Genomic DNA, 72,089 nt, shown 5'->3' with positions numbered 1-72,089 from the left:
CTCATCTCTGCCTTGAATTCACCCCATTTCAATGATATGGGTTAAAAAAAGGAGGAAAGGGAAAGGTGATAAATTTGCTGTTCATTTTTGTACTGAAGACATTTAATCTCAAGAGTTAAATTGATACTACTATGTCCAGTGGTCAAGCCTCTTGGCTGATTAGCACAGTGCATATTTATCAAGTGTCTTGCTGTGTGCTAGGCATCTCTGGGGCACTGGAATGGCAATGAAAAAGACAAGCTTCTCTGTGATGTGGCCCTGGGCTCCCTGTTAGCTCTATTATCCCACACCTTCCCTGTATCAGACCACAGGCTATTCTCCAATTACACCACGCTTCCTGTACTGGCTTGAGTAGAAAATTTATTGCCGTTGAGTCAAATCCGACTATAGTGACCCTATAGGACAGAGTAGAACTGCTCCATAGAGTTTCCAAGGCTTGAATAGGATCCCCTCAAATATTCATGTCCACCCAGAACCTCAGAATTTGATCTTATTTGGGAATAGGGTCTTCGCAGACATAATTAGTTAAAATGAGTTCACACTGAATTGGGATGGGCCCCAATCCAATGACTTGTATTCTTAAAGATGAGAAAAGAGACACAGAGACACCCAGGGAGACTGCCCTGTGATGTTGGAGACAGGCTGGAATAATACATCTACAAGCCAAGGGACACCAAGGATTCCTGGCAACCACCAGGAACCAGGAAGAAGCAAGAAAGGATTCTCCCCTAGAGCCTTCAGAGGGAGTGTAGTTCTGCCGAAGCCATGATTTCAGGCTTCTTGCCTCCAGAGCTATGAGACAATAAATTTCTGTTGTTTAAGCCACCAATTTATGGTACTTTGTTACAGTAGCCCAAGGAAACTAAGGGAATCCTTCTTGTCATGGGTGTTGGCATCTGCTCTTTCCTCTGCTGAGAAGGCCTGCCTGCACCTCAGCGTGCATTTGAACAACTTTTTACCCTCAGCTCAATGACTGACCACATTTTACTTTCTTTGTTGGGCTCTTCTTCCTTTATGCTCCCATTGCAACCTGGCATACCTTCAATCATGCTGTTTAAAAATTGTTCGCTTGCCTCACCAAGCAGAATAGAATCTCCTTGAGGACAGAGACTGGGCCTTACTCCTCTCCATCTCAGTCATTGACACATGATGCCTGGCACATAGGAGGTGCTCAGGAAAAGATATTTCAATGAAAGAGTGAATCAGTGAGGGACTTACTCTGGTGGAGATGTCAGCTCTCCTTTCTACTAGCCCTTCTATACTGGTGTAGGTACTATCTTAGTGATATATGTAAAGCATGCTTTGGGTGCCCGAGGAGGAGTAATCACCTCTTCCCAGGGATAGAGGTGGGAGCAGATTTCATAGATGACATTTGGAGGGTGGAAAGGACACTCCAGGTATAGGAAACACAGAAGCAAAAGAAAGTAAAGAGCATTGGCTAGTGCTAAAATCCCCTAGGAGTTGTGGGGGTTAGGGACAGGTAGTATCAATGAAAGTGGAAGAAAGGGAATGAAGAGAAAGGAAAGAAAGAAAAAAAAAAGACACAAAAACTAATATATTTTAAGACTTTTTAATACCAAAATTTGAAACATTAAGAAATAGCACAGCACAATGAATTCCTATATCCCTGTCACTCAGCTTCAGCAATTATCAACTCATGACCAATATTGTTTCTTCCATACTCCCACCCCCAGCTTCATCCTGAATTTTTTGAATCATATTCTACAGATTATAATATTTAATTCATAAATATTTCAATATGCATCTTTAAAAGATAAAACTTGTTGCTGTTGAGTCAATTCCAACTCATAGTGACTCTACAGGACGGAGTAGAACTGCCCATTGGGTTTCCAAGCCTGTAATCTTTACAGAAGCAGACTGCCACATCTTTCTCCCGTGGAGCAGCTGGTGGGTTCGCATCACTGACCTTTCTATTAGCAGCTGAGTGCTTAACCACTGTGCCATTAAGATTCCTTCTTTAAAAGATAGCTATGACAGAGAGCACCATGATGTGGAGTCAGAATATTTGTACATGATGTTTATAAATACCTGTGGAAAGAAGAAGGAAGGGAGGGAGGGAGGAAAAGAGGAAGGGAAGAAGGAAAGAGAAGGAGGAAGGTGGGGGGAAGGAAAGAAAAAAGGAAGGAAGAAAGAAAGAAGGAAGAAAAAAAGCAAAACTCGCAATAATGGGGCTGTTTCATATACAGGTCTGCTCTACTCACCCACACACCCATAAATAAACTTCAGTGAATGGACTTTATAAAAAAATTTCCCAGGTTGATTGCTGTCATGATAGCAGAGGTATTTTATACTGTTATTAAATAAATTTCAAGGCTGTAACTTACGAGACTCCTGCCCCAACAAGATTTGATGTCTATGTAGCTGAGACTACAAAGTCAGTCCATTTGAGGACTCATTATAATGAGGTTTGTGGGGGGAATGATTTATCATCTTCCATTTGGATTGTGAAACAGCTTCCTTACTGGTGTCTATGATTTCATGTTGGCCCCGATTAAGGGAGTGTTCTAAAGTATAAACCTGACATGTATTTTTCCTGCTTAAAGCCCTCCAAGAGCTCCCCATTGCTCTAGGAATGAATTCCAGACTCGGGGTTTAGCTTTGACTACATGATCTTCATGGTCTGCCCATTCTTGTGCCTGCCTTCTGTCAGGGTTCTGGGTAGCAAGCAACAGAAGTTGATGAGGCCTGATTTCAGCAGAAAATAATGTCCTGAAGTAGTGGTGTAGCAGCAGCTGGGCTGTCCTACCTTTTATCCTTGGCACTCACCATTACCACATGAGCCAAGTGCCTCCTGCCACTGTCACCTATGATCTCTGCCTTCTGGCTTTCTCTTGGCCCACTAGAGAGGCAGGCTGTAGGTTCTGGTGAACCGATGCCCAAGAGTAGTCCTCAGCCAGTGATGGGTAGATATTGGAGGATGAATATCCCAGCTTCCACACTCCCAAGGTGGGTCAACACCAAGGGGTGCACCATACTGTTCCCCTGAGGTCTCCAGAAAGATTGAGCTTCAGGTACCCCGAGCATAGCCTGCTCATTTGCACACCCTCTATTGGTGTCTTAGTTCTCTAGCGCTGTTATAACAGAAATACCACACGTGGAAGAATTTAACAAATTTATTTTCTCACAGTTTAGGAGGCTTGAAGTCCGAATTCAGTGCAACGGCTCTAGGGGAAGTCTTTCTCTCTTTCTCTGTCGGCTCTGGGGGAAGGTCCTTGTTTCTTTTAGCTTCTTCTCCCGGATGACCTTCATGTGGTTTGGCAGCTCTCTTTCCCCATCTCTGTTTCTCTTGCTTGCTTGTTTAATCTTTTTTATATCTCAAAAGAAATTGACTCAAGATACGCCTTACACTAATCCTGCCTCATTAACATAACAAAGACAATTCATTCCCAAATGGGATTATAACTACAGGCACAGAGGTTAGGATTTACAACACATAGTTCTGGAGATACAATTCAATCCGTAACAATTTGCTTCCTTCTCTTTTTTATCTCACTTCTTCACTTTCCTACTGTTTCCTCCTAGAATCACTTTCTAAATCCTTGTCTCAAGGTCTATGACTGGGGGATCCAGCCTAAGGCGATTCTGAGTAGTTCTCAGAATAAATGAGGGCAAGGGAATTAGGATTGGGAAATAGGTTGGCACAAAGGCAAGTGTTGTGGCCAAAACTATAACCAAAATCTCCCCACAGACCAGTTCGGTGAAGATACCTGACTACCACTGATCAGCAGGGACACCACAGCTTGTACTGCACCTAGCCCCACACTGGATACCCCAGGCCACCCTGTGGTTACCACTGCTTCCAGTTCCCCTGGAAAATTCTTGTCACTGCCATGACTACTACCACCAGAATGTAATTCTCCCCAGCCTATCTCCTGAGTCACTTGTTCCGAGGTCAACATCCTTGGAATGTATATCTGATTGATGATCACAGGTCACATGCCATGGCTCAGTGCTCAGGGTATGGGGGATAAGGATCTAACTATTTTTAGCATCTATAGTGAGAAGGGAAACCTTGGTGGCATAGTGGTTAAGAGCTATGGCAGTTAACCAAATGGTTAGCAGTTCAAATCCACCGGGTGCTCCTTGGAAACCCTATGGGATGGTCCTACTCTGTCCTTTAGGGTTGCTATGAGTTGAAATCAACTCGATGGCAACAGGTTTTTTTTTTTTTTTTGGTTTATAGTGAGAGGTGGAGCCCTGGTGAAACAGTGGTTAAGAGCCTGGCTGCTAACCAAAAGATTGGCAGTTTGAATCCACTAGCTGCTCCTTGGAAACCGTATGGGGCAGTTCTGTTCTGTCCTATAGGGTCAACATGAGTTGGAATTGACTCGATGGCAATGAGTTTTTTATAGAGAGAGGCGAGATTTGGTTTCTGATCAAGATTGAGAAAGTAGAGAAGCCCCAAAACACAGGTATGGGTTCAGTCACAGAGAAACCTAAAAGTAGGCCAGTTTTCACCATATCCATGTTCCTGCTATCCCAAATGACATGAATTTCTTTAATTGAACCTTCTGTCATGACTCATGACATCCTGATTCAGTACCCACTTCTTCCTCTGCCTTGAATATTATTCTTCATCTGAAAAACTTCTACTTTACCTTTAAAATTCAGACTAAGATGCTACTTCTACAATGCCTTGTCTGGTTTCCCAGGGAGGATTATGCTACCTTATCAGTCTTCTATGCTACCCCTTAGTATCCCTGTACCCACCTGGTCATGACACCTATTGTATGATATTACAGTAGAATGTATGTGTATCTTCTAAACTATCTGGAGGGCTTCTTGAGAACAGAGGCAACTCACTTGCTGTATTCTTAGCATCTGGCACAATACAGATCAGGTAGTCAGAGCTCAGAAATCTTTGCCTAATAAGAAGCATTTGATCTGTTGCAAAAGCAAACTTCCACCATCTCCGCTCACGACTATCCACATGTGGCAAGTCTTCAAGATGTCTTTTACTTGAGGGAAAGCTAGCAGTTACTTTATTTCCCTCAAGCCAGCTGATCACCCTGGTGATATGATTATCTGAAAGGATCTTGGGTTGACAGAGCTTGCAGGATCTAACCTCAAACTCAACTTATCGTATTAGAGGCCGTTCATTCATCCAGTCACTCAGTGAAGATGGTTGACTCCAGGCCTGATGCTGAGCACTGGGATGAGGAGACAGAGAAGACATTTCTCCTTTCCCCAAAGGGCTGCTGAGGCTGGAGGAGGGATGGAGCACCCTGTGATAGTGTGGGTGCATTCCTTCATATGCAGTTTGAATAAGTGCTATGGGGAGATAGAAACCAACTGATTTTGGGGGAATCTTGGAAGTCTTCTGAGAGGAAGTGACTTTAAATTTCATCCTTGAGGAATTTGACAAGGCAAAGTCAACTGCAGAGGACGGGTAGATAGAGGGGAGAGCTGAGTATGAGCAAGGATGGGAGGCATGAATGTGCCAGGTAATTTGGGGACCACATGTTGGCCTGTGCATCTGGAGCCTAGGGGTGGGAGTGGAGCTGAATGGACAGAGCTGGGACTCAAGGAGTAGGGCCATATGTGAGCCTTGAATGCCATCCTGAGGAGTTTGGATCTTACTCCTTATAGGCAATGGGAAGGCCATGGATGATTTTAGGTAGGGGAGGGAATGATCATGTTGGTGTGCCAGCTCTCACTAGTCATGTGACCTTCCTTGTGCAAGGGCAGACACCTGTCTGTGTCATTGTTTCCTCATCTATTAGCTAACATGGTTCTTGAAGGGTTAAATGGGATAACACAGCCAAGAGTTTGTTGCAGAGCATGGCACATGCTTACTACCTGCTACTGTTATTATTTCTATGATCACTATTGGCTTCTGTCAGAGCAGTGGTCTGGCAGCAACAAGGGCCATGGACTAGAAGCAAGGCAGAGATGGGAGGCGGGGACCCTGGTGAGGATGTTACTATGTGGATCCAGGAGAGAGGTGGGGGCCCTTTTCTAATGCTGTGGCAGTGGGAAGGAGGAAGAGAAACTGCATCGTGGAGACTGGGAAATACATGCAAGCTCATGGAAGTGAGCTGTGAGTCAGGTGGAGGAGCCAAGGGTGATGAAGAGGTTCCTAGGCTCTTAGCCCAGCACACTCCACATTTCTGCCTAGGATCTAACTCTCCACCCTGTCTTCTGTAATGGCCTGTTGTTTTCCATATAGTCTAGAACCGTTACCCTGATATTGACACCCAAAGAAGCCATCTTGTTTCAAGCCGCTCTCCTTTCTCCCTCCTGCCTGCCCTCTCTCCCTTCCAATTGATTTAGTAACAATCCAGCTCCCCAACATTGTAGAGGGGCATATTGACTTCATCTGAATGTCCCAGGGTGGTGAAAATGGTTTGGGCTCAACTACTAACCTAAAGGTTGGTGGGTTGAAGGCATCCAGCATCACCATGGGAAAAAGTCCTGGTGATCTGCTTCCATAATGATTACAGCCAAGAAAACCCTATGGAGGAATTCTTCTGTGTCACACATGGGATCACCATGAGTTGGAATCGACAGTATCAGGCTTGGATTTTTTTATTGTTTCATTTTGAACTTGAGCTGAGGCTCACAGTGCTTTCTTTTATGTCTTTGCAGAACCACAGATACAAATGAAATTCATCTGGAAAAGGCACATTTCCCCTGCCTCCTGTTCTCTGCTTTCTCCCACCTGCCCACTCCTATGCAAGAACCTGCAGTTCACAGAGACACAGCTGTCCCTATGCTAGAAACACTGGCAGTGCCGCTGATCCCCTGTTATTAGCGTAGCTGCTGAGTGTGCCAAGCAGATGCCTTCCTCTTAGGAGCTGCCTGTGAAATGGCCCAGAAACATCATATTAAGACCCGAAAGAAGCAATCTGAGCTTCCTGTGGCTGCAGAGATACCACCAGCATAGTGATTACATATGTTGAGCGAGGGCAAGCAGCAGGAGGCCTGTCATTGTGGATCCCAGGACTGTGGGCTTCAGACGGAGGGCAAGACCTATGAAAGGGGAACCAGCAGGGCTGGGCTTGCGTATGGTGGGAGTCCAGCACGTGTTTTGGGCAGTATTCATTTCAGACATAGAAGGGTCTCAGAGCGGTGAGTCCAGCGGGGTAGCTGCTGGCGATGTAGAAGGTTAGGTTCTATCATGAATTGACTTGTGCCCTCCAAAATATTTGTTGAATTCCTGGTCCTTGTACCTGTGGATGTGATCCTGTTTGGATATAGAGTTATTCTTTTGTTATGTTAATGAGGCAATTCCAGTGTAGGATGCATCCTAAACCTAATCACTTCTGAGGTATAAAAAGATCAGAACAGACAGACACTCATACGGAGGAAGACAGATGTCATGTGAGGATTGTCTACAAGCCAAGGAATTTCTGGGGCTACCAACAAGGAAGGAATTGATGCGGCCAAGGCCCTGATTTGGGCATTTAGCCTCCAAAATGGTGACAAATTAAATTTCTGTCCTTTAAAGTCACCCACTTGTGGTATTTTTGTTATAGTAACACTAAGTAACTAAGGTCCAGAGAGAAGTTATTGGTGGGAGGGCATGGTCACAGAGCTAATTAGTGGCAGAGCTAGGACTAGAACTCAGGACTCCTAAGTCCAAAACCCTCTCAATTGTCCATGAAACACATTTTGAGTACCTATAAATTTCCTGACTCTGTGTTAGTTCACCAGCATATACAGGGAATGAGGAAAAAGGATTTCCCTCCAGGAGTCTACAGCCCAGTTGTATCCTAGAGTCATCCTGGTGTTTAAAATAATGGCAAAACCTGGCCTCTGATCCCAGAATTTCTGATTTAATAATGGTTGTTGTTGTTGTTGTTAGGTGCCTTTGAGTCAGCCTCAACTCATAGTGATCCTATGTACAACAGAACAAAACACTGCCTGGCCCTGTGCCATCCTCACAATCATTGTTATGCTTGAGCCCATGAATGCAACCACTGTGTCAGGCCATCTCATTGAGCAATAATGGTTACTGATAGATAAACCTACATCTCACATTTCCTGCCCCTGGAGGTGTGTTGGCAGGCATTTGTGTCACTTTAGTACATTCTGGCATTGTGGTGGATACTGGTAAAACCACCCAAAAACAAGGAAGCTGGTCCACGCCACATTTGGGTGTTGAGAGACATTTGTATGTGCGGATGCTTGCTGGAGAAATGGTTGTGTGAAACGTTTGTGTCTTTTGGCCTCTGCGCAGCGAGATAAGGCTTGCAGGTATGTTTACTCTTTCCTTTGTTTTATTGGGAAGGTACGGTTACCAGCATTCAGAAGTATTCAAGTAAATAAATTATTTTGGGGGTAAAGACAGTTCGTGATGCACTTTCTGGGCCATGGCACCTATATGTACCAAGTACGTGATGTGCTTCCTGGAACATGGGACCCACATGGCTCATTCTAAATCAAACTGATAACAATTATGTGTAGCCAGTACAATGTTTATTTAGTATTTTGTGTGTATTTTTTGAAAGCTGAGTAAAGTAGTTTATGGCTTAAGCGTAACCGGGAAGTGTGATGTACTTCCTGGGCCCTGGTACCAATGCGTACTGAGTTTTCCATGTACTTAATGGTACATGGTATTGTTATGGACTGGTTGCAATTTTTCAAATAATAAAAAACCTACAAACAAACAGTGATTCGGCATCCATTCTGTCAGTGAAAAAAACATGGCATCATCGAAAAATTCCACACACACACAAATCATAATATTAATTCACCCATGAAAGGGTCTAATAGGTCTTGAATGGGACCCAGGTATCTGTGATTTTTTAAAAGCTCCCCAGGGCTGAGAGCACGTGCCTCCAATATGGTAACCACTAGACACGTGAGCCTGTTGAGCACTACACTGCGGCTAATCCAGACTCAGGTTTGCTGTGAGACTTGGTGTGAATAACAGCATGTAAAATTTCTCACTAATTACTTTTTGAATTGATTCTATGTTGAAATGATAATACTTTGGGTATCTTGTGTTAAATAAAATATATCAGTAAAACTAATTTCATCTGCTTTGCTTTACTTTTTTAATGTGGGTGCTAGGAAATAAAAACACATATGTGGCTCATGGAGCCCTGGTGGTGCAGTGGTTAAGAGTTCAGCTGCTAACCAAAAGGTTGGCAGTTAGAATCCAGCAGTGGCTCCCTGGAAACCCTATGGGGCAGTTCTACTCTGTCCTACAGGGTTTCTATGAGTAGGAATCAGCTCAGTGGCAATGGGTTTGGTTTTTTTGGCTTATGTGGCTCGTATTATAATTTATTGGACAGTGCTGGTATGGAGGGAGAAAAAGGGACATCTACATCATGGCTTTAATGATTGTACAATTTCTTTCTCTGGTTCATACACATGCTGATGTACAAGGATGTAAGTGGTGTAAAGAGGGTAGCCCTGATCATAACCTGGGCACACAGCCAAGGTAGGAAGGGCCTTTGGCCTAGAGCGAAACTGCCTATGTTCTAATCCCAGCTCCGGTGATTATTTCCAGTAAGTTAACTCTCTGTTTATCAACCTGTAAATTGGGGAGGATGGGACTGTTTCAGGTTTCAGTGAGATAGTGCTAGCTATTATGATTGTTCTCACCTAACTGGACCTTTTCTGTGGATATTTGGTTCTCTAACCATCTGCCATTGAGTCCAAACCTATCTTAAAACCAAGTCAAACCCCTTGCTGTTGAGTCAATTCCAACTCATAGCAACCCTATAGGACAGAGTAGAACTTCCACCAGAGTGGCTGGTGGATTCGAACTCTCAACCTTTTGATTAGCAGCCAAGCTCTTAGCTACTTCATCACCAAACCTATCTTAGTCACTGTAAAATGCACAATTGCTGCAAATAGATGCAACCCACAAGCACCAGTTTAATTCTATTTCACAATTCGTTATCGTAACTCATAAAATGTAGTCCCTTCCCCTGCTGACCGCCTTTTCGTTAAATTCCAGGGACAAGAGAAGTCAGAGGGCAGTAAGATGTGTCACTGCCCCTCCCAATGCTTCACCATCTTCTAGCAATGCTTTGGGTTGGGGGCATTCTCAGTGGGAGCCAAGCCAAAATATTCAGGTAAAATTCTCTCTGAATAACTTTCATCGAGACTCAAGAGCTCATCTTTGGTGGCAGGGATGTCTGGATGGGGATTGAGCAGTGGGCTAAATGGATAGACCACGGCATTTTTATATCTTTAGGCTGATGGCCCAAAGCAGGTACAGATGAGTACCTCCAACAGGCAGTCTTATCCTCCCAAGGTTGCCAGTTGCCTTAGGAAGGTCAAAGTGTTGCAAATAAACTGTTTTGGGGAGAGTGGCAGGGATGGGGAGGAGTTATTTTTGCATCTCAATCTTCTTTCAGAAGTTCTTGGCCTGGAGCTTACCCTGCAGGGAAGGAGAAGAGCAGCCAGCCATCTGGGAAGTGAGCTCAGAGAGAAGGGCTCTGGGAGGGTCTGAGTAGAAGAGAACATACTCTGGAGTCTAGGAAGGCTCCAACAAGACACGGGCCTCTTACAAGGACTTTCCCTGGTGCTGTGTGTTTGTGTGTCTGTGAGTGTGCATGTGTGTGGATACCAGGCCTCTAAGATTAGATTTTATCATTACTAATTTACTGTTAGAAAAATTTCCATGATGTTACCACTGAGAGTTTTTCAAACAACAAAAAAATGAAGACAAATATTAATTATCTTCAGCTGAATCACTTTAGCAGAGTAGTTGGAATCTAAAGAACTCCGTGGGAGGTCTTTTTCTGAGAATGTTTAATGTTTCATGGTACATTGTATGTATGTGTCACCTTCGCAACATCTTCTCCAGCCTCTTTGCTGCGTCACCTGTATGAACTATTGACTCCTTCCACCCAGCTCCCAGGTTACCCATGAGACTGTTTGCAAATAGGGATCTCATCAGGATGCTACCTTTGATGGCTTGCATTGGTCTCTTTGGTGGCTTACATTGTTTCTGGGATCAAGTCTAAACTCCTGAACTTGGTCCTAGGGGTGGGGGTTACCTGCTGCTCAACTTCATGTCTTACTTCTCCTTGTTCCTTGCCACCTCACCTTTCTGCTAAACAGGTTGCTTCTGGTAGGTGGACCACAAGGGTGCACACCTTTGTGCCTTTGATCTTGCTATTCATCATGCCTGGGATGAATTCCCTTCCCTTTTCCACTTGGAAACCTTCTACCATTCTACAAGATTCCAGTCTGTGCTGAAGTTTTTCCTAACCACCCCAGCCAAGTATCTACTCCCTTCGTGGCTCCAGTGCATGCTATATCCACCTCTATGGTGGCTTTTAAAAATCTCATTTGTGGACGCATCTCTATTCTCCTCTTGATTTTAACCTGCTTGAGAGCCAGGCTACTAGCAGCTTTATCCTCTCTGGAAGGCACTGAGCAGACTCTCAATGAATGTTTTTGATTGAAAGAAGCAACAATGTATATTTTACATCAATGCAAGCATTCTCTTTTATTGTTACATTGTAAGCCTTCTTTGTTTTATGTGACTTCAAAAAAAAAACTTTATTTTTAATTGTTGCCTCTTCTTTCTTTGACTGGCTCTTCCACAATTTATCTAAATATTGCACTGACTTAGGACCATATTCGGTTTTTCACTCCTGTAAATAACGTTGTGACAAATCTTTTTATGCATGAAGTCTTCCCTATTCTGGAATTTTTCTTTATAATTAACTCATGGGGCCAGTGAGTATTTGGGCTAGCATTATTCTTTGTTTCCTTTTCCCCAGTCATAGCTTAAAAATGCAAGCTGGAAAAAAAAAAGGGGGGTGTGGTGGGGTGGGGAACAATTTACAAGGCAGGACAACTTCTCAAATACCAGAGCCTGGGATTCAGGGTTAAACTTTGACTTGGCCAGCAAAGCCCTCAGGCATTTGACTTCAGCTGATCCGTACAATTTCTGGTTCCCACTAGTTTTCAGCATCTACCTTGGCGTCATTAGGGCTAATCCTGGCATTATATAGGATGCTGATTCTACCTTCATATCTTATTTCAAGCCAGTTTTCTCACTGTTCCTCCCTCTCTTTTCACTTACTTCAATAATGGCCATTCTATATATTTACATAGAGATCTATATAATTCTATATATTCTATATACAGCGGCTTTACTGCATGATCGCTCCTCATCACCCAGCAGTGAGCCTTTGAGTCACACACTCTGCCTCTCTGAGCTTTGCTTTACACGCTCGTGTCTATAGGGCATTAGACGGTGTGTACACTGAGGGAAGAAGCCATGTCTTACAGGATGCACTAAGAAGCTCTGAATGAAACAAAGACGTAAGGCACATTCCAGCTCTAACGCCATTCAACTCTGCTTCACCTTGATGATATCACCATCATATGACATCCTGCAAGTCTCTTACTATGCAATGTGTCACTTGACTGGGGCTGCTAGGGGTTGTAGAAGGAAACCTGGGCTAGAGTCAGGAATCTTGGTATCTGTCACAGAGTTGGCCAAGTGACTTCACTGGGTTTCTATCTTTATAACATGAGCAAAATAAATATCTCAACTGAATAGTGAATTTTAAAGCTCAAAGGGCTCATCAGAGGAATTCTAATTCATACATATACATACACACACATTGTATATATATCTATATGTTGATACATAGATATACATATATACAGACATTTGTATCTATATGGTGATACATAGATATACATATACATACATATTCTCTGTGTACGTGTGTGTGTCTATGTGTGTGTATACAGGTAGTTCCCAGATTACAACATATTTGAGTTAGGATGAACTGCACTTATGACTGTTTTTTTTTTTTTTTTTAATTTTTGCATATATCTTACTGTTAGTAACATGTAGCATATACAACATTGCAGTGTGCTGATGTTATCATTCTCATGCCAACCCCCAAAGACAAATAAAGATTGGACTTATAAAGAGACTGATAATAAAAGGCAATGCCAATGAAAACTAAAAATAAAGTGAGGTACTCAAGTTACATCAGAATCAACTTACAATGGAGTTGTCGAAATGGAACCTTATCAGAAGTGGGGGACTATCTGTGTATGTGTGTGTACATATATGTGTGTGTATACATATATATATGTGTACTTTTATATGTATATATACATACTCAGGTTTCTTCTTATTTTGAGTCATGCCACATCAGCAAATGAAGGCCCTCAAAGCTTAATTCCATCTACGTCATTAAGGTCGACTCTGCTTTGAGGAGGCAGCTCTTCCCCAGTGGCATTTTGAGTGCCTTCCAACCTTAGGGAAACTTGGGTGGTGTAGTGGTTAAGAACTATGGCTGCTAACCAGAAGGATCCACCAGGCTGTCCTTGGAAACCCTATGGGGCAGTTCTACTCTGTCCTATAGGGTTGCTATGAGTCAGAATCAATTTGATGGCAATGGGTTAGTTTTTTTTTTTTTTTTGGTCCAACCTGAGGGGCTTATCTTCCAGCACTATATCAGACAATGTTCTGCTGCTATTCATAAGGTTTTCAATGCTAACTTTTTCAGAAGTAGATCTCTGGGTCTGTCTTAGTCTGGAAGCTGAACTGAAACCTGTCCACCATGGGTGACCCTGCTGGTATTTGAATGCTGATCACACAGCTTCCAGCATCACAGCAACATGTAAGCCCCCAGAGTATGCCAAAATGACAGACAGTATACACACACACACACACAATTTTACTTGGATCCACAATCAACACTCCTGAAATATATATGTAAATATATGTACTATTTTAAAACATAACCAGCACTGGTGCCTGATCACTCCCTGACACCTGAGACTCACCAATCCATCCTTGGAGATCAGTGGGCTCCATGAAGAAAAGTCCCACAGCCACTCTGTCAACTGTGCAATGACTTTGAATCTAAAAGACACAAGATTGAGACTTGAGACTTGAGTTGGGTGAACAAACAACCACTTACCTCTCTGGGCCTCCTTTTCCTCATCTATAAAATAAGAGCAATTGCCTTAGTTTACAGGGCTATTATGAAAGTTAGATGAAAAAATCGGTATAAAAGTATTTATTTAAAGGCCAGGACAAGTACTGCAAAAACAAAGGAGTCCCGGTCATTTCGAGCAGGCAAATTAGGGTGATGTGGAGTGCTAAGGATTCTGGCAGAGACCTTGAGTAGGCACACTGGATTTATTGTTCTGTTGTTTTCAAAATTTTTATCTGATTACCATAGTAATACATGGTCATTGTTAAAAATTTTAGGGGAAAAGCATACGGAAGAAAATTAAAATCATTGCTAATCTCACGACTCAGGATTAAAACTTGTTAATATTTTTGGGAAATCCATGCCATGTATGACTCAGTTTGGTGAAACAGAAGAGAAGGGAAGTTCTGGCCATTTAATATTATTTGAACACAGAGGATTGGCTTGAGCGAGGCCATTCAGGTGGGCGTGGGCTGGAGATGCAGGGGGAGATAACGTTAGAGACGTGTCAAAGGGGCTTTTGTACACAGAACCAAAACCAAACCTACTGCCGTTGAGTCGATTCGGACTCATAGAGACCCTATAGGGCAGAGTAGAACTGCCAGATAGAGTTTCCAAGAAGCACCTGGCGGATTCGAACTGCCAACCTCTTGGTTAGCAGCCATAGCACTTAACCACTATGTCACCAGGGTTTCCTTTGTATACAAAGGCACCCATAATCTCCCACTTTTACTTCCTTTTTTGGGAAGAAGGTCATAATATAAAAACTTTCTCTGTCTCCCCTTCCTGCTCTCTCACCTTCCGATTTTTATCAATACCTTCAAACACGTGGCCATGATTTGGCATGGGAAGGGTGTTCTCTCACCAACAAGGATGGAGGGCTTGGGGCCCTTCCATCTGTCATGGAATAGTTGGACCAGAAGGAGTAGCTGTCTCATGCAAAATGAATTGTGAGTCTGTGCTGGCTACCTTCATGGGCTACCCACTGAGTTATTGACGATGGACATGTGTTGGAACCTTCGGGCCCTGAACCCTGATGTACTTGTAAACATCTTCTAGGAGGCAGCTGGGAGCACCTTTTCTGGCCTCTGGCTTCCTGGAGCTAGGGTATCCTCCAGCAGTCTTTATAATGGACTTTGTCCTATATTGACATGTGGCCGAGATGTCAGTGACTTTGGATACTTTTCTAAGTTGAAAGCATGGGCAGATTAGGTAATGGGGCAGAGGAGAAAGACAGATGGTGTGTGTGTGTGTGAGAGAGAGAGAGAGAGAATGAGAGAGACAGAGATTGAGAGAACAGGAAAGCCTGAAGACTACAGAAAGGAAAGGGGAGAGGCAGAGAGAGAGAACACAGAAAGGAAATTAGAGATGTTGTAAAGAATGGATAGCGGAAGAGAGGCACAAAGAGGAAAAGAGACAGAAAAGGATGTCTGAGTGACAAAGAGACAGAGTGAGTGCGGGGAAGACAGACACAGTCATTACGACTTAATGATTAATATAGGATTTAAATGAAACATTCATGAAGGGAAATTGGAGCTATAGACAAATCCAAATGCCACTTCCCTGACCTGTACCTCCCCCTTCCTACTCAAAAGTGGATTCTTGGAGATTCATGCCCTCTATTGCCATTTTTTTTTTTTTTTTTTATTGTCATTACATGGAAACAGTTGATGGATGTAACCATGGAGAGAAACTCGTCTCTTTGACGGTGTTTGGCTCCATTAAAAACCTTTCTGGTGGTATGCTTGGGTGGTTCCTGGGCTTCAGTGAGAGTGAGGCACTTCAGAAAAGGCTCTTGGCATCTTGGAGGTGTTCCAGATGGCTCCTTCCCTCCTCTGAACTCTGCTTTGTGGTCAGAATCTCCAAGGGTTTCCTGAGCCAGGGGCTTCCTGACCTCCAGGAGACAGCTGGAAAGATCCTCAAGCATAGTGGCCACCCTGGTACCTCCCCATAGAGCTCAGCCGGTGTAAGCAATGGAAACTCAGTAAATCCAGTAGACTGCCATTTGTCACCTGACCAGCCCAGTGCAAACAAGAGAATGATCTTGTTAGACAGTCTCTTCATCTCTCCGAACGTCAACTTTCTCATCTACACACGTACGTTAATACCTACAACGCTGATCATCTTATCCATAAAGAACTGTCAGAGCAACATGAGAGCACTCTCCTAGGGCTGGGCAGGAGACAGAGAACCTGATTTTTTCCCTGTACTTCCTCCCACCTCCTCTCTTCCTTCTTTTGTAACAACACGGGATGAAACTGATGCCACAACTAGTTGTTTCCTGGGGAGTGATGTCCAAGTCAGGGATTGGGGGCTGAGTTCCTTCACTGAATCCTCGTAGCAGGTGAGCAGATGCTTCATGCGAGAGTTTGCCCTTGAAGAAATTGTGTTACTTTTCCCACCCAAGCACACACACACATGCATGACATGCACACACATGTGCACACACAGACACACAGATGGAAACTATCAACCATCCTGAAGAACTTTCTGTTTTCATGCTGGAGAAGTTATTTATTGGTTAAACTAGTCTCTGTTTTTTGTCTGGTTTTTTGAGTACACATTTCCTCAGAAGTAGATTCCAGAGGAGCAGGGAGGTTAATTCTTGTTACTACAAAAATAACGTGAGTTGTCCATTTCCCCTGTGCTCTTAGAATGACGTCTTAAATGGTTTCCTTACCTTCTGACTTTCCTTACTCTTTGGATCTCAGTTTCCTTATTTAAAATGGAGAGGATAATATTTATCCCACAAGGGGCTGTTTGAGGATCGCATAAGGGCTTTCTGAACTGTTAAGCCTATTCACATGTTATATATTGTTGTAATGGCACATGTGTGTGCAGTCTTACCTTAGTCCAAAAGCCCTAGAAAAGAGCTCAGTCCTCCCACTTCTGTATTCCCAGTGTCCTGGCAAAATGCCAGGGACATAATAAGCATTCAGGGTTTTCTGAATGAACGACTGACCTTAGACCTTTAGAGGTTTGTCTTCCCTGCCTCACGCCCATCTCCTCACTGTTTCTTTATTAGAGTCTGTGGCTGCACACATTCCTCTCCACCCTCTCAACCCCCAGCCTCTACCCCATCCTAGGGCCTGGGCTAGAGTTCACGGGCAGTTCAGCAGGTCAGAGGTTAATCTGGGCCAGTCAGCACTGGACCATAGAACCTGCAAGAGGCAGACACGAGATGGGACCACTGCAGGCTGATTCAACATGGGTAACTCTCAGGAATACGAGGGTTCCTGCCTAGCTTCTGTTAAAGCACTTGGCTACTAACTAAAAAGTTGATAGTTCAAATTCACCCAGGGGCACCACGAAAGAAAGGCCTGGTGATCTACTTTTGAAAGTTCACTGACATTGAAAACCCTATGCAGTGCAATTCTACTGTGAAATACACGCGGTTGGCGTGAGTCAGAATTGACTCGACGGCAACTGGTTTGGTTTGGTGTTTTGGTTTGCCTAGCTTTAGGGAAAGAATAAGAGATGATTCCCAAGCAGTTCAGTGGTCTGCAATGGTATCTATACGACAGACCACAGATGGCTGGGTGTGGCTCGGCCTTTCCAGGCACAAGCTCACATGATTCATGACTGTTGGTTCCATCTCATAAACAGGAGGCATTCTAACTAGGAAGTGTAGTGTCTGCGTCAAAGGCCAGCACAGGCCTGGCTCTCTATATTTGTTTTGTGGAGTTGACTGATTAAATGACTATAAGCAGGAGATGTCTATCCCCTTTCCCTGCATCATCTTTTCTACTCAGCCCTTACTCCTCACTAACAAAGGAGCCCTGGTGGCACAATGGTTAAAACACTCACTGAAAGTTCAATGATCCGACCCCCCAGCCACTCTAAGGGAGAAAGATGTGGCAGTCTGCTTCTGTAAAGATTTACAGCCTTGGAAACCTTACGGGGCAGTTCTCCTCTGTCTTATAGGGTCACTAGGAGTTGGAATCGTTTCTGCTGTACATAACATCAACAAACTCCAACAAACTGCCTAATAGGCCATCCGTTTCCTGTATTTATCTTGTTGACTGAATGTTTCGCCCATCAAATATATGAGCTCCATGACAGCAGAAATGTTTATCTTTTTTTTTTCTGCTCTGTCCCCAGAACAGTGCCTTGCACATATTGGGCATACCTTAATTATTGTTTGTTTATTTAGTTAAATGACTAATTTCCTACATGTCGTTTTATGCTGTGGAGTCAATTCCTACTCACAGGGACCCTGTAGGACAGAGGAGAACTGCCCTATAGGGTTTCCCAGCTGTAATCTTAAGGGAGCAGATCACCAGGTCTTTTCTCCTATGGAGTGACTGGTGGGTTCAAACCACACCAAACTTTCGGTTAGCAGCCGAGCACTTAACCATTGTGCCACCAGGGCTCCTAATTTTCTACATAAGTGCTGCTTACTCTTTTATATGAAACAAAACCAAACAGGAACATTTAAATGTATCTTCTTTTCTGATGGCAAGATGTTACCTGATCCCCTGCGGTCCTAAACAGTTTAAACAGTAATAATAAGAGACAATCTTTTTAACAGTTGTTCCTTGTCAAGAATAGCATCGTGGGCTTTATTAGATTAACTCATTAAATCCTCACAATACGAATGTCAAGAATAGATGTAAAGATTGTGGGGGAAGCCTTAGGACAAGCTTCTTCCTTCCTCAACACAGGAGAAGCAGATGTGGAGAAGCCCTCTGAGGAGGAATCTTACTCCTGATTCCCACTGTCAAAACCTTTCAGGTTCCTCAAGTACTACCTCCTCCAGGAAACCTGTCTGATTTCTCCTAAAATGTGTTTTTTTTCTTTATGTATACCCTCGAAGGCACCTGGTTGTTCACTTTCATGGCAATAATCCTAGTCTTTTTTTTTTTTTTTTTCAGGCACCATGGTGCTCTGAGGATGTGTCATGTGCTCTGGGCAAGGAATTTGGAGTCAAAAGGCTTTGGTTTGATCATTCTGAGGCTCACTGGGTAAATCACACTCAGAGCAGTGTTACCTAACGGTGTCCCATGAGACCTAATCAGAAGACAGAGACAGTACAATGTTAACTGGAAACATAGTTTTACATTTTTGATACTATAATTGGAGTGCAAGCACATTGAAACAAGTGCGGGGCTGAGTTCTTCTTTGTATTTTCTTTAGTTACATTGAACAATGCCTGGGACCTAGCAGTCTTGCTCAACACATGCTGAGTCAATACTTTCAGGAGACAAGTAGACTCCTTTTTCGTAGCCAGATAGCTCAGAAACATCTTGAAAGTGCCTCCTCTAAGGCTCAAAACCAGGTTCCACTGACTCTTAGCTGGTGCCGGTTCTTTAAGGTAAATGAGACATGGCACTTCGTTTTGATGACTGAAAGAGACAAGGCCCAGGGAGATGCTTTTGTCACCAAAGGAGAAGCTATTCTTTTTTTATGTTCCCTAATGGAACAATGGAACACTTGTGGTACAGCAGTTAAGAGCTCAGCTGCTAACCAAAATGTCGGCAGTTCAAATCCACCAGCCATTCCTTGGAAACTCTATGGGGCAGTGCTACTCTGTCCTATATGCTCTCTACGAGTCAGAATCGACTCTATGGCAATGGGTTTGGTTTTTTTTTTTAATGAAACAATGAAGGATTAGTAGTTCAGTGGTATTTTCTCCTTCCATGTGGGAGGCCTGGGTTCAATTCCCTGCCAGTGCATCTCACGAGCAGCCACCACCTGCCTGTCAGTGTTGGTCCGCGTGTTGCTGTAATGCTTCCAGATTAACTAGGAAGAAAGGCCTGGCCATCTATTTCTGAAATCAGCTAATGAAAACCCTATGAACCACAATGATCTAAACTGCAGCCAACCTTGCGGATGGTGCAGGATCAGGCAGGGTTTTGTTCCATCGTGCACGGGCTCACTGTGTGTTCGGGGCTAACTCAACAGCAGCTGGTAACAACGATAGGACAAAACCCTTTCATGCAGTCAGAAGACGTAAAGGTAGCGCTGAAGAGGTGTGTTCTATAGGAGGCAGAAAGGTAGCACTGGGCCAAGTCTGAGTCCCAAATACAGAGCTCTGCAACTCTGCAAGGAATGCTGTATCTGCCAGGTGCTAGAACAATTTCCATGGTAACAGACTGTCTAGTGTCAGAAGAACAGAAATGACAGCTCCACGTGCCAACTCTGCATTCGTGTGATGCTTCTCACACTGCCTCCCACAACACAAAGAGGGCTTGATCTCCCAGTAAACATCGTTCTCTGTGCAAAGGTAGCCAGTGTAGAAATTCTGCCATTGCTCCCTGTATGTTCACATCTAAAGGCTGAGTGTTCTAGTTTTGTCTTGTGAAGTTTTTGATAATCTGAATGGAGCAGTCAGGGTCCTTGTAAACCAGTTTTGCAGGACCCTTGAGAGGTGACCCTGGTAAAGGAGGAAGCTAGGACCTGAGTCTCATTCTCCTGGGGAATGTGACATTTGCCACTTACCTGCCACCTTGCTGGAGCAGAAATGGAGCAGGAAGCCCAGGCAGAAGAGCTGGAGGGATCCTTAATTCTGGAGGGATGGTCAGCAGGGTGGGGCTGAGCAGGGAGGCTGAGCTTTAAGCTCTCTGCTCTGTGTTGCTACAAGCATCTTCTTGTAATGGATAACCCCCTAAAGGGGCTCTGCCCTCACCCTTGTGTCCCACCCTTTGATGCCTTCAAGGGCTTTCTCACCACAATCTGCACCCTCGAGCCCTCAAACCATGGACTCTGCTCTTTGCTCAAACCACCAAACCCTACAGTGCTGCTCCTTAGCCCTTTCTGACATTCCCACATGCCACGGGGGAAGCTCAATATCCCCACCTTGCTCTGTACATCTGAGGCTGTGCACAGAGCAGTGTTTCCCAAAGGGAGGTACTTCCTCTCGCTGATGGTCAGCAAGATGCCCACAGGGAGCCTACGGAGGAGCATTTTCAAAACAAAATTTTAAAAGTGAGTTGATAGAAAAAATACAGCAATCACATAAAACTAGGTAGACCGCATTTTAAAAATAAACATATTTAGATCAAAATGAGTGGATTTGGAGGAAAATATTATACGAATCATGTAATAGGTGGTCTGTGGGCATAGTAGCAGACGTTTAGGGAAAGCTCATGTGAGCAGAAACACTTGAGTGACTTCTCTGTTCAATCTTTCCTATACTCCATCTTGCTGGGCTATGAGCCACTTTTATGTGTTCCATAGCACCATGTATCTACCAGCAATAAGTCATTTACATGCTGGGGTTATTGTCTGTTTATATTGTCCTCCTTCACTGAAGCTTTGAGGATAAGCCCTGAACGTTGGCACTGCTGTATCCTTGGTGCCTTGTGCAATGTATGGCAGACAACTTGTAGACCCTAAGTCAGGATTTTTAACCTCCCCACTATTGATATTTTGGACCAGACAATTCTTTGTTGTGGGGGCTGTGCTACATTGTCTTGCATTGTAGGATGTTTAGCAGCATCCCTGGCCCCTACCCACTAGATGCCAGTAGCACCTCCCCAGTCATGATCATCAAAAATATCTCCAGACATGGACAAATGTCCCCTGGGTGAGGGGGGGGGGCATATTTACTCCCAGATGAGAACCACTGGTTTAGCTAAATAATTGTTGAACGATCGATAAACATTTTTGATCACATTCTGTGAGTCGGGTGAACAAGATAAAGCCCCTGCTCTGAAGAAATTTATATTCTACAAAGGGAGATAAACTGAAACCAAGGGAAGAAATTCATAAACAAGATAGTTTCAGAGTGTGATAAATACTATGGAGAGAATTAAATGGGGAGATGGGATGGAAAGTGGTGGATGGTCAAGGGTGGCCTTTCTGGGAAGGAGACATGGAACTGAGACCTGAGAGACTAGGTGGAGGAGAGTCACAGAGGAGGGCATGAGCTTGGAGTGTTCAGGGAACAGAAAGGAGGCCAGTGTGGCTGGAGCCTAGAGAGAGAAGGGGAGAATGCACCCAGACCATATTGGCATTCAGAGTCCAGGACAAGATTCTTGGGCTTTGTTCCAAGTGAGATGGGAAGCCACTGGAATGCTTTGAGCTAGCTTGGAGTGATGTGTATTTTTAAAAATTCACTCTGGTTGCTGTGTGGGCACCATCTACAAGGGCACACAAATGGGAGGAGGAAGGTCAAATAGGAGACTGAGCCCTCATCCAGGGGAGAGTTTTGACAGCCCAGACTAGCGTGGTAGTAGTAGAAATGAGAGAAGTGAACATGGATGATAATAATAGTTAAGGCGGATAATAATAATAATATCATGAATGAATGCTTTGCAAGGGCACGAGAGCAAGGACGAGAGATCAAATTTCCATCTCAAATTGGGAGTCCACTCATCTAATTAGGCTAGAGTTTTTAAGAGGAGAAACATGACTGGCTAATCAAATTAGACTTCATCCTCACAAGATTTTCCAGTCTGTGGTTCAGGTTAGGTTTCTTTTATGGAAAGCCCATTATTTTGTTCCTATAAAGGAGGGGTTAATAGACTGTAACACCAGCTTAATTATACCTGTTTCCTTGACTGCTTTCTTTAGTTTAATATTTACTCAGCTTAGCATTTATCATCTATCTCAGTACGGGGTAAGATCATTGGGAGGAAAAGTCCCTGAGTATGAAACCTCAGTATTTTAAACCTTACCTATCACAGGGGGATCAAAAACAGGTCAGTCTTGGGGAAGGCATATCTTGGGGAAGAAAACAACAAAGGGTGCCCAAGCCTTCAGGGGTCTCAGGTTATTGCTTCCTTTCCATTTTTTGTGAAATTGGTAGTATTAATAACAACACCACAATACCTACAGCAACTGTTTATTCAGTGCCTATTAAGCACTGAATTATTTATATTATATTTGGTTTAATCCTCTTAACAACTCTACAGGTGTGTATTACTAGTCTCACTTAACAACAGAGAAGAAGTGGCTGAGAGAAGTGAAGCAATGTGCCCCAGATCACACAACTGGTGTACTAGTTTCCTCTAGTGGCAATGGTTAAGTATTCACCTGTTATCTGAAGGGCTCAGTTGTTCGAACCTACCCAATGGCTCCATGGGAGAAACACCTGGTAATCTGTTCCCATAAAGATTAAAAAAAAAAAAAAATCTGTCACCACTGAGTCTATTCTGACTCAAAGCTATCCTAGAAGATGGACTGGAACTACCTCACAAAATTTCCGGGGCTGTAAATCTTTATGGAAACAGACTGCCACATCTTTCTCCCATGGAGTGGCTGGTGGGTTCGAGGTGCCTACCTTTTCGTTAGCAGCTGAGCGCTTAACCACTGCACCACCAGGGCTCCTTCCTGTAAAGATTACAGCCTAGGAAACCCTATGGGGCACTTTTACTCTGCCACACGGGGTTGCTATGAGTCAAAATTGACTCAACAGCACCTAACCACAACAACAAATTGATTTAAAACAACAGAAATTTACTCTCTCAGAGTTCTGCAGGCCAGGAGTTTGAAATCAAGATGTTGGCACATCACACTCCCTCCAAAAGGTGTAGAGGAGACTCCTTGTTTGCTTCTTCCAGCTTTTGATGGTTCCCAGCATCATTCGTGTCACTAGGGGGGGACCAGGGGAATGCAGACCATACCAAGTGACACTATGAGAGGGGGTGATGCCAAAATGACTGTAAAAATATCCCTATGATTAGTTATAACAACAAAAGCATTTTTTGTCAGCCCAGCTTTCATGTATCGGTATGCCTACAAGGCTAAAACTCTATGCTAATTTACTTTTTGAACCTTCTAATGTGTGAATCCACTAGGTGCTCCTTGGAAACTCTATGGGGCCACTCTACTCTGTTCCATAGGGTCGCAATGAGTCAGAATGACTTGACAGCACTGGGTTAATGTGCTCAGGTCAGAGCTGTCATTATTACCCAATTACAATGAGGCTTTGAATCATGTGGTTTCATGCTACAAGCATGTTCTACTATTTTCTTCGCTGCCACTGTTTTTATAGTCTCAGATTTTGTCCAATTTTCTTGTGTTTTAGATACAATGTTGTGGGAATTAGTATTTGTGAACCTGTATCAATAACTTTTTTGAGAATAAAGTGGTAATTAAAGGGAAAGGAGTGATATATGGGAATTACAATTTATGAGTAACGTTAGTACAAAAAACATTACTAAGCATTCTGTGTGGTCTGGTATAGGTTGAGGTCCATGGGGGGGGGTTACTGCACGGGGGGACACCAACTCTAGTGACGCCTGGCGTTCCTTGGCTTGTGCCTGCATCACTCCAATCTCTGCCTCCGTCTTTACATGGCCTTCTCCTCTTCTCCCTGTAGCTCTTTTCTGGGTGTTTCTCATAAGGACACTTAGTATAAGGAGCCCTGGTAGCACAACAGTTGAACACTCAGCTGCTGACTAAAAGATCAGTGGTTTGAACCCACCCAGTGGTTCTGTGGGAAAAAGACCTGGTGATCTGCTCTCGTAAAGATTACTGGGTAGAAAACCCTATAGGGCAGCTCTACTCTTGTCACATGGGGTCACTATGAGTCAAAATCAACCATGTGACAACAGCGATTAGGGTCCACCCGGGTAATCCAAGATGATCTCCCACCTTGAGATCCCAAACTTAGTTACATCTGCCAAACCCCTTTTTCCAAATAAGTTCACATTCACAGATTCTGGAGGTCAGGATGTGGACATACCTCTTGGTGGACACCTTTCAACCTATGACAGCTGGTTACTTGTAAGTGGCAAAGCCTCCCCTGTAGTACCGTGGCTTGTTTACACTAACCTTGCATCATCAAAGGAATACACGTGCCCAGCCTTTCCTTACTTCTTTCATCCTGTTGCCTCATACGAGCTCACAGCCTGTATTCCAGTGACCAAAGAGCTGAAGGATTTCCATCTAAAATAAATGTAGCAGCATGCTGCAGTAAAAATTATAATTATAGGCTTCACAAGGGTGGAAGCTTTCAAAATGCGGGCAGGTATTTATAGAACATTCTCCTGTAAGGGATGCTGGTCTTGCTAACTCTAATTACAAAAGAGGGTAAATAATTTCAAAATACATCTCAAGAGTTTTCAGTGCAATAAAAAAATTAGAGTTAACTAAAGAGCAACTGACATGTAGGCGAAGTGCTGGTACAGCTTGTCCCCCCCCCCCCTTTTTCTCTTCCAGTGTTAGTTAGTTGCTCCATTAGAAATCAAGGCCAAGTTTTTAATCCATAAATAGCTTCCCAACTTCTCCCCCATTCATATGACATCTCAGTCTAAAGAAAGCCCACTGCAACCGGGTCTGTCTGTGTCGCAGAACGAGGCAGATGGAAGAGCATCTGAGAAAACCACGTACTTGGTGAAGGGGAGTTCCAGGCAGCGGGCTGCGTAAAGCCAGCTGGATCAATTTGTCTGTAGTTTGAGTGGTAATCTTTAGGACAGTTAATTGGTTGGCTATTTGCTGCTTGCTCTGCAGGCTTCTCTTTCTCTCTCTCTCTCTCTCTCTCTCAGCAACATGGTGGACTCTGTCCTGTGTGATGTGTGGGGTGGAATCTCCAGGCAAAGAAGAGCAACCCCCCCTATTTCATTGCAAGAATGTGGGTGCCCCAGTTTCCATGCAATTTTTAAAAGAGAAAGAAGGGAGGAAACTGAGTACAATTAAAACGAACCTCAACTCTTGACTTGTGACCACCAAGTCCAGTGGTCTGAACTGGTTCCTGCTGAATACATATCATTACAAAATGTGTGCATGCTCGTTAGAAGATACTTGGAAAGTGCAAAAAACTAGAAAGAAATGCATTTCCTCGACGATCTGTTTGCTTGATTTTTCACGCTGCTTTAAAAAACGTAACATTATATTATAAGCCGCACAATCCCCAAAGGCGTCATTTAAATTGCTGTCCACAGGTCTGCAGAGGAGTTATGGCACAGGTTTATTTCCCTGAGCATAACCTGTTGGTTATTCAGATTGTTTGCACTTCTTTGCTGTTCTAAGTAACACCAACATGGACATTTTTGTGCCTAAAGCCTTAAAAATGTTATATTATATTGTCTTTTATCTATGTATTTCGGAGTCCCTGGGTGGTACGAATGATTAAGCGCTGTGTTACTAATTGAAAAATTCGCAGTTTGAACTCACCCAGAGACAATTCAGAAGACAGGCCTGACGATCTGCTTCCCAAAGGTCACAACTTGAAAACCCTATGGAGCAGCTCTCCTCTGCGTGCATGGGGTCACTATGAGTCAGAATCAACTCTATGGCGACTAACAACCCACCCACTGCCGGCGAGTCTATTCCGACTCACAGTGACCCTATAGGACAGAGTACAACTGCCCCATAGAGTTTCCAAGGCTGTAATCTCTGTGCAAGCAGGCTGCCGCATCTCTTTCCTGCAGAGTGGCTGGTGGGTTCGAACCACTGACCTTGTGATTCACAGCTGAGTGTTTAACCACCGAGCCACCAGGACTCCTTCCTAACAACACCAACAACATTATATTATTAATCTATAACATAAAATACTATATATTATATAGAACCCATTGCTGTTGATTTGATTCCTGCTTATAGTGACCCTATAGGACAAAGTACAACAGACCTATAGGGTTTCCAAAGGCTATAATCTTTATGGGAGCAGACTGACCTTTTTGTTAGTAGCCAAGGACTTTAACCACTGTGCCACCAGGGCTCCTTATATATTATGTATGATATGTACAAAAAAAATAATATGTACACATATATATAATTATATAAAATATTACATATACATATTATATATTTATATATACAATTTATGTTAATTATTTTAAATGTATATAAAACTTACATAAATATAAAATAATTTATATATACATACATATACATATACGTATATATACACACACATATACCCAAATTTTCTAGGATAGATTCTAAAGAGTGAGATTACTGGACCAAAGGAGACAAAACTAGCTTATAGGACCAGCTGGGTAGAGCGGGAACCTCTCTTCCCCTCACCCTTTTTTTCTTCCTCCTTCCTTCCTAACTTCCCCTCTTCCCACTCACCCATTTTGCAAATTACAGAGCTAATAATCTCTCTCCAGTAATCACAGAACTTTTCCTGTTAGGAGCATTCTAAGGTGTGAATATAAAAATCACAGAAGGGTTTATGTTTTTAAATCAACACCCAAGAACTTAAACACCTGTTTCAAAGAGTTTTGATGTAGCTCAAACTTTTCTTCCCAGGTGGGGAAATTGACAACAGGGGTGCGGAAACATTTCCAAGGGCACACCTGGGCCTGCCCTTCTAATCCCAGTATCCACCCTTCTCTGGGGCTGACTCTGTCCCAGGCACAGTCACCTTGCTCTGCGCTTTGTGTGCATCCATTTCTACATTTGTCCTAATGGACCTCTGATAGGGGCTCTGTTATTGTTCCTACTTGACAGGTGCAGAAACTGTGTCATAGGTAGCTCAAGTCCAGACCAGATGCTTGCCTCTGAGGCCAGGGCATCCTCACCATACCACGTGTCTGCCCTGGGACCTGGATGGAGAACAGGTAGTCAGGAGAGGAGAAGAGGACAAACATTGGCATGGGGTAGGAGGAAGCACCACCCACTTAGGAGAAACAAAACAGACTTTCTGAGCAGGTCTGTACAACTTTTTATAAAAGTAGAAAAAACAACTCTTTCCTCTGCCCCACACCTTGGTGATAAACACAGATGTGTAAATCCATTTCCTCTGTTTTTGTCTCTGGGTGGAGATGGCAACACTTGATTTGGTTTCCTCTTTAAACAAACAAACATCTAGGCAATTGGGAGCCAGTTTTGACTCTCAGTAGCCAGGCTCATTGCAGACAGCGGGACCCTTCTCCATATTCTCTCCTTGGCCTCTGTCACCTTTCTCCTGCAGAGGCTTCTTGTTTCTCTTTAGCTGCCCAATTCCCATGTGGTTTTCAGGGTCTGGTGATTTGTGTTCTTGTCCTCAGGTCTTGCCTGATCTTCCTCACTCCCAGCCAATAGGATTCATTTGTTCAACCAGTACAGTGGGTGCCTTCCATGTACAAAGGGGTTTAGCAAAGAAGGATGCTGTCCTGGTCCCACCTTGGGAGACCTTATGCCTGTTTTGGGCTTCTGTGACTGGTTGACCTGTGCATTGGGACCCCGGGCTCAGGAGGTGCCTCCTTTGGTCCAGGCTGCACTCATCACCAAGCTAGATCCAAGAGAAGTATGGGATGTAGTCCCTGCCTTACGGGGCAGCATCTTATTTTGAGGTAATAGAGCACTGTATTGGGTTGAATGGCGTCTCCCCAAAATTCATGTCCATCTAGAACCTAAAATTATGGCCTTATTTGGAAACAGGATCTTTACAGGTGTAGTTAGCTAAGATGAGGTCATATTTTGTTGGAATTGGCCCTAATCCAATGACTAATGTCCTTATATGAAGAGAAAAGAGACACACGGAGAGAAGACAGCCATGTGAAGACAGAAACAGAGATCGGAGTTACATATCTACAAGCCAAAGAACGCCAAGGATTGCCAGCAACCACCAAAAACTAGGAAGAGGCAAGGTAGGATCCTTCCCTAGAATCGTCAGAGGGAACATAGCCCTGTTAACACCTTTATTTCGGACTTCCACCATCAAGACCATGAGAGAACAAATTTCTGCTGTTTTGAACCACCCAGCTTGTGGTAGCTTTCTTCCACATTTCTTGGCATAGATGAGTGAGCGCTTCCAGGGTTGCATCTGTTTTTTGAAGCATCTCAATTGGTATTCCACAGATTTCTGGAGACTTGTTTTTTGCCAATGCCTTCAGAGCAGGTTGGAGTTCTTCCTTCAGTGCCATCTGTTCTTAATGTTATGCTAACTCCTGAAATGGTTGAATGTGGGGCAATTATTTTTGATACAGTGACTCTTGCCTTCCTTCCATTTTTCTTTGATACTTTCTGTGTCATTTAATATTTTGCCCATGGAATCCTACAATATTGCAACTCAGGACTTGAATTTCTCCTTCAGTTTTTTTCGACTTGAGAAATGCACAGTGTGTTCTTCTCTTTTGGTTTTCTATTTCCAAGTCCTTGCACACTTCATTACAATACTTTGACTTCTTGAGCTGCCCTTTGAATTCTTCTTTTCAGCTCTTTCACTTCATCATGTCCTCCATTCACTTTAGCTACTATGCATTTAAGAGCAAGTTTCAGAGTCTCTTCTGACATCCATTTTGGTCTTTTCTTTCTTTCCTGTCTTTGTAATGACGTTTTGCTTTCTTCGTATATGATGTCCTTGATGTCATCCCCCAACTTGTCTGGTCTTTGGCCATCAGTGTTTAGTGTGTCAAATCTATTCTTGAGATGGCCTCTAAATTCAGGTGGGATATACCCGAGGTCTTAATTTGGCAGTGTGGATTTCTTTCAATTTTCTTCAGCTTTAACTTGAACTTGCATATGAGCAATTGATGGTCTGTTCCGCAGTCAATTCCTGGCCTTGTTCTGACTGTTGGTATTGAGCTTCCCCATCATCTCAAGAGATCCATATTCATGCCCATTCCCAAAAAAGGTGATCCAACTGATTGTAGAAATTATCAAACAATGTCATTAACATCACATGCAAGTAAAATGTTGCAGAAAATAATTCAATAATGGCCACAGCTGTGCATCAACAAGGAAGTGCCAGAAATTCAAGCCAGATTGAGAAGAGAACATGGAACAAGGAATATCATTGCTGGTGTCAGGTGGATCTTGGCTGAAAGCAGAGAGATGTTTACCTGTGTTTTATTGACTATGGAAATGCATTTGACTGTTGGGATCATAGCAAATTATGGATAACATTGTGAAGAATGAGAATTCCAGGACACTTAACTGCTCATGCAGAACCTGTACATAGACCAAGAGGCAGTTGTTAGAACAGAACAAGGCGATACCGTGTGGTTAAAATCAGAAAAGGGGTACATCAGGGTTGTATCCTTTCTCCATACTTATTCACTCTGTATGTTGAGCAAAGAATCTGAGAAGCTGGACTATATGAAGAAGAACACAGCATCAGGACTGGAGGAAGACTTATTAACAATCTGTGATATTGCAGATGACACAATCTTGCTTTCTGAAAGCAAAGAGGATTTGAAGCACTTACTGATGAAGATCAAAGACTATAGCCTTCAGTAGGGATTGCACGTCAACATAAAGAAAACAAAAATCCTCATAACTGGACCAATAAGCAACATCATGATAAATGGAGAAAACATTGAAGTTGTCAAGGATTTCATTTTAGTTGAATCAACAATCAACACCCATGGCAGCAGCAGTCAAGAAATCAAAAGACACATTGCATTGAGCAAATCTGCTGCAAAGACCTCTTTATACTGGTAAAAAGCAAAGATGTCTCTTTGAGGACTAAGGTACACCTGACCACCTCATATGCATGGGAAAGCTGGACAGTGAAACAGGAAGACAGAAGAAGAATTGATGCATTTGAATTATGGCGTTGATAAAGAGTATTGAATATACCATGGACTGCCAGAAGAACTACCAAATTTGTCTTGCTCCCTATAAGCAAGGATGCTGAGCCTTTGTCTTGCTTACTTTGGGCACATTATCAGCAGGGGCCAATCCCTGGAGATGGAAATCATGCTTGGTAAAGTAGAGGGTCAGTGAAAAAGGGGAAGACCATCAAGAAGATGGATTGACACAGTGGCTGCAACAATGCCTTCAAACATATCTAGTATTGTGAGGATGGCAGAGGATTGGGTAATATTTAGTTTTGTTAGACGCAGAGTCACTATGAGTTAGAACCAACTTGACAACACCTAACAACAGTAACAACAACATAGTTTTGTGTAATTTGTTATGGGTGCCCTAGGAAACTAATACAGGCATCAATACTTGGAAAATACTTTGGAACAATACTAAAGTCAGGGCCAGAGTGAACTAGTGTTTAAAGGGATGCTCTTAAATGCCAAATGCATTGCTTACATTTCTCACTTAATCTTCACAATAAACCTTATGGCCATTTTGCAGGTGAGAAAACTGAGGATCTGAAAACTGGGGTAGAGCTGACATTAACATGAACTCTGACTTAAAAGATCAGGATCCTTAATCTATGAATTCCACATCATTCATTCATTCATGTACTCTTAAGTCTTTCTTGTGGAACTAGCATGTGTCAGGGACTGTGCTAAGAGCAAGAGATACATAGATGAGCAAAACAAGAACTGGTGGACTCCCCAAGACTACTGCCTTGCGATAGTCTTTAAACCTTCAAGGGAAACTAACCCCTGATGTCATCTTATAGCTAAATAAAAAGTTGGCTAAAATAATAATGAATATCATCTGTAAGTACTGTGCTCCTTTAACAAATCACCTGTATGAGACCAAACAGTCAACAATTACTTTTAAACAAAGATGAGAATGTAAGAGGCCAGGGAAGCTAGATTAATGTCAATGGAACAGCCAGAATGGAAATAATGAGAATATTCACACATCGTGAAGAATGTAACAAATGTCACTGAATAACTTAGGCAGAAATTGTTGAATGGGAATCTAAGCTTCTGTGTAAACCTTCACCAAAAGCACAATAAAATATTAAAAAAAAAAAGTCCTTGGTATCAAGGTAAATAATAAATGGATGATGAAGAAATACGTAATGTAATTTCACAGACTGACATGCTTCAGAGAAAAATCAAGCATGGTAGCAGCTAGAAAGCAAGGCACAGAGAATGAGGACTCTACCAATTCAGGAGATCCAGGGGGAGCACCTGGAAGTACAGCTGATACAGTGATGTGAGCCAGGTGTTCTCAGACCCTGAGATCCATGGCTTAGTAACATTATGAAAGAAACTGATGTCATACCTAGGGTTGACAACATTTTAGTTTGGCAGTTAAGAATCGGTATAAATACATTTAAAAAACCCAAATTACTGCTACCTCTTGTTGCCATCAATTCGTAAATGATATCTTAATGCCCCCAAAGTAAATACATTTAGCTTCGTGAAAATCCAACTCTACTTATTTTTCTCATTTTGCTGCAGATTGGTGGATGTTTCACCATGGACTGGCATTTGGAAACTGCTCGTAGATACTCCGTGTTCAGAAGAGAGGCTGGAATTGCTACCTAGTAGTTTGGTGGTGGTCATAGTGGCAGTAGTAGTGATAACTCTTATATATATTGAGTTCCTTTAAAGTTCTAAGTGCTGTGCCAAACGCTCTTCATGCATTATCAAATTAATTTCTCACAGCAACTCTATAAGCTAGGTACTATATTCCTAGCCCCTTTTTATTGGTAGAGAAACTGAGGGTTTAAGATTTTAATAATTTCCCCAAATATGCATAACTAGTAAGTGGCAGAGCAGGTTTTAAGCCCAGGTTTGTCTGACCCTGGAACCTATGATCAAAGGAAGGATTTGAGCAAGAACTTGGCTTGGTGCAGAGATGGGGTAGAAATATGCTTTCCAATATTGCATTGACCCTGTAGCTTTGGGTAGATTGGGGATGGGCTCTATGTTCTTTTTGCATCTTGCTGTAGTGAATATTTCTTATTTAGCATTCCCAGTGTCCATCCCTCCTGCTTCTAGGGATTTGGGGCTGTTGTTAGGTACCTTCGAGTTGGCGCTGACTCGTGACCCTATGTACAACAGAACAAAACAGTGCTAGGTCCTGCACCATGCTCACAATCATTGTTATGCCTGACTCCACCATTGCAGCCACCATGTCAATCCATCTTGTTGAGGATCTTCCTCTTTTTCACTGACCCTCTTCTTTACCAAGCATGTTGTCCATCTCCAGAGACTGGTCCCTCTTGATAACATGTCCAAAGTATGTGGGATGAAGTCTCCCCATCTTCTCTTCTAAGGAGCATTCTAATTGTACTTCCTCCAAGACAGATTTGTTTGTTCTTCCAGCATTCCATGGCATAGACAATATTCTTTGCCAGTGCCTTAATTCAAAGGTATCAATTCTTCTTTGGTCTTCCTTATTTGCTGTCTAGTTTTAGTATGTACATGATATGATTGAAAATGCCATGGCTTGAGTCAGGCACACCTTAGTACTTAAAGTGACATCTTTGCTTTTGAACACTTTAGCCTTTTGCAGTAGATTTGCCCAATGTAATACGTAGTTTGATTTCTTGACTGCTGCTTCCCTGGGCATTGATTCTGGATCCAAGTAAAATGAAACCCTTGACAACTTCAATATTTTCTCTGTTTATCATGATGTTGTTTATTGGTCCAGTTGTGAGGATTTTTGTTTTGTTTATATTGAGATGTAATCCATACTGAAGGTTGTACTCTTTGATCTTCATCAGTAACAAGTCCTCTTTGCTTTCAGCAAGCAAGGTTGGGTCATCCGTATACTGCAGGTTGTTAATGAGTCTTCTCCAGTCCTGGTGCTGTGTTCTTCATCGTAGTCCATCTTCTCCGATTATTGCTCAGCATACAGATTGAATAAATGTTGGTGACAGGATACTACCTTGACCTACACCTTTCCTGATTTTAAACCATGCAGTATGCTCTTGTTCTGTCCAAATGACTGCCTCGTGATCTATGTACAGGTTCCTCATGAGTACAATTAATTGTTCTGGAATTCCCATTCTTTTCAATGTTATCCATAGCTTGTCATGACCCACATAGTTGAATGCCTTTGCATAGTCAATAAAACACGGGTAAACATCTTTCTGGTATTCTCTGCTTTCAGCCAAGACCCATCTGACATCAGCAATGATATCTCTCATTGCACATCCTTTTCTGAATCTGGCTTGAATTTCTGGTAGTCCTCTGGATATAATCCTACAACAATTTTTTAATTATCTTCAGCAAAATTTTACTTGCATGTGATATTGATGGTACTGTTTGATAATTTCTACATTGTGTTGGATCACCTTTCTTTGGAATGGGCACAAATATGGATCTCTTCCAGTGGGTTGGCCATGTATCTGTCTTCCAAATCTCTTAGCATAGACCAATGAATGCTTCCAGCATTGTACCCATTTGTTGAAAAATCTCAATTGGTATTCCATCAAATCCTGGAGGCTTGTTTTTCACCAGTGTCTTCAGTGTGGCTTGGATTTCTTCCTTCAATACTATTTGTTCTTGATCATATGCTACTTCCTGAAATGGTGGGACTTTGACCAATTCTTTTTGGTACAGTGACTCTGTGTATTCTTTCCATCTTCTTTTGGTGCTTCCTGCTTTGTTCAAAATTTTGTCCATAGAATCCTTGCAACTAGAGGTTTGAATTTTTTTCTTTAGTTTGTTCAGCTTGAGATATGCTGAGAGTGTAACTTCAGGTCTTCTAGTGATAGCAGGCTTATTATACTTTGGGAACTACCTCACCCCATTGACTCTGGTCCTGGTGGGTCTATTACTCATGGTGCCCTACTCTCCCTTAACCAAGGGGTGGGCAGATGACTTAAGCAAGGGTAATCAGAGACTTTTGTTGTGCAATTTGAATCTTGAGCAGAATAACACAAACATTGAAAACAGATGGAGTTGACTCATTCCAATTTCAGAACATTCTCTGAAGAAGAAGCTTGTCACTACTCACTCCCTGGATTTTAGGAGCTGCTTTGATCCCCATTCCTTTTTAGTTCTCTCTTTTTTCTTCAGTCTTTCATATATACACATATATATGTATTTTTTTTTTTTTGCTTAGGTTAGTCAGAATCTGTCTCTGTTGCTGGCAACCAGCAACAAGTCTAAAGATTAAAAACCTAGCCCCCTAAATCAGGCAGACCTGTGTTCTTATTCCACTTCTGTTACTTGCTATGTGTCATTGGACAAGTTACTTCATCTTTCTCAGTATGTTTTCTTACCTATGAGATGGGAATACATGGTTGTTGAAAAAATAAGCTGATGCATGTAATTTGCTTAGCAGAGTGCCTGGGCTTAATCATACAATTTGCTTAGCAGTGTGCCTTCTTTAATCAAGTCCTTAATAAATATTAGCTGCTCCGATTTGCCTTGAAAAATGAAAGAGAAGTATGTTCTCCCCACCCCAAACCAGGGCCAGATAGTTTATCCAACACTAAATATAGATAAGTATTAGGAAAAAAAAAATGCACAGGAATGGAATGTTACAAAATTAGAGCCAAGGATAAATTGTAAACATACCAAAGCAGAAAGAATACAGAGAAGGACTAGAGATTTCACAGATTTACAGCACTGAGAATTCACAAAATTATATGACTAAGTATCTCACTGACAAGTATATAAAAGATTCTGATGCCCATTTTACAGTTGAGGTGACTGGTGACCATTCATTCAACAAATATTTATTGAGTACTTATTGCGTTCCTGGCACGGTATTAGATTTTCGGGATAAAGGGGTGATAGAAACAGACAGGATTGGGTATTTGGAATCAGGGCTGATGCACAGATGTTAGGATGTATGCATGCAATGTTGGAGTAATGACATGAATACTGAAAAGACAATCAGAAAATCTAATTTCTTAGGTTTGCTGTTAATGCCCTGTACTAGTTAGGGTACCACCATCCAGTGAAACAAGAAATGCTTCTGACTTTTCAGAGGTTTAGCATAAAGTTTATTTCTTGCTCACAAAATAGTTCGATGTAGGTGCTGCTTGTAGGGAGTGGTGTTTTGCATTCGATGATTCGGGGATACAGATTTTCTTCCATTGTGTGGTGATACCTCCTTCTAGGGTCTCCAAGACCTCGCATCCAGCTGAGACATGAGGGAAGAGAGATTGCAGAGGGTGTAGCTGCTTCTTAACCTAAGGTGGCTGGGATGGCTGAAAATGGTCCGCACAGCTTGCACTCTCAGTCAGATCCCATGGTGAGAGTGACCACATGGCCCCACTGAGATGCAGGAGGGTTGGAAAATTTACAGACCTTTCCTAGAAAGAACTTTGTAGTACAAAGAAGAGCACAAACATTGGTGAAGATCCAACCGTCTCTGCCTCCTCTGAAGGCAGATCTCTCTGGGCTTCTGTTCTTTAATATTAGTGGGTGGATTTGACCCTGAAATGACACAGTCTGTGATTCCAAAAGTCCCTGATAATTAAGATATGATAGGTCTTTATTTGGCTCACCAAATTTAAGGTTCAGTTTATCCATCAGCCTAGAGAGAGAGACACACACAGATGAAAACAGAGGAAGTATTGAATCATATTGCATTGTCTGGGTAATTCTTTGTAGCCTTAGTCTAGAAAATAATACTCTGTATAATCTAATGCCTTACACATACCGTACCCTGATAGGTAAATATTTTATATTTGTATATTCATATGTGTTGGGAGGTGTAAAGTTCATCATATTTACTGAAATTATTTTTCTGGCATATTCATTTTGAAGGAGAAAAAATATGATATTTTGACTATTATTAAAACCTTAAGTTTTAATTCTGAGATAATTTTTTCCCTTTCTTCCTTTTTTCTCTTCTTTCTCTTTTTCTTCCTTATATTTCTTCTTCTTCTTGTTCCTCCTTCTCCTACTCCTTCCTCTTTTTCCCTTCTTCCTTTTCCTCTTCCTCTTCTTTCACTTCTTTATTTTCTTCAGTAGCTGTAGTGAGACATAAATTACACAACATGATGAAGATCAGTTTACATAAGTCAGGAGAAGATGTAGATTTTATGTTTTAAAATCTTTGAGCACACAAACTGGACTGGGCTTCGTATAATGGCAAATATCTAGCAGGAAAATTAAATCTTACTTTCAATATCTTACATCACTGTTTTCTTCCATTTGTCCTCTCGTGAACTGGAACTGAATGTTTTGGTTTTTACCAGTGTTTTGTGTGCTATGTGGACTTGACCTCTGTATCCAGATAAGACTTCAACCACAGAGTATATAAACATTGCCTTTGTCCCATGTGTTAATCCAAATCAAATCTGAACATTAAATTGTGCCAGTGATCCTTCACCTTCTCTGGCAGCTGGCTTACCAATCACTGATCCAAATGTTGGAGATAGCAATGTCAGTACTGTCTCTGAATCTATCTCTCTCTCTTCCTGTCTCTCTATATACTCTTTATATATCTATTATACTTAAAAAAAAAAAAAAGAAAGACACTGAAAACTGTTTGGAGCACTGACACACATGGGGTCACCATGAGTAGAAATTGACTTGATGGAAACTGGTTGTAACTACATATCTTTATTTATTTATTTATTTATTGCTACGATTATTTCTAATAATCATGCACCATGATTCGGGAAAAATCTGAAACTAATTTCCATTCCACTCCCATGGCCAGGCAACTCAATTCAACAAATATAGATTGAATATCTATATGCCAGACATAGTACAAGATGTTTGGGATACACAGGCAAATACAAAATAGACTCACACTTGAGAGTTCACAATCTTTTAGAGGAAGAAAATGTATAAACATACTTATAATATCCATTAATTTATTAATTAATTCAATCAGTAAGCTGTTACTGAATGCATACTAGGTACCAGACTTTGTAGGCACTAGGCAATTTAGCAGTAATATGTCAGGTCTCCCTTCAGTAGCACAGACAGGTATGCAAAAATGTAATTTCTGGGCGTTGAGATGAAGAGCATCAAGGAGAGAAAATGAAAGGACAAGCTGCTGACAGGTCCAGGATGGTTTCATAAAATAGGTGGTATTTACATACGTTGCCTGGCAGAGAGTCATTCATATTCATTTGACACATATTTATATGCCAGTCTCTGTTCTTGTCACAGTGGATACAGAAGTAAACAAAGCTGATAAAATTCCACATCTTTAAGGAGCTCGTATTCCACTGAGAAAAAAAGACATTCTAGGTAGAGGGATCAGCAAGTGCAAAGGCAAAGACATATGAAAGAGGATTGTAATCATGAAATTCTCAAGAGGCTGGTGTGATGCTCATACAGGACACGTTGTGGGAAGAGGATTGAAAATATCCTGTAGGCAATGGGAGCCACAGAATGCTTTATGACACAGAAGTGAAAAATAGTATTTGAATTTTAGAAACATTTTTTTATGGTGGAGATTATGGAAAATTATTTGGATATAAGAGACTGGAAGAATAATATTGAGAAAATATATGAACATATACACAAATACACACATAAACACACACCCTGGTTTGGTATATACATTGAGTGTTCAAGAAGAGTGTATACCAGTCTTGCAAAGAAACTAGAAATATTCCATACCTTATTGTAGGATGAAGCAGAAAATCACGTTTGGGGTTTCAGGGTGATCCTAGGGCAAGAAATGGTACAAGAGATGAATGGCTGATGGGTTTACAGCCATAGATGAACCAAATGTCAGCCACAATGCCAAGATCAGTTGGCCCTCTACTTTACCAAACATGATGTCCTTTTCTAGCAATTAGCTTTCCTGATGATTTTTCAAAGTAAGTCTTTCCATCCTTTCTTTTAAGGACGATTCTGGTTGTATTTCTTCTAAGACCAATTTGTTCATTCTTCTGGAAGTCCACGGTATATTCAGTATTCTTCACCAACTCCACAATTCAAGTGTATCAGTTATAGTATTTGAATTTTAGAAACATTTTTTTTTGGTGGAGATTATGGAAAATTATTTGGATATAAGAGACTGGAAGAATAATATTGAGAAAATATATGAACATATACACAAATACACACATAAACACACACCCTGGTTTGGTATATACATTGAGTGTTCAAGAAGAGTGTATACCAGTCTTGCAAAGAAACTAGAAATATTCCATACCTTATTGTAGGATGAAGCAGAAAATCACGTTTGGGGTTTCAGGGTGATCCTAGGGCAAGAAATGGTACAAGAGATGAATGGCTGATGGGTTTACAGCCATAGATGAACCAAATGTCAGCCACAATGCCAAGATCAGTTGGCCCTCTACTTTACCAAACATGATGTCCTTTTCTAGCAATTAGCTTTCCTGATGATTTTTCAAAGTAAGTCTTTCCATCCTTTCTTTTAAGGACGATTCTGGTTGTATTTCTTCTAAGACCAATTTGTTCATTCTTCTGGAAGTCCACGGTATATTCAGTATTCTTCACCAACTCCACAATTCAAGTGTATCAGTTCTTCTTCTGTCATTTTTTGTCAATGTCCAAGTTTCACGTGCATACGAGGTGATTGAAAACACCATGGCTTGGGTCAGGCACACCCTAGTCATCAATGTAACTTCTTTGCTTTTTAAAACTTTAAAGAGATCTTTTGCATCAGATTTGCCCAATGCAATGCATCATTTGATTACTTGACTGCTGTTTCCATAGATATTGATTGTTGATCCAAGTAGAATGAAATCGTTGACAACTTTAATTTTTTCTCCATTTATCATGATGTTATTTATTGGTTCAGTTGTGAGGATTTCTGTTTTGTTCATGTTCAGGGGTAATTCATATTGAAGGCTATACCAGTGCCGTCAAGTTGATTCCAACTCATAGCGACCCTATAGGACAGAGTAGAGCTGCCCCATAGTTTTTCCAAGGCTATAGTCATTGGTGGCTTCAGCTCTCTGAGTTTGCATATCTGTCTCTGTTACTGAGGGGCAGGGTGGCCCTCAAAAAAAAAAAAAAAAAAAGAAGCAGATGCTGGCTGTTGGGAGTAAGAGCACTCTGGGTGGTGCTATGCACAAAAATGGTAAAAGGATCCAAGAAGATATGGGTGAGACCCTCTGCCAGGCTTTCCCCAAGGGCACAGAGGTGAAGAGGACCAGCATTGTCTCTACCCATTCTTGTGAAGCTTACATTTGGGTAGGGGAAAGCAAACAAACAGGTTACTTAGTTGCAGGTTGTGATAGTATAATGGAAAAAAAATAAGCAAGGGGCGGATATAGAGAAAAATAAATCAATCGTATATAACCACACTGAAACACAAACCTGTTGCCGTTGAGTTGACTCCGACTCATAGTGACCCTACAGGACAGAGTAGAACTGCCTCATAGGGTTTTTAAGGAGCAGCTAGTGGATTTGAACTGCCAGCCTTTTGGTTAGCAGCCGAGCTCCTAATCACTACACTACCAGGGCTCCTACTGTATATAGGTGGTCAGTAAAGGATTCTTTCTGGAGGTGACTTTTAAGCTGTGGCCTGAATGATGAGAAGGAGTAAACCATCTGGAAGGTGGGGAAGGGGACAACATATGCCAAGTACCTGTGGTGGGAAAGGTAAAGGTAGTAAAGCCTGGGGGGTGAAGAGAAGTGTTTGTTATCTATTTCTGCCTCATGAACCACCCCTAAAACTTAGTGGCTTAAAGAACAGCCCTTGAAGCTGCAGTCATTCTGGTGGCTGGACTGGGGCTGGATGGTCCAAGATGGCTTACTTTGACAGTTGATTCTGGTTCTTGGCCATGTGTCTCTAGTAGTCTAGCTTGAACTTCTTCACATGGAGGCAGCATTTGAGAGATCAAGGGCAGAAGCAGCAAGGCCCCTTGTAGCCCTGTTTCAAAAGTCACACAGTGTCACTTCTGCCATACTGGCCCAGATTCAAGAGAACCGGAAAAAACACTTCACCTCTTGATGGGAGGAGCTGCAAAGTTTTTGTGGCCATCTTTTATCTACTACAGGTAGAAACTGTGATTTAAGGCATGCCAGGGGTCAGATTTAGTACAGCCATGTAGGCCATGGTAAGATGTGTGCACTGTTGAGAGCTGAGCATGTACAATTACCAGCATCCCTCATTATCCTTGATCAAAGTCTGAACCATTATGGAAATAAGAGGTGTAATGGAAATCAAAATCTTGCTTTTATTGTGGTTTTATTTCTTAGAATGTGCTTTATATCTGTGGACAGGTGGGATCTCTAATAGATCAGAGAGCAGGCTCCTCAATGGCTAGCCTCAATGACTAGATGCATTATTTTGAGCAAATTGCTTAGCTTTGTTGTGTTATTGTGAGGAGGAAGTGAGATAATGCTTGTTCAATCCAGGGCAGATGATAGTGTTCAATAAAGTTAGCAATCATTATTGGTAATGACAAGTAGCTCTGGGTTGTTGGTTTGCATGGAGTTCATGGACTGTGACAAACTCATTGTTTTCTTCTTCCTTTATCCCCTTATGAGAAGACCCTACTCTTCCTTCTATCACAAACTTTCCCTCTTCTTTCCTCCAATCTTTTTAACATTTAGACACATAGATCCCTCCAGTGTAAGAATGAAAGGGACTGCCTACAGTAGAGATGAACTTTTGCAGAACTAGGCAACAGGTTGACCCTCATGGTTTGTTATCTAAGAGAAACTACTGGAAATTTAAACAATAATACCAAAACATCTCTCTTTGTTATTCCATTATAAAGACAAAAATCTGTGAGAAGTGGTATTTGGTGTCAGCTAGGGAGACTGTGGAAGCCCTGGTGCTGTAGTGGTTGAGAGCTACGGGTGCTAACCAAAAGGTTGGCAGTTGGCATCTACCAGCTGCTCCTTGGAAACCCTAAGGAGCAGCTCTACTGTGTTCTATAGGGTGGCTATGAGTTGGAATTGACTCTATGGCAATGTTTTTTTTTTTTTTTTCCAGGGTAACTTTTTCTAAGGTGACAGGAGTGTATGTGTGGATGTGTGTGTGCAGTAGTTTAAAATCAAATACTTCCTCTCAGTAAGACTCCATGAAAACACACATATGCACATGAGTGGAGGTTCTCACACACCCAAACGACTGTTTCTGTCTTTAACTGTATAGAATTGCAGTCAATTCACAAATTCCCTAATTTATTGGATGTCACAGCTCATACAGAAAGGATGGTCATTATCCCAGGCATATTTATGGACCTGGTTAATACTAAGTATTAAAAACATTAGTGAGGATTTAAATCTAGGCAAGTGACTTCAACTCAGCACCCAGAGATTTGCAATTTGCTGGCTCACCTTCCAGAGTGAGTTGACCAGATATGGAAAAATTATTACATGGTTGAATAAAAAGGAAACAAAAATAGCCACCATCCCTAAAGAGCAACAACCCATGAAGGCACAAAAAGAAATAAGGAAATATAGTTTCTCAATTAACAAAGAGGAGAAAGTACACAAATAGAGATAGAGGTCAGTCCTAGGCATCCAGAGACTAAGAATCCAGCCATATAGCAGTCTTGGAATTTAACTGTCCCTTAGTAACCTGTTATATACAGAGTTACTTAAACACTTGCTTAATTTCCGATAATTGCTTCCGGCAAGAATCATAGCTTATTTGAGAATATCCCTTTACAGTGTACAGAATACATTTACATTATCTTACTCGATTTGCACAGTCTCATGAGTGTGACTTTATTTCCAAATGAAGATTCTGAGGCTCTGGATATATGTGAGTGACTTCCCTTATCATGGGACTGGTAATGGGCAAAACCAGGACTCAAACTCAGAGCATCCTGTTCAAGACTCTGTGTGCTTCTAACCATGCCGGGGTGTCTCTGACATCAGTTGCTCTTCTTCAGTCATAGATCCTATGTGCATTGGTGGAGGAATTGTGTTTTGTATTTCATCGGTGTTCTCTGGAAAATCTAGCATTTTCTGGCACATGGTTGGTTCTCCCTATTTGTTGATAAATAGTAAGTTTATTGGCCTGACAGTAAAAAGGATTCTCCTTTCAGGCTCCCAGTTCCACAGTTTTCTTGATACCTTCGTCTTAATCTTAGTCTCCCTTAAAAAAGGATGCTTACTGTTCACACCCAGGCAGACAGAAGGCTGCAGAGCCCAGGCTTTTACCACTTTGGGCATTGCTGCCGTCTTTGTTGGTCCATCAGACCTCTCTGTTGTTGTTAGTTGCCATCAGAGCCTATTATTTTGTAACCACTCTGAGTTTATTTGTTTATTTAAACTCAGTTACTAACATTTAAAAAGCCAAGAGATTTCACATCTAACACAGATTTGTGGCATATCTTAAAAAAAAAAGGCTTACGTGCTGAATGAATCCTACATGGCAAACATCAACTAGAGGTGAGTAGGGGCTGCCTCTTACAAAATGCAGGTGTCTGCGGGTTTCCCAAGTCCTGGTTACTCCCCATTTCCTGACATCAGGCAGCTTCCCAGGCACGGCCCCTCATAGGAAGGCATTTGGGCTGGCACCACTCACTCCACTCTGCCCTCTCTATTACAGATGAGGAAACTGAAGCTCCCAGTCCTCTTTTCCTTTTACCCTATCCATTCTCATTTATAGAGGAACCCTTGTGGCACAGTGGTTAAGTGCTCAGCTGCTGAAAGGTCAGCGTTTGACTCACCATCTGCTCTGTGTGAGAAAGCTGTGGCCGTCTGCTTTTGTAAAGATCACAGCCTTGGAAGCCCTACGGGGCAGTTCCCTTCTGTCCTATAGGGTCACTAGGAGTCAGAATAGACTTGATGGCAATGGGTTTGGTTTTGGTTTTATCATGTATTATGTTGATTCTTCCTCATTGTCTGGGTCCATGTTCTATCTACTCAACCACATAATAAGCTTCTACGGACAGAGACTATATCTTCCATTTTATTTTGCTTTGTTTTATTTTATTTCACTTCATTTTATTTTAGCTTATTGTATTCTTAATCAATTGCAGAATACACTATAGAATGACTTGAAAAAAAAATACTGACAGACTCTTTCTGCCTCTACTACTAGTATTAATCTGTCTCTTAGGGAAAACCTTTTAACCTTTCTTGAAAACAGACTACCTGGTCTATTTAAAAATATACCCAGAACAGTTGATTCTTTTATATTATATTATGGCATTGCTAATTACCAGGTTATTTACATATTCATGACCTCATTTGATCTGCAAAAGACATAGGGCAGATAGAACTGCCTTAAAACAAGTTAATAATTGTAAAAGGGGGTTCTCAAACTCCAAAGATTTATGTAAATATTCAACTTTTTTTTTTATCTCAGCTTCTAAGAGCAGGAAATAAGAGACTGAGACAAAAGAGTTGATCCAAAAACAAGACACAGAGTTGGCACCAGAACCAGGTCTCCCGTTTTTTTCCAGAGTCCTGGAAACATAGAGCTAGAAAGAGCCTTGGGAAGAATTGATTCCAAATTCTTCATTTGTCCTAGGAAGAACAGAAGCCCCAAGAAGTGAAGTTCCTTCTTCAGCTCTCAGCCTCAGCTGCAAGAGCTGGGCTTAGGATATGGAACTTACAGAACTTTGCCAAGAGTTCTTTTCTGTTTTTCAAACCAATTTTCCAAACCCATGGCGAGATTTCTATATTAAAAAAAAGAAAAAGAAAGAAAAAGAAAAAGGAAAGAGCTAAAGCTAGTATTATCAAAAAACTAAGACCATCAGTCCGACCCAATGCATTTTAATGAGGCGTTGGTTAAGGCACAGCAATTTTTCTCTGTTGCTGAAATCTGTTTTTTTTTTTTGTAGTGAATCAATGTGTTTCTATATTCCGACTTTCCACTTCCCTTTGTCCATCCTTTGTGTTTTAAACCTCTTACTCTGTCTTTCTCCTAGTATTTTCTCAGATTTCCTGAGAAATCTGATGTGTGGTGTAGTAGAAAGCGTATAGAACTGAAGCCAGAAGGAGCTGGATTTAAAGACCTCATCTGCCTCTTACTGGGTGTCAAGCTGGACAAATCACTTGTCTTGGACACATTAGCTTTTCTAGAAGCACTACTACTACCTTTGTGAAGGTAATTCTTCTTTCGCTTGCAGGTTGATGTTCACTCACTGATCATTCTCAGTGCACTCTTCTGGAGTCTTTGCCTAGTTACAATATTTGTGCCCTGGGACTACCTCTGCCAGCTATATCCAAGGTTCAGGGTAAAAAGACAGATGGCTCTGCAATTTACAATCTGTGCAAAACGGAGCACCTTTTCAACTTCGCTGAGCCCCATCCACTCACTCATTCATTGAGCACCTTAAATGTGGTAGGCAGTGTTCCAGGTACAGAGGATGCAGCTGCAAACAAGACAGCTGATCTCGTGGAGCTTACATTCTAGATGGGAAGACAGACAACAAAGAAATAAGCTAGGAAAAACATCATGTTGTGAAGAATGAGCTCTATGCATATAGGATGGAGTATGTCCTAGTACACATTGAGGCATTCCTCCTCCTGTGCTCCCACTGGGTCTTGCACATTCTTCCCAACTTTCCCTTGTGCCCTGTGATTGTTTGTTAGTGTATTTATTTCTTCCATTACAATTTGAGTTTATGGAGGAAAGGGGCCTGGTCATTTTACTTCTAAATCTCCAGTTCCTGCATGGTGTCAGCCACAGTACATGTGCTCAATGAAACCTTGTTCACATATTGAATACTAGCTTCATCCTTGGCTACATCGTACTTTTCCCTGTGCTTATTTCCTTTATTCCTGATTTCTTAACATACCTTTAAAAATGTATGCACATCTTCCGGGGGTGAGATAAATTTGTTGAAATAAATAGCAAACAAGTAAGTAAAAAAAAATACATAAAATACACAAAGGGTGTTAAATGGGTAAATCTGTAAATCAATAAACATGTAAGTCTAGGTTAGACCAAGCTTTCAACATTTGTTCACTCAATACTGATTTAGAATTTAAGATGTGAGGCAGTAAAATGGTTAAGAGTAAGCGTATATGTCAGATAGACTTGAGTTTGAGTATAAATGCTCAACTTCTAATAGTTTTGTGACCACTGGAATGTAGGTTATCTTTGATGAGCCTCAGTTTTCTTATTTAAAAACATTGAGTTGCTGATCTGCATCATAGGGCTTTTGAAAGGATTTAATGGTGTTATGTACAAAGGAAGGCCCCTGGTGGTGCACTGACTAAGTGCTCAAGCACTAACTGAAAGATTGGCAGTTCAAACCCGCCAGCTGCTCTGTCAGAGAAAGTCTGCTTCCGTAAAGATGACAGCTTTGGAAACCCTATGCGGTAGTTCTACTCTGGCCTATAGGGTCACTATGAGTTGGAAGCTGCTTGATGGCAACAAGTTACTTAGTTTAGTTGAAATGTGGTCCGGAATGTCTAGAGTAATGATGAAGAACACTGGATTGTCTATCACAATTCTACAGGTTGTATGAAGTACTCTGTATACGATAATAGTCAGTTACCTCTTTGAGAGATTGCTTTGTATCAGTGCCTTACATTTATCAAAGACAGGCACGAAGTGGTTGAACAACCCGTGAAATTGTGATAAACAATCCAGTGTTCCTAATCATTACTCTAGACATTTAGGACCACATAGTAACTAAACTAACTAACCCATTGCTATTGAGTCGATTCTGATTCATAGCAACCCTACAGGACAGAGTAGAATAGCCCCACAGGGTTTCCAAAGCTGTAAATCTTTACGGACGCAGACTGCCATGTCTTTCCCCAGAGGAGCGGCTGGTGGGTTTGAACTTCTGACCTTTTGGTTAGCAGCCAAGTTCTTAACCACTCTGCTACCAGGGCTCCTTGGACCACATAGTAGACATTCAATAAAAGGTAGCCATTGTAAGTATTAAGTTTATTAACTTTTATTGCATTATCTCTTTAGCAATATTGAGCAACTCACAGAAGAGTATTTTAGGAGAGACTAAAGGACAGACTCATACTCCTGATGTCAGGCACAGTGGCCCCAAACTGGGATGAACACGTGACTTTGTTTTCCAGGGACTACCCGTGGAGGTGCAGTGGTTAAGAACTCGACTGCTAACCAAAAGATACAGTTGGAATCCACCAGTTGCTCTTTGGAAACCCTATGGGGCAGTTCTACCCTATCCTGTAGGATCACTATGAGTTGGAATCAACTCAATGGCAATGGGTTTTTTTCTTTTTTGGCCCCTATTTAGTCCAGCGGTCCTAGCGTAAGAGGACACTCTCTTAAACAAAAAAGACTGATTTATACAATCACCCTATCCTAACTGATCCATTTCCAAATCCAAGTGTGCATAGAAGGCAAAGGAGTAAAGAGGAAGAAAGAGAAACACAAAGCAGGTCCATCCTGTAAATATGTTTTCTTCCTCACAAACACATCCACGAAAGAGGATTTGATTTACGTGTCCTGATTCATGACAGTTGGAGGTGTGGATGATTTGTCACCTTGGATTTTGAGGCTCTAGTTATTTACACTCTAAAACTATGTCTTTGCTTCCAAGGAATGATAGAGGGATGATAAGTGAAGTATCATGTTAATGGGAGGGTTACAGAAATCAATGGCAGGATTGGAGATGGGCGCCATTTAATCTCGTTTCTGCAGCTCGAGATGCCAGCACATCCGTCTTTCTCAAGAGTATGCACACAGCTCTATTAGATGCTGGGCGTGCTATAATTCTAGTATAATTGCAATAGCATTATAAATTAAAGTGAACACCATGGAGTGAGTGTACGACAGCTCTGGTTCATGGATCTGTGTTTTCTCTGTGTGCGACCATTTATTTTGGGAGACAGTACGAGAAGCTGTGAGCATAAATATGCCGGCATCTTCATGTTGCATGGTTAGTCTGCTGTCTGATTCTCTGATCAGCTTTGTAAGATTCTGCAATGAATTGGGTTCTAGACTTAGTTTATTACTACTAACTAGCTATGTGACCTTGTGAAAGTCACATCCACTCCCTTACTGTTTGGTATATAAAATAACAAGTTGAATTGAATCATAGGTTTCCAAATTTCAGTCATTTTTTTTGCCATCTCACTTTTCTGCCCTTTTTTTGCTTATTATATGTACTATTAGATTAAAAAAATAATCGTGTGAGTACAGTGAAAATCACTGTAGACTCCTCCAGCGTTATATAAACAACATGCATGTTGGTATGGAGATGGAAAGATTCCTCCAGTTTTGAGTGTTTGGGTGATAGATACAGAAACCAAAAATGTCTTCTTTTTATTACATACGTTGTAGTCTTTCCTTTAAGCTTCCATAACTTCTGTTCTAGCTCACTGTCACTCTTGAGAGATTTGGGGCTGTGTCCCAGCAAACCCACACACAACCAGTTCCAAGAAATTGCTTGCCTCTGTTGTCTTCTTCTTCCTCTATAGCACTGAGTCCCCGGGAGTACAAATGGTTAATGTGCTTGGCCGCTGACCAAAAGGTTGGATTTGGGTCCACCCAGAGACACCTCAGAAGAAAGCCCTGGAGATCTACTTCTGAAAAATCAGCCATTGAAACCCTATGGAGCAAAACTCTATTCTGACACACATGGAGTTTCCATGAGTTGGACTTGCTCAACGGCAGCTGGTTTTTATCTGTAGTATCTGCCATTGTTTAAAGGCCCCCAAGGTATTCCCAATAATAACATAAATCCCCAATCTCTTTTACCTCCTGTAACTAACCCTTGCGCCTGCAAGCATGTTTGGCCTTGTGCATCTGACCTTCAGGCAGAACTCCACAATGTCATCTCTGCCCAATTCTCTAACCTTCTTTTCTGACAGTACAGTGGGGAAGTTTAGAAGTCTAAAGTTTGGCAGATAACAAATCAAGGAATGGAATCCCTTCTTGAAGGTATTTCCCCAATCTTGTAATTCTTTTGAAGTCTTCTTCCCTTGGTTTTGAGGAAAAATAGCATATTCCCTCTTCATAACCACTGTACTTCCCTAGGATAAGCTGATCTATCTCAGCCTCCCCTTTATAATGGCAAGGCATGGGTGGCAGAGAGTGGATTTGGCCTTAGCTTTTGGTGGTAGCTAACTTAGAACAGCACCCAGAGTGATCCTTTTAAAATAATATAGAAATCGAGTCATGTTATTCCTCTGTGTAAACTCTCCAAGGTCGTCCCATCTCACTTTGAGTAAAAATCAAATTCCTGAAAATGGTCTTCAGAGCCATCTGTATCTGGCCCCTGTTATCTGTTTGCATTTCCTCCTGCTCCCTCATATCTTTCCGCACTCTGGCCACTCGAATCTGTAGTTTCTAGGAAGTCAAGACATTTCTGCCTCATGTTTTTTTAATTCTTACCATTGTCTCTGCCAGAGATATCTGCATGTCTCCTTCCTTACTTTTTCTAGGTCTCTGCCCAAGTGTCACCTGATCAGTGATACCCTACCCTATTTCAAAATAGCAACTCCTCTTAATGGGTCACTATGAGCTGGAATTGACTCAACCACAATGGATTTTTTGGTCTCTGGCGTGCTCTGTTCACCTTACTGTATTTTGTTTTTCTCCATTTATCACCATTTAATACATATTTTTGTTTGTTTTTTGTCCATTTCCTCTCACTAGACTGTAACTTCAACAGGGCATAGGTTTTTTTGTCTGTTTTCTTTATTGTTGCCTACTCGGCACCTTAGAATAATGCCTGGCATATAACAGGCACTCATTATTTGCTGAATACATGGATGACTGAGTCAATTATGTTGCTTTCCTGCCTGTTGGGCCTCCATCTGCCTTGTTCTTTTTTATTTCTGCTTTAAAAAATATTTACATGTAACAATTCCACGTTATTCAGAACTTAAAAAAAAAAGTATATAAAATGCTGTGTAGTTAAAAGTTTCTCTTCAAACCTTTGGCTTTTGCCAGTATTTCTTTATGTATATACGAGCAAGCATTATCCATATGTTGGATCTCCTTTGACTGTTTTCTAGTGTGATGGATTTCTCCTCTTTTTAAAATTTGTTCTTCTTTCTCTCATTTTTTAGCTTACCTCATTTTTATCCTTAATGGCCCTTATTATTTTTTTACAGTATTGATTCCTCTTGTCCTTTCAATTTTTATCTGTGTATATGTATGTAATGCTTTTGCTTCCTTCTTCTACATCTTTTCTGACCTCTGTTAGCTCATGTGTAATCTCTCCCTGCTGTTTTGTTTTATCAATCCCAAGCTACTATATTTCTGCTTGTGGTCTTCTCTATTAATGACAATTGCTTTGTTAATACATTTTGATTCATGATATGTTCACAGTTTTCTTCTGATGGGCATTCTTCATTTGTTGGTTAATTTTTGCTTTTCATTCCCTTATTTTTTAATAGTGTCTTTGAATCATTGTCTTGTTTTTGCTTTATTACTCGTCTTTTAAGGAAGTAGATTTTTCAGACCAGTTATTTTCAGGAAATTCTTTTGGGTAAAAGAATGGCCTTAGAGACTTCATACCCTAAAGGCTCGCCCCTTATCTGTTGTTAGTGTGGTCCCTGCAAATATGGCTGATCTGTGTGATTCTTTGTGAGTCCAGCATTCTCTGCTTCTCCCTCAGTCCTCTTCATTGAATTCTCTTACTTGTTGCAAAGAAGAATGATAGTTTTGCACTTCATTGTATGAACTTCACATTTAGGAAGTATATCTTTGCTGTCAATTTCTGAGATTTGACTTTGTTTATCACTTAGTGTACTTCTCACTCTTTTCTCTCATTTGCCTTATACCAATCTGTTTTTGGCAGTCTTTTATGTGCATTTTGGATTTTATGGGTTATACTTTTTCCTAGTTTTACTAAAAATAGGGGTTGAAATTTTTAAAATTCTTACTGGTACTTTAAACATTTTATTTCTTTGGAGAGAATTGAAAATATGCTGTCTATCCCATTATGTTCGTATGTAAGTACTTGTTCCTTCTTTTTGACCATTCTGATTCTCAGTAGAATTCTCTAGAGAGTCTTTTGGGCAAATGTCCTAATTTTTTATGTTTCGAACTTTCTAAAATTAGAGCATTTGGGGCTTTCATTCCAGGAATAAGAATAAATGTATGCTGAGTCAACCACCCTCTCTCATTCAGTTTCCTATAAAGGAGTTGCCTACAGATAGGAGTATGAAGACTCTGATGATATGATTTACATATAAAAGAAATTCATTATGCTATTGGTAGAACTGGTTCTCACTAATACTCTTTCTTTAAAGAAGGTAATGTTTGTTTATGGTCACATAATGTAATATCAGATCTGGAAAGAACCACAGATGGATCTTGGCTAATACATCACTTGAAAGATGAAGAAACTAAATTCAAAGTCTGATATTGACTTACTCTATGGCTTCAAGGCCAGAGTGTTGGCCCAGAGAAATCATACGTAAAAGTAATTTGGACGCTATAGGGAAGAGACAAAGGTTTCATCCTTCTCTATACCCTTTTCCTTGTTGTACCCCAAGATCGGGAAAGTTAGATTCTGGGACACTGTGCAGACTACAAATACTAGTGGGGAAGGATAGCTTTGTGATATAAAATTGCCTGTGTAACTGTGGTTCTTTTATTGTCTTATCTTTGTTAAAGGCTAAAGTAGTAAGATTAACCCATTGCCTTTCAGTTGATTTTGACTCACAGCAACCCTATAGGACAACATAGAACTGCCCCATAGGGTTTCCAAGGCTGTAAATCTTTTATGGATGCAGGCTGCCACGTCTTTCCCACGCGGAGTGGCTGGTGAGTTTGAACCAGGGCTTCAGACTGGTTGGTTCTGGTTGGAACCCCTGCTGAGAATTTACATTTCTAAAAAGTTCCCTGCTGAGAATTTGCATTTCCACCGCAGATACACCGAATCAAAATCTACATTTTAACAAGAGCTCCAGATGATTCTTATGTATAACTTCCTGGGAACTTTCCCAAAAGAAATGAAAATTCTCAGCAGGGGTTTGAACCTGAATGAATCGGTTTGAAACCCTGGTTCAAACTGCCCACCTTTTGGTTAGCAGCCAAGCACTTAACCACTGTGCCACCAGGGCTCCTTGCAGTAATTATTACTCCTAGTGCAGTAATAATTCCATATAGGCGGAATCTCACATCTTACCCTTATTCTACTTTTCTTAAATGCATGTTCTAGTCTTTTCATCTTCTAAGTCTCTTTTTATACGGGACCCACCAGAGAACTACAGATTTGTGGCTGGGTTTAAAGGGCAGGTAAAACTCCTTAGCCTTTGTGTACTATGTGTTCCAAGCTATGTCTCCAGCACAGCTAACCAGAGAACTCATAATTGGAGATTTAAGTGAAAGCTCACCTAATTATAATAAAAGTGCACTTGATTTCTTATTTACCATTGTTTCTTGTGCATGCACGTCTCTCAGGGACTTCATAAGAAGAAGAGGTTGGGCCTTGGCAGGCACAGATATTTCTAGGTAGGTCCCTGGGTGGTGCAAACAGTTTGCACTCAGCTACTAACCTAAAGGTTGGCTGTTCAAACCCACAGTGACACCACAGAAGAAAGACCTAGTGATCTGCTTCTGTAAAGATTACAGCCAAGAGAGCCCTATGGAGCAGTTCTACTCTGTAACACATGGGGCCACCATGAGTTGGAATTGACTTGATGGCAATGGTTTTGTTTGTTTGTTTCTTTTAATAAGTACCCAAACTCACCATAATTCCAAACAGAAATTGTCGGTACATTTCAGTTATTTCTTCTGTTCTTTGTCCATTTATCAAAGCTCCTTGAGAAGTAGCTCTTTAATTGCCTGTGTGCGCAAGAAGAGTTTAGCAAGGCACTAGGAAGAAGTTATCTGCGACTTTAATTGCAGCCACGTAGCTGCTTAAGCAGAATTATATGTTTATCACTTTCCGATATTTTTAAAGCATTGGTTCAATCTGTGTTGCAGATGCATTTTAAGATGTATCGTAAGCTGACCAGGCTCATTTTGGGAGCGCTTAGATTATGACCACATTAACATTGCGAGCAAATAGGTCACAACGGGAATGTGCAAAGCAGTGAGGCTGACGAGTTCATAATGGTTTTTGGTAAGCAAATTGGCACCAGCTCCTCTTTGAACATCATTAGAGGAGATGACTTTTCTTTCTCCGTTTGTTGTCAGGACAGAGGTTTTCTTGCTTTGAGAGATGCTTTTTTGTCTAACCTTCTGGAGAGCAAAATGGAAAGCCTGTTCTAGGCAGGGGGGAAAAACAGACAGAAGAGTGAGAATCAATGGAAGGAAGTATTCAGGATTATCAAACAATTCTGTGTGGCTGTAACTTCAGAGTGGGGACGGGGCTTGAGGGAGTGAGGGGAAGAATGGCAGATGAAACTAGAGGGGTAGCAAGGGCTTGATTTTGAAAGGCCTGGGCTGCCATCTTAGGGCTCATGAACACTGTTCAATGGACAATGGAGAAACATGAAATGTTAAGCATGGAAGTTATATCATCAGGTTGATATTCTAGAAAATTCACTCTGGATGCAGTTTTGAGAAAGGATTTAAAGGAGGCAAGATTGGATACAGCATTAATTTCTTTGTCTATTGCTGTAGACGAGGAATCCCTGGGTGGTACAAATGGTTAAGGACTGGGCTACTAATGGAAAGGTTGGCAGGTCAAACCTACCCAGAGGTACCTCAAAAGAAAGCCTTGGTGATCTTCTTCCAAAAGGTCGCAGCCACTAAAACCCGATGGAGGGCACTTCCCCTCTGAAACGTATGGGGCCACCATGAGTCAGAATCAACTCAACAGTAACCGCTGGGCTCTGGTGGCTTGGGGCGCGATGATGATCATGATAGCAAGTGTCAGGCACTGTGCTAGCACATTACGGGATTTAGTTCTTGTAACAACACTCAGGCAAACCGTATAATTTTCCCAGGGTTATGAATGAGGACATAGGGGAACATAGAAATCACGAAGAGAGTAAGAGGCAGAGCTGGGATTCTACACTGGTACGTGTAACACTAAACTGTTGCCGTTGAGTCGATTCTGACTCCTAACGACCCTACAGGGCAGAGTAGAACTGCCCCATAGAGTTTCCAAGGAGTGCCTGGTGGATTTGAACTGCCAACCTCTTGGTTAGCAGCTATAGCACTTAACTACTACACCACCAGGGTTTCCAGTCAAACACTAAACCAAAACCAAACCCCCTGCCCTCGAGTCGATTTTGACTCATAGTGACCCTATAGGACAGAGTACAACCAGACCCATAGAGTTTCCAAGGGGCACCTGGTGGATTCAAACTGCCGACCTTTTGGTTAGCAGCTGTAGCTCTTAACCACTACACCACCAGGGTTTCCAGTCTAACACTAAACCAAAACCAAACCCCCTACCCTCAAGTCGATTCCGACTCATAGCAACCCTATAGGACAGAGTAGAGCTGCCCCATAGAGTTTCCAAGAAGCACCTGGTGGATTTGAACTGCCAACCTCCTGGTTAGCAGCTATAGCATTTAGCCACTATGCCACCAGGGTTTACACTAGAGGTAGTCAATTCTGGAGCTCCCAGTGCTGAAACTGCCAGTCCTATGAATCCTAGATTGCTAGATTTGAGAGCACCCGTTCGTTGGACTATTTTATTTAGTCTATTGACTCTTTCCGACTTTGATTAGCTTGGAACTTAGCTTTTCATTCCTTCTTTTTTTTTTTCTTTTTAAAAAGGATATTGTAGAGATACGTGAGATAATTGACTTGATTCTCAAACTTTTCTCATCTATCCCTGGGAGATTTCCTGTGAAGCTGTAAAGGAGAAGATAAAAATTTAATCCAGTATTTATAAAGATTTTCAAAGGAAGGGACACTTCCCTTACATTTATGGGGTCTTATGGAAAGCCTTGTCCCAGAAGTGCTTTGAAATCCTTGAAGGCCAATGTAAGTCAAGCAAATTGCACTTAATGGAAAGGCTGATGTTCTATGAATGCAGGAAGTTTGATCTGTTTTCCATTTCCATCAAAAAAAAAAAAAAGAAGAAAGAAAATTAGTGCCCAGTGTTAGCTCTATTAGCTAAAAATAAGTCTCCTACAAGCTAGGTTCAGAAAAAGTCACATTTTAGATTATAAAATTGGAATACTATTTAGGCACCTAATTTCCACAGAAAATGGATTTTTTAACCTTTAGATACCTCTAAGTTTTTGTTTCTTAAAATGAAAATAAGGAATAGATTAATTTCCTAAAATGTCTTGAAAGAAATTTAGTTGCTCTTTTCCATCCTCCCTCCTTTTCTCCTTGCCTTTCTTCTATATTCCTCCCTCCCTCCCAACCTCCCTCCCTCCTTCCTTTCCTTTACTTCTTCCTTCCTTTCCTCCCTCCCTCCTTCCTTCCTTCCTTTCCTCCTTTTGTCCTTCCTTCTTTCTTCCCAACCTCTGTTCCTCCCTCCCTCCTCTTTTGCTTAAGCATGAACTAAAAGCTAGAGACAATCCAGCTCTTCCTTCTCCCTCCTTACCCTGTACGATCTGCACATGGTTGACAGAATGTTGATTTAGAATTATACTAATTGACAGTGAAAGACTTCATATAATCCTGTTTATATGACCTCCAATAATGTTGAAAGATCAAATAAAAAACCAACCCTGGCAATTTTCAGAAGCTGTCATAGACTATAGCAGAAATGATTTAGATGAATGAACTTCCAGTTTCCACAAAATGTGAATTTGCATTTTACACAAAACTGACTTCATCCGTCACCAGGCCTGCTCCCAAAGGCTGAGTTCTGTGGGAACAGAGTGCCTGGTTTTCTTCATACGCATATTCGAGAAGTCCGTGTTCATTGTTCTTCACAAAGTGTAAATGCTGGCAGCTTCTCCAGATTTATCCCCAGGTTTTGTATCCTTATTCCAGAGGCACACTGGTTTTCAATGGCAGTGCCAGCTTCCTTCATTAACATGTTAACATAATTGGCAATAGCCCTCGGCTTTATCAAGTATTATCCTAACCTTTTGACATGGACATTGAAAGAAGGAGTGTGATCTCTAAAGAATGACCTAAAAAAAAAACCGTAACACAATCTCAGAGAGTATGCATTCACACTTTTCTAAGGGCACATCTTTTTTTACATCTTGTTAAAAAAATAGTGATCCAAGGAATATTGCTTACATGACCTTCAACTTTTTCTCTCCTACCCTCAACATAATAATTTTGAGAGATAAATATTATTATTTCCTGTTCTCTTTGAACAACTGAGTATAGGATATCCCAGACCCAGTACAAGATTTTAGATGTCAGTGTTCAATAATCGGGAAAGCAGTCTGGCTATAAGAACCTGTGTAGTTGGCGTTAGGTGCCGCCGAGCCGATTCTGGCTCAGAGCGAATCTGTATACAACAGAGTGAAACACTGCCCAGTCCTGTACCATCCTCACAATCGTTGCTATGTTTGAGTCTTGCAGTTTGTGTAAATTCTGAATAAGACAAAATTATGTCATTTATAATAGCTATCATTTATTGAATGCTTACTATATCAGTTAAAAAAAAAAAAAAAGGCCCCATTCCTGTCAAGTAGATTCCAACTCATGGCGACCCCATGTGTGTCAGAGCAGAACTGGGCTCCACAGGATTTTCAGTGACTGTGATTTTATGGAATTAGATCGCCAGGCCTTTCTTCTGTGGCACCAACGGGTGGATTCGAACCACCCCCCTTTTGGTTAGTAGCTGAGGGCAAACCATTTGCACCATCCAGGGACCTATGCCGTATCAGTGTAAAAACATTAGCTGCCATAATGAATGACGGCCTAAGATACGGCTTAATACAAAAAAATCTTCTCATTCACACAATTCGATTTGGTTGTTGTCGTTCAGGAAAGTTTCCTTCAAATGGTGAGTCAAAGATCGAGGCCCCTGCTGTTTTGTGATGCGGCCATTTTCAGTGAGTGCTCTCCAAGGCCACTGTGGGAAGAGAATACAAATAAGGTGATTTGTATTCCTGGGAGATGCCTGGTAGCGGACGCTTCCTTTCTGCCCACATTGCACTGGCCAGAACTAGCCATGTCATCCCACCCAGGTGTGAAAAAAGTGACTGGAAAATACAGCTGCCCTCAAGGAAATAACATTTCTGGTGAACACACAGGTGTGTAAACTCTGCGCACAGACTTCACGGTTGTTAGCTCCTTTATCTCCACGAGGTAGGTGCTGCTATTCCCATTCACATCCTGGGAGGAAACGATTGAAGGTCACAGCTCTGGTGAGTCACACAGGGATTCCACTCCAGGTCTGTGTATTGCTAGTCCCTTTCTACCCAAGCTGTCCGTATATACTGATATACAGTTGACATCAAATTGATGCTGACTCATGGCAACCTCACGTGTGTCAGAGTAGAACTGTGCTTCATAGGGTTTTTCTTGGTTGACTTTGATTTTTCAGGAGTAAATGGCCAGGTCTTTCTTCTGAGGCACCTCTGGGTGGACTCAGATTTCCAACCTTTCCGTTAGCAGGTGAGCACATTAACCATTGGCGCCTCCCAGGGACAAGCTGTCCATCCATAATCACCATCTTATGCTACCTCCTGAGGAACAGCCATGGTATCAGAACGAGCCTGGGCAGGGTGGAGTCCTGTTACCTGGGGTGTCCTGGTGCTGTGTCCCTCCATAGCTTGGCAAATTTGGGAAGTCCATCCACATCCTTACATGTCAGTTTCCTCATGAGAAAAGGGACTATTAGATCATTAAATTCCTTTCTAGCTCCAAAAATCATTTACTACTTATTATCTTTATATTTTTAAAAAGTATGCCTATTGGAGAGTGACTGCCATGTCCATTTTCATGGTCCTTACAGGGGCGAGAGGATACTGGGGTAACTGCTCTGCTGGAATCATTTCCGTATGGTATACCCGGCACCTTCTTAGTTCCCTCCACCTCTGTTCCCCTTGAAGAATTTTCCATCTGTTAGCAGATCCCACTGTCAAATAGCAGCTGATTCCTGTTGGTTTAGGAAAGCTTCCAGCATGGCTGGTGTTCAACAGCCCCCTGTCTCTTTTCCGGAGCACCCTGGGAATGCGACCTGCCAAATTGCTTTCACCCTAAACTCGGCATGAAATGCACCCGTCTGGGCTTCAGAGCAGCTTAGCTCATAAAGCAGGAGATGGCTGAGGAAAAACGGATGCTTGCGCCGTTGATGAACTCTGGGTGCCAAGAACCCGCCCCTCCTGGCTCCCCGGGGAAAGCTGAGGTTTCACAGGTTTCAAGTCAAGTCTGCAAGTGTGGCCCAGAGCCAGCTTCCTGGAAAGGAGATGAAAGTCCCTATCAGAATTCTTTCCCCTTCTCTTTGCCTTCTCCTCTGTGTCTGGTTGGAGCAGAACCTGCTTTTTTGCCAAAAACAGGAGGCCGTTTTCCGTTCACAGGAATAAAGAACAGTGGCAAGAAATGATGTCAAACACGATCAAATGTTTCCAGGACAAGATGGTGATTTGTGCAGGCCTGTGACATGTGAAATCGGGCCCTGGAATGGGCGAGGAATTTCCAGAATGTGCTTTTTACCAGTTTTTCAGAATAAGTCAGGTGCTGTGTGTGCTTAGGGTGAGGGGAAGATGTAATCAGAACCAACCAGGCAGTCCTGTGGCAGCACTGGGCAGCCACAATTTTCTTGAAAGCCCTGGGATGGTCTCACCCATTCATTTTCATTTCAAACACTTTCATTGAGCTTCTCCACTGTAGCAGACCCTGTGGAGGGAGGTGGGACAATACCCCCTCATTGGCCCCTCTGCGTCTACTCTTGCCCCCACCCCTCAATTCATTTTCTTCCCACGTGTTGTTGTTGTGTGCCATCGAGTCTATTCTGACTCATAGTGATCCTAAGTGACGGAGTAGAACTGCCCAATAGAGTTTTATAGGCTGTAGGAGCAGAATGCCAGGTCTTTCTCCCGAGGAGCCACTGGTGGGTTCAAACCACTGACCCTTCGGTTAGCAGCCAAGTGCTTAACCATTGCACCACCAGAGCTCCTTTTGTTGCTATTTATAAGGTTTTCACTGGCCAATTCTTTTCAGAAGTAGACTCCTGGGTCCTTCCTAGTCTGCCTTAGTCTGGAAGCTCAGCTGAAACCTGTCCTCCATGGGTGACCCTGCTGGCATCTGAATACCGGTGGCATAGCTTCCCGCATCACAGCAACACGCAAGCCCCCACAGTATGACAAACTGACAGACACGTGGGGGGAACCTCCTTTTCTTCCTGCATAAAAAAACAGGATTAAATAGTGTCACGTCTCCACTAAAAACCTTTTAATAGCTTCCCATTGCATTTAGAGTAATCAGAACTCTTCACTGTGGGCTGCCGAGGCCCAGGCACGCACGTCTGTTCTACAGTTCCCTGTCTCCTTCCAGTCTCCTAGTTTCTTACGCCATGCCATCCTACTGGCCTTCTTCTAGTTCCTCACACATGCTAGCCTCTTGCCATTGCAACACTTTCCCATTTGGTAGTTCCATTTCCTGGAGTGTTCTTGGCCCAGTTCTTCTTGGGCCTGGCTCCTTCTTTCCCTTTAGGTATCAGCTTAAATCTATCTTCTCCAAGAGCTCTTTCCTGATTGACCGCTCAGTCTAAGTTGGTTGACATTTCCCTTTATTCTACATTATATCACCATTAATTTTCCTTCGTAGCAGTCACCACAGTCTGTCACATTCTACTTGCTTCTTTGTTTGCTTTCTCACTCATCGCCTGTCTCCCCGTGACCATGTAAGCCACAGAAAGACGGTTTTGTTGTTCATTGCCTCTGAGTTGGCTCCAACTCATGGCGACCCCACGTACAAGAGAATGAAACGCTGCCCAGTCTTGTGCCATAATCATAATCATTGGTGTGCTTAAGCACGTGGCTGTGGCCATACGTATTCTGAGTGCCTTCCAACCTACGGGCTCCCCTTTCAGCACTATATTAGAACAATACTCTGTTGTGATCCATAATGTTTTCAGAAGTAGATCACCAGGCCTTTTCTAGTCTGTCTTAGAAGCTCCACTGAAGCCTATTTCCCATGGGTTACCCTGCTGATATATGAAATACCAGAGGCATAGCTTCCGGCATCGTCGCAATGTGTAAGTCACCACAGTACAACACACTGACGGATGATGGACGTAAAGGGTTATTGCTGCTGTTAGTTGCTGTCAAGTTGGCTGTGACTCATGGCGACCTTATGTATAACAGAATGAAACTTTGCTGGTCCTCTGTCGTCTTTAGAAGCCCTCGTGGCACAGTGATTAAGAGCTACGGCTGCTAACCAAAAGGCTGGCAGTTCGAACCCACCAGGCGTTCCTTGGAAACCCTGTGGGACAGTTCTACTCTGTCCTATAGGGTCACTATGAGTCAGAATTGACTCAGTGGCAACGGGTTTGGTTTTCAGTTTGGTGTCATCTTCATGATCTTTGATAAGTTTGAGCCCGTTGTTATGCCTATTGAATCAGTCCATCTTATTGAGAGTTTTCCTCATTTTTGCTGACCTTCTACTTTACCAAAAACAATGTCCTTTTCTAGCGATTGGTCTTTCTGATGACGTGTCCAAAGGAACCAAGATGAAGTTTTGCCATCCTGTTTCTAAGGAATGTAAAATAGGAGACTTTTTTCTTTTTTACCAGTGAATATGGCCTCAACAAAGATCTAGATTGAGTTCTGTGTGTAACACTGTCGGCGTAGTGGGAGAGAAGGATGGTTCTAAGAGAAGACTTAAATACAGAGTAATAAGAAACAAGCCAAAGTGGACCAAGGCTCTATGGGAGAAATGCTAGGGCCTCCCAGGCCAGGTGATCAGGGGAGGCTTCACCAACAAGGTGAATTCTGAGTTGAGACTTGAAAGTTCAGTGGTTTGGGGCACTGTGGGGTAGAGCTTTCAGCTTGCTGAGAAACAAACAAATTGTGTTGTGTGGCTAAATTATTGCATGTATGAGATTAAGGAAGGAAAGGTAGATTGGTAAGTGCCAAAAAATCTATGGTCAAATCTTGCAGTGTTTGGATGATGGAAGGTGGGAAGACTGTGAGCCACCCCAAACACCTTGTATCTATTGAAAAAGTATGGTACAGTGGTTAAGTATTTGGCTGCTAACCAAAAGGTCGGCAATTCGAATCCACTAGCTGCTCCTCAGAAACCTTATGGGGCAGTTCTACTCTGTTTTTTAGGGATGCTATGAGTCAAAATCAATTCGACAGCAACAAATTCTCAAGGCTGACACTCAACAAGACATTGATGGTTTTGTTGAGAGTCATCTCCTTCGTATGCCTCTGAGGGGGAAGATTCCATTTAAGTACAGTTCATTTCTTGCCCTCAATATTGTACCCAATTATATCTTTCACATGACTTCAAGCCTATCTGTGTTTGGCTTGGATGTCTTAGAGCAACTTGGGAGAGTGGGACAACAGAGATTATGTTATTATTTTTTCTTCATTAATGACATTCAAACGTATCTTTTGAAGATAAATCAGACTATCATTACTGTTTGATTAAGGCCTGTTTAAAGTTATGGGGGGGGAGTAGCATGCTCCTTCAGAAATTAGCTGATCTGCTGCCATAGACCTTGCTCGAATGCACTTCCAGCCCAAAGGCTTGTGTGAAGTGTGGTGTGAACCTTAACACGCTGCCCCGGATTTGCCTTTTTTTTTTTTTTTTTTTAACAAAGGAAGACCAAGACAATAAAGTAAAATGGGTCTGTGCCCAGACAGTAAACTGGAAGGTCAGAAGGGAGCCCACAAGACTTCATTGGCTTTTGTTCCCTCTCTGAATCGAATTCTGCTTTTATTAAAGCCATTGGCTCAAACTAGTTTGTTTTTACAGTTGAAAGCTGGGAGACGGATTCGGGAGATGGAGGAAGTATAGCTCAATGGTTATGAAGATGAATTTGGGTCAAACAGACCTGGATTTGCTGCCTCATTCTGTCTCACTTCCAAGTTATGTAATTTTGGCCAAATTACATAACCTGTCTGAGCTGCTGTGTCTCCTCTGTACAACTGGGGAAATACTGCAGGCAATTACTATGACTATTACGGAGGATGAACACGTGTGCTGATGATTGTGTCTAGAATGTAGTAAGCATCGATATAAGACAGTGTGTTACTATTATTATTTCTTACTCTCACAATCACTACAGTGATATATGCACAGGTTTCTTACGCCATAAACTGTGGGCAGGCAGAATTCATATCTAATTCCTTCTTTGATTCCTCCATAGCAGCACAGTGCTAGAACCTAAATAGACTTCAGTGAATATTTATGGGATGGTTTTTTATGATTAGTATGATTTTAATTCATTAATAATTTATTACTAATTTTACCATTTTAAAATTATTTGCTCAAGAAACATTTGACTAAATTCTGTATTCTTTTCTACACTTTTCCAGTGGATATCACCTAACTCTGATGGAAGAGGAAAGAGACAGAAAAACAATCTTTTCATGCGGTTAATAATACTGGCTTTGGAATCTGACAGAGCTGGTTAGAGTCCCTGCCATGACATTTCCTAGCCTCGGTTTCTTCACGTCTAAAATAGGGATAATAATAATATTGATTATAATGGAGCCTTGGTAGCACAGTGGTTAAGCATCCATATGCTAACCACAAGGTCAGCAGTTTGAATCCATAAGCCACTCCTTGGAAACCCTATGGGGCAGTTATACTCTGTCCTATAGGATTGTTATGAGTCTGAATAGACTCAACGGCAACGGGCAATGGTAATTGGTTATAATAAGGCACATCTCATGGGTCTTTAGTGCTAAGCATTTAATCTCTATTATTTCATTGATTCTCACCAACACTCCATGAGGAAGGTGTCATGGTCACCTGGAAAACAAGGATAAACACATCAGTCTTCTATGGTGCCAGGAGGATAGAACAAAATAGGATTAGTGAAGCCTGGCTCACAGAAGACGGCAGACAATGATTAGTCCCGTCCCCTTCTCCCTTCCATCATTTTACTTCCTGGGTACTGAGATGCAGAGCGCTTCCTGCCATCTCAGTTCCAAGGCTGGTGTTTCCTCTGGGCCCTGGAGCTTCCATCAGAGGCAAGGAGGGAGACATCTTTGTGTTTATATAACCCTATCTCTTCTCTACTTCAAAGCTGTCTCACCTTAACTGTTTTGAGTCCTGCAGAGTGAGTCAGCCTATCACATTGCCTGCTCCCAGGGCCACCTTCCAGGTGACAGAGACACATGTCACCCTTGAGAGGGAAATAAAAACCTGCCTGGACCAGCAGGCTGTGTGCACAGGCCTTGTGTAAGAGCTTGGCCATTTTGCTCGCGAAGGAACCAGCGCTGCCTGCCCAACGGCTTCCTTGGGGGCAGAGGCTTGCTGTGGAATCGGCTTGGGGTCTTGTCAAAACTGCTTTTTCTCTCTTTTAATGGTGGATGGAAGAGCATTGCTGAGAAAGCCAGAGCTGAGTCGCTTCAGTTGCAAGCTTGTTTGCTTGCTGCAGATTGGTACAGAGGCTCCTTCTACTTTTCTGATGCAAGGAGCAGCAAGTTTGCATCTCTACTGCAATGTCACCTGCTGGCTGGCTCTGTCCATAGCCGAGACAAACCAATTTAGCCAAGGACAGAGAGAAAGTGAGACAAGAGAGACAGGGACTGACTCTTTAGACTCTGCAATGAAACCTGAGTCCTACAGAAAACAGCCAAATAACCGGCATGACTAGGCAGAGCTAAGAACTCTTATTTGGTATCAACCACTTTCCAATCCTCTGTTGCCAATGCTTACAAGCACAGCTACCTTGCATCAAGCAAGAAGTTTGATTCCCTATCCTAAACGTTTGTTTCTGCATCTGTAAAAAGGTGACTAATATTGTCTAACTCACAAGGTTGTTGGGTGATTAAATGACCTAATATAAAAATGAAACTGCCCCACCCCTCACCATGACCCTCACTGTATCAGGCTCTCCTGTCTTACACTTTCATAGGCCACTCAACTCCTCCTTCCTAGAACCCTTCATTTTAATTTGTGATTATATGTCTACCTTTCTAGAACAGAGGGTCTACTACAATCTACAGGGATTGGGGCAGTGTTCGTCATGCTCGCCTCTCTGTTTCAGCTGTCTACCCTTGCATCTTGCAACAAGGGTAGCTATTCCATTAATGCTTGTTGAATGATTAAACTGCAAATTGTTTGAGTAAACTTCAAGTTGGTGTCCACCAGTCCCTTGCATTCAGTGTTGACCATCTCCAAATCATGCTGCTCAGGCCTGATAGCGTAATCTTAGTAAAGTACAAATCCAACCTACTATGCCTTTCCTTAAAGCCCCAATCTTCCCTTCACAGACTAGAGAAATCCTAACTCCCCATCCTTAGTCCCTGGTTTTTCCTCTTTGTAACCCACCCTCTCATCATTCCAGTGTGTTTGTGAAGCCGCAGGACACTGAGCCATTTAGACCTTCTTTGTCCGCTTACATGTATTTAACTTGCCTGAAATGTCCTCCCCTGCCTGGAAGTCCTCGTCATTCTCCTTCTTCTAGGAAAACTTCTACATTCCCTTCTAAACCTCTTGCAAATGTTTGCCTCCACCGTTAAGCCTTCCCTGACTAGCCACCCACCAATCTGAGTGGAACTAACCACGCCCTCCTTTCTGCCCCCGGGAATACTCTGCCTTTCATCCGATAATTGCTGGTTGCATATTTATCTTTCCCCAAAGATACAGTAAACTCAGGCGGAGGTTCAGGTGCATTGGGATGGGTAGGCGGTGGGAGGAGTGGGTCAGAAGCCATAATAGTTGCTCAGTGTGACGGCTGAATGAACCCACGGAGAGAGAGGACTGAAAAGCAGAAGCCGCAAGAACAAGTCTGCACCAGAAATAGTGCATCTTTGATCCAGGACAAATGCAGGGCTGCAACATCTGTCAGAGCACCTGCAGCAGCAGCAGCAGCCGAGCTGTGTCCTGAAATAGACACACGCCAGGTAAGAGGGTGAGTGTGCTCGTGTTCCCAGACCAGGCCCTGGCAGACCGCCCAGAGTCAGGCGCCGATCCAAATTAGGCTTGAATTCCCTCTGTAAGCAAACAGCAGGGCAGGGAACAGAGGCGCCTGCTAATTTTGAGTGGATCAATGCTTTCTGTGCTGGAGACAGCCTAAAAGAGCTCGAGAATCAAACCAGTCACCATTACTGAATCAGCTGGGCCTCAGTAATGTGGAGTTTGGGTTTTGTCTCTACCATTTGCATTTTAATCATTCTAAAGTAGAAAATATAAACTAAGGGCATAGTAGAAAGAACACATGCTTGGCAATCAGAGATCTGGATTTTGTTTACTGAGTAACCGTGGATAAGTCACTTAACAATCTGAGCCTCAGTTTACTCTTCTATAAAATGAGAATGTAATGCCTTATAGTCTTCTGAGGGTTAAATATGATGCTGTATCCCCTGTATAGTGCTTACCACAGCAGTGGTTCTTAACTGGGGAGACTTTGGCTGTATTTGCAGACAGTTTTGACTGTCACAACCGGGAAGGGGTATGCTACTGGTGACTAGTGGATAGAGGCCTGGGATGGTATATTAAACATCCTGTAATGCACAGACTCTGCTTCCATAAAGATAACAGGACGGAAACCCTGTGAGATGGTTCTACTGTTTCACATGGGGTTGCCATGAGTGCAGACTGACTTGATAGCACCCAACAACAGCAACAAATGCACAGGACAACTCTCCCCACAACAAAGAATCATCCAGTTCAAAGTGTCTACAGTCCTGAGGTTGACAAACTTTACTTCAGAGTAATCTTGGTCAGCTGGAAGCACTAAAAGTGGTAGCTGTTAAAATAATTGTCTCTTTCCACTTATACTTACCGAGTATATATTTAGCAAACCTGGAAGAAGCTGTGGCATGTTAGGGGCGGAGATAATTTGACACTCCTCCCATTGAGAGATGGGGTCTCTCTCACCTCCTCTTGAAGCTAGGCAGGCTCTGTGACTGCTTTGAACAACAAACTAAGACATAAGTGACACCCCGCTGGTTTACAAAATGAGCAATTTCTACTTCCTGCCTCTCGGAAAGTTCGCTCTCTTTGGGAATCCCGAGCTACAATGTGAGAAGTCTGATCTCTTGATACCACCACTTTGGAAAGTGTAGGCGACCTGATCGGACAGTTCCAGCTAATTTCAGCCTTCCAGCCTCTCTGCCAAGGCACCAGCCATGTGTGTAAAGCCTCTTGGCCTCTCCTGAGCAGCCTGTCCACCAAATGAATACCAGTGGCCAAGTGACCTTAGTTGACAACCCATGGAAAAGAATGGCCCAGTTGAGTCCTGCCTGGATTCTTGATCTACATAATTGTGAGATATACCATATTTCTACGCAAATAACATGCACCTTCTGTGTTTGTTTGCTGGCCGCTCCTGCCTCCCTGCAAGGTATTTTCACAGGCTCTGCTATGCCAGTTGTTTTTCCATGTTGCTGTGAAGAAAAATTAGCATAGCATGCTCTTGAGGGTACCTTAAAAAAAAAAAAATTTTTTTTTTTTTTTTGAGATGGGGAGGGTGTGGCCAGCAAACAAATGCAGAAAGTGTGTGTTTGTGTAAAAATACAGTCATAAAATGGCTATTGTTTTAAGCCACAGTATGTTAGGGTAAATTTTTATGCAACAATGCATGACCAAACAAAAGTGTCAGGTATCTTCAGGTAATTTAAAACATCTATTGATAAGATGGAAACCCTGGTGGCGTGGTGGTTAAGTGCTACGTCTGCTAACCAAAGGATTGGCAGTTCGAATCCACTAGGCGCTCCTTGGAAACTCTATGAGGCAGTTCTACTCTGTCCTATAGGGTCGCTATGAGTCGGAATCGATTTGACGGCACTGGGTTTGGTTTTTTTTTGTTTGTTTGCTTAAACAGTAGGTTGAAATCCTAACCCTCGTATCTGTGAATAGGAGTCTCTGGGTAGTGCAAATGGTTAAATGTTTGACTACAAACCAAAAGATTGGTGGTTTGGACCTGCTTAGAGAAGCCTCAGAAGAAGGGCCTGGTGATCTATTTCCAAAAGGTCACAGCCATGAAAACGCCATGGAGTTCAGTTTTACTCTAAAACTGTGGTTACTATGGGCTGGAATTGACCTGACAGCAACTGGTTTGGGTTTTTTTTTTTTTTTTTTTTTCTGCCTGTGACTATGTCCCTATTTGAGAATAGAATTTTTCTTTTGTTATGTTAATAAGGCCATACCAGAGTAGGGTGGGTTCCAAACCTAAGCCTCTTTGAGTAGAATCTTATATAAGGGAGTGTTATGAATAGAATTATGTCCTCTCAAAATATGTGTTATAAATCTTAAACTCTATGCCTGTGGTCATAATCCCATTGGGGAATGGGTTGTCTTTGTTATGTTAATGAGGAAGGATTAGAGTAGGGTGTATCTTGAGTCAATCTCTTTTAAGACATAAAAGAGATTGAACAGATGAGCAGAGGAGAGACAGGGAAGAGAGATGCCAAGCCACATGAAGATTGCCCTGGAGCAGAAGCTCAGAAGAGACAAGGACCTTCCTCCAGAGCTGACAGAGAAAGAAAGCCTTCCCCCAGAGCAGGCACCATGAATTCAGACTTCTAGCTGTGAGAAAATAAATTTCTGTTTGTTAAACCCACCCACTTGTGGTATTTCTGTTATAGTAGCACTAGACAACTAAGACAGGGAGTACAGAAATAGACACACACACGGGGAAATGACCATGTGAAGAACTGCCTACAAGCAAAGGAATGCCAAGGATTGCTGACAGTCACTAGAAACTAGGAGAGAGGCCCACAGAAGGGATCTACATGGCTGACATGCTGATTTAGACTTTCAGCTTCCAGAACTGTGAGAAAATAAACTTCTGCTCTTTAAAGCCACCCACTTTGTGGTATTTTGTTATGGCAGCACTATCACACTAAGACAAACCTTTTGAAAAGCGGAGCCCAGAAACAGGAATTGTCTCCTTAGCAGTAGAAGAAAAGTGAGCCAGTAGCCTGGAGCCAAGGTGATCAGTGTTGTCTGAGTGGGAGAAGCGGTGGAGTGAGGTATGGCAGCCAATGCGAGGTGGTGGGCCTGAGAGGAACTTTGAGAATCCTGGGCCCCCCGCAAATGCATTAGAGATCTTGTGGACTAACAGCAAGCCAAAGAGACTCTTGAAGGTGCAATAATGTCAACTTACAAAAAGTGGAGGCAACTGAGCTAGGAAAATTTAGTCTAAATTTGAGTCCACAGGCTGATGAAACCTGAAGACATTTGGTTTACGGAGAAATAAATAAGAGAAATAGCTCTGAACTGAATCCCTCAGCCTTGAAGGATTTTTCTTTTTCCTCATGCTCAAAGAGAGTGTGAAAAGGACTCTTTTCAGAAAATTTATGCTTTTTCCAATCTCCCTGTTGCTCCAGTTGCACATTTTGTGGCCCTTGTTCCTCTGAGGGTAGTATTTGGTCTGTGAAACTGGACAGATGAGGGCTCTATGGATCCCCAGAGAAAGAGAGCTTGGGAGCTCATGAAACTACCACAGTGCAAGGCATGGTCAATGTACGAAGAAAAATAGACCACATGCCAATGAAAGCATTATCAGATGAAAGATGGGCTTCAACTCCATTCCTGGCATGTAGCTCTCAGTTTCATGTTACCACTCAGAGAGTTTCTCCTGGATATTCTTGTAGTTTCTATTCTCCTAATGGAGTATGAGGCAGTGCTTTGGGGATAAAATTTAGGATATGTAATAAACAAAGCATCGAATATTGGTGCTATCATTTACCAATTCTTTGACTTAAGGAGGAATCCCTGGGTGGTGCAAACAGTTAACATGCTCGGTTGCTAACCAAAAGATTGGCAGTTGAAGTCCAACCAGAGGCACCTCGGAAGAAAGGTTTGGTGATCTACTTCCAAAAAATCAGCCACCAAAAACCTTATGGAGCACAGTTTTACTCTGATACACAAGGTCGCCATAAGTCTGAGTCAATTCAAAGGCAACTGGTTAATGACTTGAGGAAACTTTAAGAGCCTTGCCTCCTTCATCTGTGAAGTAAAGACAATAAGCAGATCTTTCCCACGGGTTTGTTGAGGAGACGAATGTTACCATGGTCTGTAAACTTCCTATACATGGAAATGCCATTTGGATGTTCTTTGAGGGAATGTTTCATTATCTACTCACTAGTACAATTGAGGGAGCCCTGGTGGTGCGATAGTTAAGTGCTTCTCTGCTAACCATAAGGTTGGTGGTTCGAACTCATCAGCTGCTACATGAGAGAAAAGACTTGGTGATCTGCTCCCATAAAGATTATAGCCTAGGAAACCTTACGGTGCAGTTCCACTCTGTCCTGCAGGGTTACTATGAGTCAGAATCGACTCAACGGCACTTCGCAACAGCTGTTCAACTTGAAATAGAACTCCACACCATCGCAGAAGTCAGAATTGCCAATTACGTTTGAATTTGTACCCTTCCAAAGAATTGTGTTGGGCAACCTTGGGGCTGAGAAACTCAATGATATTGGGGAACATAAACAAAAGAGATGAATGTGAGCTGTGGTGGTTTGGATCTGTGTGGTCTTTCTCAGTGCCTACCAGGGGCTACAGAATGACTGAAGGAAAAGAGAAAATAAAGGTCTAGGAAATTACTTTCTGTTATGGGTTGAGTTGTATCCCCCAAAAATATGTGTTAGAAATCCTAACCCCCATACCTTTGGTCATAACCCCATTTGGGAATGGGTTTTCTTTGTTGTGTTAATGAAGCAGTACTAGTGTAGGATGTTTCTGAAATCAATGCCTTTTGAGATATAAAAGAGCAGATTAAGCAAGCAAGAAAGCACAGATGGGTCGCACCGTAAGATAGATGTCGCACCACAGGAGATCTCCAAGAAATAAGAAACAGAAGCGGGAAAGAGACAGGGAACTTCCCCCAGAGCTATCAGCAAGAGAGAGGGCCTTTCTCTAGAACCAGCACCCTGAATTCAGACTTCTATTCTGCTAACCTGTGAGAAAATAAATTTATACTTGTTAAAGCCACACACTTGTGGTATTTCCGTTATAGCACCACTAGATAACTAAGACACTTTCCTCTTTCCAAAGAGTGTTCACGATCATTTAATTTGAGCCTTAAAATTACTCTGTGAGAAGGAAAAGCAGAGATTGTTATTATTAACCCCAGTTTACGGGTGAAAGAATGAAACTTTTGAGTTTCATTTATTTAATACCTTCTTAACTTTTTTTTTTTTTTAACATACAAAGGAGCCGTGATGGTGCCATGGTTAAAATGCTCAGCTGCTAAGTGAAAGGCCAGTGGTTGGAACCCACCAGCCACTCCATGACAGAAAGATGTGGCAGTCTGCTTCAGTAAGGATTAGAGCCTTAGAAACCCTATGGGGCAGTTCTACTCTGTCCTATGGTGTTGCTATGGGTTCAAATTGACTTGATGCCAACGGTTTTTTATTTTTCATATATGAACTTTTGTGCTTGAGAACATGCTCTAGAATGTGGTTCATCTGTCTTTTGTCCCCTGATTTTTACAGTATTGTAAATGTAGGGGTGGAGGAAAAGTCTAATGTTTTCTAAAGTGACAAATGTGTTCAGACATGTATATGTTTCCAACCCTTCAAGGGAGCGACAGCTGTCTCCATTCTACTGACAATGCAAACTGAGGCTCAGAGATGCTAAGTAACTTCACCAACGTTATGCAGCAAGTAAGTGGCAAAGCAAGAATTTGAACCCAGTTCTGTCTGATTCAAAATCATGTTCCTTCCACCAGTGGGTCTCTTACATGTCCAGCATTTCCTGTTAGCAGAGTGCTATTGCGTATCTAGAATGACCTTCCATAAAGAATTCTGTCTACTAAGATGACAAGGCCCCTTAGCAGAAAGAGATCTCACCAATGGCAAGTCACACCTCCTCTGGAATTTCTCTTCCCTCTCTGTTAACTTACTTCTTGCTAGGGGGAAAAAAAAAAGTACAATCAGCTTTTTTGCCGCAAGCTTGGGACTGACATCCTTAGCTGGCTGAGCCTAAAGTCTCTGTTATTCACATAAGGTTTTCAGACTGTGACCAAACAGAGCAGTCCTATGAGTCCAGCTATACCTGACAAGGATACCTGTATCCCAGTTAGATTCAGGAGGAAAGTCTTGTCCATTTCAGTGCCCTAGAAAAATCATCTTTGTTGCTTTTGTGATGTGAAGAAATTTCTCTCTGATATTCAAAATTGGAGTATTTTACAGCACAATTTTAAGCAACCTATAAACAAGTAAAGGAGTCCCTGGGTGGTATATATGGTTAACCTGCTCAGCTGCTATCTGAAAGGTTGGAGGTTTGAGCCCACCTCAGAAGAAAGGCCTGGCAATCTACTTCTGAAAAATCGGCCATTGAAAACCCTATAGAGCCGAGTTTTACTCTGTCGTGCATGAGGTTGTCGTGAGTTGCTGGGAACTGGTGGTTTAAGCAAATTAACGGTTAAAGAAGAAATCCTAGCAAGGGAGCGAGTGAACAATTTCAATTCCAACTGTTGTGGTTGAGGTGACTTTTGATTGTGGGACACCTATAGGGACCACAGAGGGAGATCTTCTCAGAAAAGGAGGGGAATATTCTAAGTAGCATCAATATGGAAGTCGTTCTTTTTCTGCCTAAAGCCATGGAGATTCACAAAATCTCTGTTGACAGAGGGAAGGACTTCATTTTGTAGGTTCAAGCAAAAAAAAAAATAGAACATCTACTGAGCATATAGCGCGTGTAAGGGTCTGCCTTTGGGCCTGCCACATGTGCTGTCCTTTTTAACCCCTAATAATCTTTTTCTAAAGAAGGGCTTTCTGTAGGTTAGATAGGGGAAGTAATCCACGAAGGTCTCCCAGCTAATAACTGCTGGGACCTGGAACCCATACTAGAGCTTCCAGCTCTAAATCTGGTGTTCTCGTCAGTATACATATTGCCTTCCTAGTCTCTCACAAATTTTGCGATAGGCGTTTTGCAGAAAGTATTAGTGGAGTCTCTTGGCATTGAGAACAATAACAGCCTGGGCATTACTAGGGGCCATGCAGGCCAGTGCTCTTAGTAATTAAAAATTGTAAGAACTGAAATAATAGAAATAAAGTCTGTTTAGTTCAAGGCAGAAATCTTTGAGCTTAGTAGCTGAATGCTGAATGATTGCAGAGAGGCAGCCCGAGAACCCTCTGTAATAAGCTCCTGTAGAAGGAAGCCATCCTGGGTGTATCTGCCAAGGCTGGGGACTAGTGTGCCTGAAGAAGTCAGTCAGAGGAGGAGGCAGAACTAGCCAACAGCAGAAGGGTGTCCAGGCCAGGAACAGAAAGAGAATCTACCTCAACTTGCTGGCTGGATTTTAATAATCCAAGCAAGAAAAGATGGAGAGAGCCAATATAGTAGTTGGACTCCACTTATTAATATAATGACTATTTCTTTGGCACGGAATTTATGCCAGGCTCCTGAGTTGTCAAACAAACAAACAAAACAAATGGTCTTATCCTTGTCACATAAAAAATCCATGTGTAATTGATTGCATATAAGTATTTGTGTTTCAGTTTATTAACTTCACAAGAAACTTTACATAATTAACTTTGTGAGTGTATATGTGTGTGTGTGTGTGTGTGTGTGTATTTTGTGGGAGAGGATGTGGTTCTCAACCAAACCTTTTATTATGTTTTCAAGCCCTGAACGAGAAAATCTATTAAGATATTAGTAAGTCGAGGAACCTGAAGCTGGTGGATCAACCATCACTTTAATTCACCTTCTTGGTGACTAGAGTGGATCATTCATAGTCTCTCCCCAGAGACAATTCCTACTTGGATATGTCATCCCTTATGCAGTCATTTGGAAACCCTGGTGGTATAGTGGTTAAGTAGAACTGCCCCATAGGGTTTCCAAGAAGCAGCTGGTGAATTTGAACTGCCGACCTTCTGGTTAGCAGCAGAGCTCTTAACCACTGTTATCTTAATTTACATATACATATACATATATACTAATATGGATAGATAGATAATATTTACATATGCATATATATGCTAATTTACCCTCCATCACCATGCTATGAAAGAACATTATTAATGTCATTGATGAGAATACCAGGCTCAG

Source organism: Elephas maximus, chromosome 15 (genome assembly GCF_024166365.1).
Source record: "Elephas maximus indicus isolate mEleMax1 chromosome 15, mEleMax1 primary haplotype, whole genome shotgun sequence".
In the NCBI taxonomy this organism is placed as follows: Eukaryota; Metazoa; Chordata; class Mammalia; order Proboscidea; family Elephantidae; genus Elephas; species Elephas maximus.
Note: the sequence above shows the minus strand (reverse complement) of the source record.